At 49.8% G+C, this 72,089-nt stretch overlaps 1 protein-coding gene across 2 annotated transcripts; it reads left to right on the top strand.

The window, feature by feature from the left end:
* Positions 1-16,230: 16,230 nt before the first annotated feature.
* On the top strand, positions 16,231-65,356 carry GPR4 (G protein-coupled receptor 4). 2 transcript variants are annotated; one of them, XM_073642105.1, is made up of 2 exons: positions 16,231-16,370; positions 64,055-65,356. In XM_073642105.1, the coding sequence occupies exon 2, from the start codon at positions 64,250-64,252 to the stop codon at positions 65,312-65,314; it is 1,065 nt and encodes a 354-aa protein (XP_073498206.1). In that variant the 5' UTR covers positions 16,231-16,370; positions 64,055-64,249; the 3' UTR covers positions 65,315-65,356. The 2 variants fall into 2 exon arrangements, with proteins under 2 accessions (XP_073498206.1, XP_073498205.1); XM_073642104.1 differs by having other exon boundaries at positions 16,231-16,374.
* Positions 65,357-72,089: the final 6,733 nt, after the last annotated feature.

The following is a 72,089-nucleotide window of genomic DNA, read 5'->3' as shown; positions in this document are numbered from 1 at the left end:
TGTACCTGACACTACAGACTATACACCTCCTCACTGTGTACCTGACACTATAGACTATATACATCTCCTCACTGTGTACCTAACACTATAGACTATATACACCCCCTCACTGTGTACCTGACACTATAGACTATATACACCTCCTCACTGTGTACCTGTCACTATAGACTATATACACCTCCTCACTGTGTACCTGACACTATAGACTATATACACCTCCTCACTGTGTATCTGTCACTACCAACTATATACACCTCCTCACTGTGTACCTGACACTATAGACTATATACTCCTCCTCACTGTGTACCTGTCACTACCAACTATATACAACTCCTCACTGTGTACCTGACACTATAGACTATATACTCCTCCTCACTGTGTACCTGTCACTACCAACTATATACACCTCCTCACTGTGTACCTGACACTATAGAATATATACACCTCCTCACTGTGTACCTCTCACTATAGACTATATACAACTCCTCACCGTGTACCTGACACTATAGACTATATACACCTCCTCACTGTGTACCTGTCACTATAGACTATATACACCTCCTCACTGTGTACCTGACACTATAGACTATATACACCTCCTCACTGTGTACCTGTCACTATAGACTATATACACCTCCTCACTGGGTACCTGACACTATAGACTATATACACCTCCTCACTGTGTACCTGACACTATAGACTATATACACCTCCTCACTGTGTACCTGACACTATAGACTATATACACCCCCTCACTGTGTACTTGTCATTATAGACTATATACACCTCCTCACCGTATACCTGTCACTACAGACCGTACACCTCCTCACTGTGTACCTGTCACGATAGATTATATACAACAACTCACTGTGTACCTGACACTATAGACTATATACACCCCCTCACAGTGTACCTGTCACTATAGACTATATACACCTCCTCACCGTATACCTGTCACTACAGACCGTACACCTCCTCACTGTGTACCTGTCAGGATAGACTATATACACCCCCTCACTGTGTACCTGTGACTATAGACTATATACACCTCCTCACCGTATACCGGTCACTACAGACCGTACACCTCCTCACTGTGTACCTGTCACTATAGACTATATACACCTCCTCACTGTGTACCTGTCACTATAGACTATATACACCTCCTCACTGTGTACCTGTCACTATAGACTATATACACCTCCTCACTGTGTACCTGTCACTACAGACCGTACACCCCCTCACTGTGTACCTGTCACTACAGACCGTACACCTCCTCACTGTACACCTGACACTACAGACCGTACACCTCCTCACTGTGTACCTGTCACTACAGACCGTACACCCCCTCACTGTGTACCTGACACTACAGACCGTACACCTCCTCACTGTGTACCTGTCACTACAGACCGTACACCTCCTCACTGTGTACCTGTCACTACAGACCGTACACCTCCTCACTGTGTACCTGACACTACAGACCGTACACCTCCTCACTGTACACCTGACACTACAGACCGTACACCTCCTCACTGTACACCTGACACTACAGACCGTACACCTCCTCACTGTACACCTGACACTACAGACCGTACACCTCCTCACTGTTCACCTGTCACTACAGACCGTACACCTCCTCACTGTGTACCTGTCACTACAGACCGTACACCTCCTCACTGTACACCTGTCACTACAGACCGTACACCTCCTCACTGTACACCTGTCACTACAGACCGTACACCTCCTCACTGTACACCTGTCACTACAGACCGTACACCTCCTGACTGTACACCTGACACTACAGACCGTACACCTCCTCACTGTGTACCTGACACTACAGACCGTACACCTCCTCACTGTACACCTGTCACTACAGACCGTACACCTCCTCACTGTATACCTGTCACTACAGACCGTACACCTCCTCACTGTACACCTGACACTACAGATCGTACACCCCCTCACTGTGTACCTGACACTACAGACCGTACACCTCCTCACTGTACACCTGTCACTACAGACCGTACACCTCCTCACTGTACACCTGACACTACAGACCGTACACCTCCTGACTGTGTACCTGTCACTACAGACCGTACACCTCCTCACTGTACACCTGACACTACAGACCGTACACCTCCTCACTGTTTACCTGTCACTATAGACTATATACACCTCCTCACTGTGTACCTGACACTATAGACTATATACACCCCCTCACTGTGTACCTGACACTACAGACCGTACACCTCCTCACTGTGTACCTGACACTACAGACCGTACACCTCCTCACTGTGTACCTGTCACTACAGACCGTACACCTCCTCACTGTACACCTGTCACTACAGACCGTACACCTCCTCACTGTACACCTGTCACTACAGACCGTACACCTCCTCACTGTACACCTGTCACTACAGACCGTACACCTCCTCACTGTGCACCTGTCACTACAGACCGTACACCTCCTCACTGTACACCTGTCACTACAGACCGTACACCTCCTCACTGTACACCTGTCACTACAGACCGTACACCTCCTGACTGTACACCTGACACTACAGACCGTACACCTCCTCACTGTGTACCTGACACTACAGACCGTACACCTCCTCACTGTACACCTGTCACTACAGACCGTACACCTCCTCACTGTATACCTGTCACTACAGACCGTACACCTCCTCACTGTACACCTGACACTACAGATCGTACACCCCCTCACTGTGTACCTGACACTACAGACCGTACACCTCCTCACTGTACACCTGTCACTACAGACCGTACACCTCCTCACTGTACACCTGACACTACAGACCGTACACCTCCTGACTGTGTACCTGTCACTACAGACCGTACACCTCCTCACTGTACACCTGACACTACAGACCGTACACCTCCTCACTGTTTACCTGTCACTATAGACTATATACACCTCCTCACTGTGTACCTATCACTATAGACTATATACACCCCCTCACTGTGTACCTGTCACTATAGACTATATACACCTCCTCACTGTTTACCTGTCACTATAGACTATATACACCTCCTCACTGTGTACCTGTCACTACAGACCGTACACCTCCTCACTGTACACCTGAGACTACAGACCGTACACCTCCTCACTGTACACCTGTCACTACAGACTGTACACCTCCTCACTGTACACCTCCTCACTGTACACCTGACACTACAGACCATACACCTCCTCACTGTACACCTGACACTACAGACCGTATACCTCCTCACTGTGTACCTGACACTATAGACTATATACACCTCCTCACTGTGTACCTGTCACTATAGACTATATACACCTCCTCACTGTACACCTGTCACTACAGACCGTACACCTCTTCACTGTTTAACTGTGACTACAGACCGTACACCTCCTCACTGTACACCTGACACTATAGACTATATACACCTCCTCACTGTGTACCTGACACTATAGACTATATACACCCCCTCACTGTGTACCTGACACTACAGACTATATACACCTCCTCACCGTGTACCTGACACTATAGACTATATACACCTCCTCACTGTACACCTGTCACTACAGACCGTACACCTCCTCACTGTACACCTGTCACTACAGACCGTACACCTCCTGACTGTACACCTGACACTACAGACCGTACACCTCCTCACTGTGTACCTGACACTACAGACCGTACACCTCCTCACTGTACACCTGTCACTACAGACCGTACACCTCCTCACTGTATACCTGTCACTACAGACCGTACACCTCCTCACTGTACACCTGACACTACAGATCGTACACCCCCTCACTGTGTACCTGACACTACAGACCGTACACCTCCTCACTGTACACCTGTCACTACAGACCGTACACCTCCTCACTGTACACCTGACACTACAGACCGTACACCTCCTGACTGTGTACCTGTCACTACAGACCGTACACCTCCTCACTGTACACCTGACACTACAGACCGTACACCTCCTCACTGTTTACCTGTCACTATAGACTATATACACCTCCTCACTGTGTACCTGACACTATAGACTATATACACCCCCTCACTGTGTACCTGACACTACAGACCGTACACCTCCTCACTGTGTACCTGACACTACAGACCGTACACCTCCTCACTGTGTACCTGTCACTACAGACCGTACACCTCCTCACTGTACACCTGTCACTACAGACCGTACACCTCCTCACTGTACACCTGTCACTACAGACCGTACACCTCCTCACTGTACACCTGTCACTACAGACCGTACACCTCCTCACTGTGCACCTGTCACTACAGACCGTACACCTCCTCACTGTACACCTGTCACTACAGACCGTACACCTCCTCACTGTACACCTGTCACTACAGACCGTACACCTCCTGACTGTACACCTGACACTACAGACCGTACACCTCCTCACTGTGTACCTGACACTACAGACCGTACACCTCCTCACTGTACACCTGTCACTACAGACCGTACACCTCCTCACTGTATACCTGTCACTACAGACCGTACACCTCCTCACTGTACACCTGACACTACAGATCGTACACCCCCTCACTGTGTACCTGACACTACAGACCGTACACCTCCTCACTGTACACCTGTCACTACAGACCGTACACCTCCTCACTGTACACCTGACACTACAGACCGTACACCTCCTGACTGTGTACCTGTCACTACAGACCGTACACCTCCTCACTGTACACCTGACACTACAGACCGTACACCTCCTCACTGTTTACCTGTCACTATAGACTATATACACCTCCTCACTGTGTACCTATCACTATAGACTATATACACCCCCTCACTGTGTACCTGTCACTATAGACTATATACACCTCCTCACTGTTTACCTGTCACTATAGACTATATACACCTCCTCACTGTGTACCTGTCACTACAGACCGTACACCACCTCACTGTACACCTGAGACTACAGACCGTACACCTCCTCACTGTACACCTGTCACTACAGACTGTACACCTCCTCACTGTACACCTCCTCACTGTACACCTGACACTACAGACCATACACCTCCTCACTGTACACCTGACACTACAGACCGTATACCTCCTCACTGTGTACCTGACACTATAGACTATATACACCTCCTCACTGTGTACCTGTCACTATAGACTATATACACCTCCTCACTGTACACCTGTCACTACAGACCGTACACCTCCTCACTGTTTAACTGTGACTACAGACCGTACACCTCCTCACTGTACACCTGACACTATAGACTATATACACCTCCTCACTGTGTACCTGACACTATAGACTATATACACCCCCTCACTGTGTACCTGACACTACAGACTATATACACCTCCTCACCGTGTACCTGACACTATAGACTATATACACCTCCTCACTGTACACCTGTCACTACAGACCGTACACATCCTCACTGTACACCTGTCACTACAGACCGTACACCTCCTCACTGTGTACCTGTCACTACAGACCGTACACCTCCTCACTGTACACCTGTCACTACAGACCGTACACCTCCTGACTGTACACCTGACACTACAGACCGTACACCTCCTCACTGTGTACCTGATAATATAGACCGTACACCTCACTGTACACCTGACACTACAGACCGTACACCTCCTTACTGTACACCTGTCACTACAGACAGTACACCTCCTCACTGTGTACCTAATACTATAGACCGTACACCTTCTCACTGTACACCTGTCACTACAGACCGTACACCTCCTCACTGTACACCTGTCACTACAGACCGTACACCTCCTCACTGTACACCTGACACTACAGACCGTACACCTCCTCACTGTACACCTGACACTACAGACCGTACACCTCCTCACTGTACACCTGACACTATAGACTATATACACCTCCTCACTGTACACCTGACACTACAGACCGTACACGTCCTCACTGTACACCTGACACTATAGACTATATACACCTCCTCACTGTGTACCTATCACTATAGACTATATACACCTCCTCACTGTGTACCTGTCACTATAGACTATATAAACCTCCTCACTGTGTACATGACACTATAGACTATATACACCCCCTCACTGTGTACCTGACACTATAGACTATATACACCTCCTCACTGTGTACCTGTCACTATAGACTATATACACCCCCTCACTGTGTATCTGACACTATAGACTATATACACCCCCTCACTGTGTATCTGACACTATAGACTATATACACCCCCTCACTGTGTACCTGACACTATAGACTATATACACCTCCTCACTGTGTACCTGTCACTATAGACTATATACACCCCCTCACTGTGTACCTGACACTACAGACCGTACACCGCCTCACTGTGTACCTGACACTATAGACTATATACACCTCCTCACTGTGTACCTGTCACTATAGACTATATACACCCCCTCACTGTGTAACTGACACTATAGACTATATACACCTCCTCACTGTGTACCTGACACTATAGACTATATACACCTCCTCACTGTGTACCTGTCACTATAGACTATATACACCCCCTCACTGTGTAACTGACACTATAGACTATATACACCTCCTCACTGTGTAACTGACACTATAGACTATATACACCTCCTCACTGTGTACCTGACACTATAGACTATATACACCTCCTCACTGTGTACCTGTCACTATAGACTATATACACCCCCTCACTGTGTAACTGACACTATAGACTATATACACCTCCTCACTGTGTAACTGACACTATAGACTATATACACCTCCTCACTGTGTACCTGACACTATAGACTATATACACCTCCTCACTGTGTACCTGACACTATAGACTATATACACCTCCTCACTGTGTACCTGTCACTATAGACTATATACACCCCCTCACTGTGTACCTGTCACTATAGACTATAAACACCTCCTCACTGTGTTCCTGTCACTATAGACTATATACACCTCCTCACTGTGTACCTGACACTATAGACTATATACACCTCCTCACTGTGTGCCTGACACTATAGACTATATACACCCCCTCACTGTGTAACTGACACTATAGACTATATACACCTCCTCACTGTGTACCTGACACTATAGACTATATACACCTCCTCACTGTGTACCTGTCACTATAGACTATATACACCCCCTCACTGTGTACCTGTCACTATAGACTATAAACACCTCCTCACTGTGTTCCTGTCACTATAGACTATATACACCTCCTCACTGTGTACCTGACACTATAGACTATATACACCTCCTCACTGTGTACCTGTCACTATAGACTATAAACAACCCCTCACTGTGTACCTGTCACTATAGACTATAAACACCTCCTCACTGTGTTCCTGTCACTATAGACTATATACACCTCCTCACTGTGTACCTGTCACTATAGACTATATACACCCCCTCACTGTGTACCTGACACTATAGACTATATACACCCCCTCACTGTGTACCTGACACTATAGACTATATACACCTCCTCACTGTGTGCCTGACACTATAGACTATTTACACCTCCTCACTGTGTACCTGTCACGATAGACTATATACACCTCCTCACTGTGTACCTGTCACGATAGACTATATACACCTACTCACTGTGTACCTGACACTATAGACTATATACACCTCCTCACTGTGTTCCTGTCACTATAGACTATATACATCTCCTCACTGTGTACCTGACACTATAGACTATATACACCTCCTCACTGTGTACCTGTCACGATAGACTATATACACCTACTCACTGTGTATCTGACACTATAGACTATATACAACTCCTCACTGTGTACCTGTCACTATAGAGTATATACACCTCCTCACTGTGTACCTGACACTATAGAGTATATACACCTCCTCACTGTGTACCTGACACTATAGACTATATACATCTCCTCACTGTGTACCTGTCACTATAGACTATATATACCTCCTCACTGTGTACCTGTCACTATAGACTATATAAACCTCCTCACTGTGTACCTGTCATTATAGACTATATACACCTCCTCACTGTGTACCTGACACTACAGACCGTACACCTCCTCACTGTGTACCTGACACTATAGACTATATACACCTCCTCACTGTACACCTGACACTAGACTATATACACCTCCTCACTGTGTACCTGACACTACAGACCGTGCACCTCCTCACTGTGTACCTGACACTATAGACTATATACACCTCCTCACTGTGTACCTGACACTATAGACTATATACACCTCCTCACTGTGTACCTGACACTATAGACTATATACACCTCCTCACTGTGTACCTGACACTATAGACTATATACACCTCCTCACTGTGTACCTGACACTACAGACCGTACATCTCCTCACTGTGTACCTGACACTACAGACCGTACACCTCCTCACTGTGTACCTGTCACTATAGACTATATACACCTCCTCACTGTGTACCTGACACTATAGACTATATACACCTCCTCACTGTGTACCTGACACTATAGACTATATACACCTCCTCACTGTGTACCTGACACTACAGACCGTACACCTCCTCACTGTGTACCTGTCACTATAGACTATATACACCTCCTCACTGTGTACCTGACACTATAGACTATATACACCTCCTCACTGTGTACCTGACACTATAGACTATATACACCTCCTCACTGTGTACCTGACACTATAGACTATATACACCTCCTCACTGTACACCTGACACTACAGACCGTACACCTCCTCACTGTGTACCTGACACTATAGACTATATACACCTCCTCACTGTGTACTTGTCACTATAGACTATATACACCTCCTCACTGTGTACCTGTCACTATAGACTATATACACCTCCTCACTGTGTACCTGACACTATAGACTATATACACCTCCTCACTGTGTACCTGTCACTATAGACTATATACACCCCCTCACTGTGTACCTGTCACTATAGAATATATCCACCTCCTCACTGTGTACCTGACACTAAAGACTATATACACCTCCTCACTGTGTACCTGACACTATAGACTATATACACCTCCTCACTGTGTACCTGACAATATAGACTATATACACCTCCTCACTGTGTACCTGTCACTATAGACTATATACACCTCCTCACTGTGTACCTGACACTAAAGACTATATACACCTCCTCACTGTGTACCTGACACTATAGACTATATACACCTCCTCACTGTGTACCTGACACTATAGAATATATCCACCTCCTCACTGTGTACCTGACACTAAAGACTATATACACCTCCTCACTGTGTACCTGACACTATAGACTATATACACCCCCTCACTGTGTACCTGTCACTATAGAATATATCCACCTCCTCACTGTGTACCTGACACTAAAGACTATATACACCTCCTCACTGTGTACCTGACACTATAGACTATATACACCTCCTCACTGTGTACCTGACACTATAGACTATATACACCTCCTCACTGTGTACCTATCACTATAGAATATATCCACCTCCTCACTGTGTACCTGACACTAAAGACTATATACACCTCCTCACTGTGTACCTGACACTATAGACTATATCCACCTCCTCACTGTGTACCTGACACTATAGACTATATACACCTCCTCACTGTGTACCTATCACTATAGAATATATCCACCTCCTCACTGTGTACCTGACACTAAAGACTATATACACCTCCTCACTGTGTACCTGACACTATAGACTATATACACCTCCTCACTGTGTACCTGACAATATAGACTATATACACCTCCTCACTGTGCACCTGACAATATAGACTATATACACCTCCTCACTGTGCACCTGACACTATAGAATATATCCACCTCCTCACTGTGTACCTGACACTAAAGACTATATACACCTCCTCACTGTGCACCTGACACTATAGACTATATCCACCTCCTCACTGTGTACCTGACACTAAAGACTATATACACCTCCTCACTGTGCACCTGACAATATAGACTATATACACCTCCTCACTGTGTACCTGACACTATAGAATATATCCACCTCCTCACTGTGTACCTGACACTAAAGACTATATACACCTCCTCACTGTGTACCTGACACTATAGACTATATACACCCCCTCACTGTGTACCTGTCACTATAGAATATATCCACCTCCTCACTGTGTACCTGACACTAAAGACTATATACACCTCCTCACTGTGTACCTGACACTATAGACTATATCCACCTCCTCACTGTGTACCTATCACTATAGAATATATCCACCTCCTCACTGTGTACCTGACACTAAAGACTATATACACCTCCTCACTGTGTACCTGACACTATAGACTATATACACCTCCTCACTGTGTACCTGACAATATAGACTATATACACCTCCTCACTGTGCACCTGACAATATAGACTATATACACCTCCTCACTGTGTACCTGACACTAAAGACTATATACACCTCCTCACTGTGCACCTGACACTATAGACTATATCCACCTCCTCACTGTGTACCTGACACTAAAGACTATATACACCTCCTCACTGTGTACCTGACACTATAGACTATATACACCTCCTCACTGTGTACCTGACACTAAAGACTATATACACCTCCTCACTGTGCACCTGACAATATAGACTATATACACCTCCTCACTGTGTACCTGACACTATAGAATATATCCACCTCCTCACTGTGTACCTGACACTAAAGACTATATACACCTCCTCACTGTGTACCTGACACTATAGACTATATACACCCCCTCACTGTGTACCTGTCACTATAGAATATATCCACCTCCTCACTGTGTACCTGACACTAAAGACTATATACACCTCCTCACTGTGTACCTGACACTATAGACTATATACACCTCCTCACTGTGTACCTGACACTATAGACTATATACACCTCCTCACTGTGTAACTATCACTATAGAATATATCCACCTCCTCACTGTGTACCTGACACTATAGACTATATACACCTCCTCACTGTGTACCTGACACTATAGACTATATACACCTCCTCACTGTGTACCTGACAATATAGACTATATACACCTCCTCACTGTGCACCTGACAATATAGACTATATACACCTCCTCACTGTGCACCTGACACTATAGACTATATACACCTCCTCACTGTGTAACTGACACTATAGACTATATACACCTCCTCACTGTGCACCTGACAATATAGACTATATACACCTCCTCACTGTGTACCTGTCACTATAGAATATATCCACCTCCTCACTGTGTACCTGACACTAAAGACTATATACACCTCCTCACTGTGTACCTGACACTATAGACTATATACACCTCCTCACTGTGTACCTGACAATATAGACTATATACACCTCCTCACTGTGCACCTGACACTATAGACTAAATACACCTCCTCACTGTGTACCTGTCACTATAGACTATATACACCTCCTCACTGTGTACCTGTCACTATAGACTATATACACCTCCTCACTGTGTACCTGACACTATAGACTATATACACCCCCTCACTGTGTACCTGACACTATAGAGTATATACACCTCCTCACTGTACACCTGACACTACAGACCGTACACCACCTCACTGTGTACCTGTCACTATAGACTATATACACCTCCTCACTGTGTACCTGACACTACAGACCGTACACCTCCTCACTGTACACCTGACACTACAGACCGTACACCACCTCACTGTGTACCTGTCACTATAGACTATATACACCTCCTCACTGTGTACCTGTCACTACCGACTATATACACCTCCTCACTGTACACCTGACACTACAGACCGTACACCTGACACTATAGACTATATACACCCCCTCACTGTGTACCTGACACTATAGACTATATACACCTCCTCACTGTGTACCTGACACTACAGACCGTACACATCCTCACTGTGTACCTGACACTATAGGCTATATACACCTCACTGTGTACCTGACACTATAGACTATATACACCTCCTCACTGTACACCTGTCACTATAGACTATATACACCTCCTCACTGTGTACCTGACACTATAGGCTATATACACCTCCTCACTGTGTACCTGACACTATAGACTATATACACCGCCTCACTGTGTACCTGACACTATAGACTATATACACCTCCTCACTGTGCACCTGTCACTATAGACTATATACACCTCCTCACTGTGCACCTGACACTATAGACTATATACACCTCCTCACTCTGTACCTGACACTATAGACTATATACACCTCCTCACTGTGTACCTGACACTATAGACTATATACACCTCCTCACTGTGTACCTGACACTATAGACTATATACACCCCCTCACTGTGTACCTGTCACTATAGACTATATACACCTCCTCACTGTGTACCTATCACTATAGACTATATACACCTCCTCACTGTGTACCTGACACTATAGACTATATACACACCTCCTCACTGTGCACCTGACACTATAGACTATATACACCTCCTCACTGTGCACCTGACACTATAGACTATATACACCTCCTCACTGTGTACCTGACACTATAGACTATATACACCTCCTCACTGTGCACCTGTCACTATAGACTATATACACCTCCTCACTGTGTACCTGACACTATAGACTATATACACCTCCTCACTGTGTACCTGACACTATAGACTATATACACCTCCTCACTGTGTACCTGACACTATAGACTATATACACCTCCTCACTGTGTACCTGTAACTATAGACTATATACACCTCCTCACTGTGTACCTATCACTATAGACTATATACACCTTCTCACTGTGTACCTGACACTATAGACTATATACACCTCCTCACTGTGTACCTGACACTATAGACTATATACACACCTCCTCACTGTGTACCTGTCACTATAGACTATATACACCTCCTCACTGTGTACCTGACACTATAGACTATATACACCTCCTCACTGTGTACCTATCACTATAGACTATATACACCTCCTCACTGTGTACCTGACACTATAGACTATATACACACCTCCTCACTGTGTACCTGTCACTATAGACTATATACACACCTCCTCACTGTGTACCTGTCACTATAGACTATATACACCTCCTCACTCTGTACCTATCACTATAGGCTATATACACCTCCTCACTGTGTACCTGACACTATAGACTATATACACCTCCTCACTGTGTACCTATCACTATAGACTATATACACCTCCTCACTGTGTACCTGACACTATAGACTATATACACACCTCCTCACTGTGTACCTGACACTAAAGACTATATACACCTCCTCACTCTGTACCTATCACTATAGACTATATACACCTCCTCACTGTGTACCTGACACTATAGACTATATACACACCTCCTCACTGTGTACCTGTCACTATAGACTATATACACCTCCTCACTGTGTACCTGACACTATAGACTATATACACCTCCTCACTGTGTACCTGACACTATAGACTATATACACCTCCTCACTGTGTACCTGACACTATAGACTATATACACCTCCTCACTGTGTACTTGACACTATAGACTATATACACCTCCTCACTGTGTACCTGACACTATAGACTATATACACCTCCTCACTGTGTACTTGTCACTATAGACTATATTCACCTCCTCACTGTGTACCTGACACTATAGACTATATACACCTCCTCACTGTGTACGTGACACTATAGACTATATACACCTCCTCACTGTGTACCTGTCACTATAGACTATATACACCTCCTCACTGTGTACTTGACACTATAGACTATATACACCTCCTCACTGTGTACCTGTCACTATAGACTATATACACCTCCTCACTGTGTACCTGTCACTATAGACTATATACACCTCCTCACTGTGTACCTGACACTATAGACTATATACACCTCCTCACTGTGTACCTGTCACTACAGATTATATACACCTCCTCACTGTGTACCTGACACTATAGACTATATACACCTCCTCACTGTGTACCTGTCACTACAGATTATATACACCTCCTCACTGTGTACCTGACACTATAGACTATATACACCTCCTCACTGTGTACCTGTCACTATAGACTATATACACCTCCTCACTGTGTACTTGACACTATAGACTATATACACCTCCTCACTGTGTACTTGACACTATAGAATATATACACCTCCTCACTGTGTACCTGACACTACAGACTATATACACCCCCTCACTGTGTACCTGACACTATAGACTATATACACCTCCTCACTGTGTACCTGTCACTATAGACTATATACACCTCCTCACTGTGTACCTGTCACTACAGACTATATACACCTCCTCACTGTGTACCTGACACTATAGACTATATACACCTCCTCACTGTGTACCTGTCACTATAGACTATATACACCTCCTCACTGTGTACCTGACACTATAGACTATATACACCCCTTCACTGTGTACCTGACACTATAGACTATATACACCCCCTCACTGTGTACCTGACACTATAGACTATATACATACCTCCTCACTGTGTACCTGTCACTATAGACTATATACACCTCCTCACTGTGTACCTGTCACTATAGACTATATACACCTCCTCACTGTGTACCTGTCACTATAGACTATATACACCTCCTCACTGTGTACCTGACACTATAGACTATATACACCTCCTCACTGTGTACTTGTCACTATAGACTATATTCATCTCCTCACTGTGTACCTGACACTATAGACTATATACACCTCCTCACTGTGTACCTGACACTATAGACTATATACACCTCCTCACTGTGTACCTGACACTATAGACTATATACACCTCCTCACTGTGTACCTGTCACTATAGACTATATACACCTCCTCACTGTGTACTTGACACTATAGACTATATACACCTCCTCACTGTGTACCTGTCACTATAGACTATATACACCTCCTCACTGTGTACCTGTCACTATAGACTATATACACCTCCTCACTGTGTACTTGACATTATAGACTATATACACCTCCTCACTGTGTACCTGACACTACAGACTATATACACCCCCTCACTGTGTACCTGACACTATAGACTATATACACCCCCTCACTGTGTACCTGACACTATAGACTATATACACCTCCTCACTGTGTACCTGTCACTATAGACTATATACACCTCCTCACTGTGTACCTGTCACTACAGACTATATACACCTCCTCACTGTGTACCTGACACTATAGACTATATACACCTCCTCACTGTGTACCTGACACTATAGACTATATCCACCTCCTCACTGTGTACCTGTCACTTTAGACTATATACACCTCCTCACTGTGTACCTGACACTATAGACTATATACACCCCCTCACTGTGTACCTGACACTATAGACTATATACACCCCCTCACTGTGTACCTGTCACTTTAGACTATATACACCTCCTCACTGTGTACCTGACACTATAGACTATATACACCTCCTCACTGTGTACCTGTCACTACAGACTATATACACCTCCTCACTGTGTACCTGACACTATAGACTATATACACCTCCTCACTGTGTTCCTGTCACTATAGACTATATACACCTCCTCACTGTGTATCTGTCACTATAGACTATATACACCTCCTCACTGTGTACCTGACACTATAGACTATATACACCCCCTCACTGTGTACCTGACACTATAGACTATATACACCTCCTCACTGTGTACCTGACACTATAGACTATATACACCCCCTCACTGTGTACCTGACACTATAGACTATATACACCTCCTCACTGTGTACCTGTCACTATAGACTATATCCACCTCCTCACTGTGTACCTGTCACTATAGACTATATCCACATCCTCACTGTGTACCTGACACTAAAGACTATATACACACCTCCTCACTGTGTTCCTGTCACTATAGACTATATACACCTCCTCACTGTGTACCTGTCACTTTAGACTATATACACCCCCTCACTGTGTACCTGTCACTATAGACTATATACACCTCCTCACTGTGTACCTGTCACTATAGACTATATACACACCTCCTCACTGTGTACCTGTCACTATAGACTATATCCACCTCCTCACTGTGTACCTGTCACTTTAGACTATATACACCCCCTCAGCTATTGGTCTCTGAAATTATCCTGATGTATACAGCCGATGTTCTGCTCCAGTTGGGTTCCTGGTTCTGCACAGTCTGTGCTATGGAAGGCTCAGCTCTGGGAAGGGTTAATATTTAGCCCAGCCCATGGATCTATCTCCATCTCCGGAGCCAAAGCTGAGCGCAGTACAGTTGAGTCGAGCATTGAGCCCAGGACACTTCTCAACCAGCAGAGCTAACACTCTATCGGCTCCAACAAGATCTGTCGGGGTCCTGACTACATCTCCGGACAGCGATCCTCTATAAGGCAGGTGAGAAAACCAGCGTATACCCCGTCACAAACCCACAGCTAAGACTGATGAGACCTCTCAATAAGATGTAATGTGCATGTCCCAGCGTGACCCCCAGACCCTCCTCTAGAATGCTGCACTCTCATCCATAATCCTATACTCTCCCCTGTAATGCTGCACTCTCATGCGTAATCCTAAACTCTCCTCTGTAATGCTGCACTCTCATCCATAATCCTAAACTCTCCTCTGTAATGCTGCACTCTCATCCATAATCCTAAACTCTCCTCTGTAATGCTGCACTCTCATCCATAATCCTAAACTCTCCCCTGTAATGCTGCACTCTCATCCATAATCCTAAACTCTCCCCTGTAATGCTGCACTCTCATCCATAATCCTGAACTCTCCCCTGTAATGCTGCACTCTCATCCATAATCCTAAACTCTCCTCTGTAATGCTGCACTCTCATCCATAATCCTATACTCTCCTCTACAATGCTGCACTCTCATCCATAATCCTAAACTCTCCTCTGTAATGCTGCACTCTCATCCATAATCCTAAACTCTCCTCTGTAATGCTGCACTCTCATCCATAATCCTAAACTCTCCTCTACAATGCTGCACTCTCATCCATAATCCTAAACTCTCCTCTGTAATGCTGCACTCTCATCCATAATCCTAAACTCTCCCCTGTAATGCTGCACTCTCATCCATAATCCTGAACTCTCCCCTGTAATGCTGCACTCTCATCCATAATCCTAAACTCTCCTCTGTAATGCTGCACTCTCATCCATAATCCTATACTTTCCTCTGTAATGCGGCGCTCTCATCCATAATCCTAAACTCTCCTCTGTAATGCTGCACTCTCATCCATAATCCTAAACTCTCCCCTGTAATGCTGCACTCTCATCCATAATCCTAAACTCTCCTCTGTAATGCTGCACTCTCATCCATAATCCTATACTTTCCTCTGTAATGCTGCACTCTCATCCATAATCCTAAACTCTCCCCTGTAATGCTGCACTCTCATCCATAATCCTAAACTCTCCTCTGTAATGCTGCACTCTCATCCATAATCCTATACTTTCCTCTGTAATGCGGCGCTCTCATCCATAATCCTATACTCTCCCCTGTAATGCTGCACTCTCATCCATAATCCTAAACTCTCCTCTGTAATGCTGCACTCTCATCCATAATCCTATACTTTCCTCTGTAATGCGGCGCTCTCATCCATAATCCTAAACTCTCCTCTGTAATGCTGCACTCTCATGCGTAATCCTAAACTCTCCCCTGTAATGCTGCACTCTCATCCATAATCCTAAACTCTCCTCTGTAATGCTGCACTCTCATCCATAATCCTAAACTCTCCTCTGTAATGCTGCACTCTCATCCATAATCCTATACTCTCCTCTGTAATGCTGCGCTCTCATCCATAATCCTAAACTCTCCTCTGTAATGCTGCACTCTCATCCATAATCATATACTCTCCTCTGTAATGCTGCACTCTCATCCGTAATCCTAAACTCTCCTCTGTAATGCTGCGCTCTCATCCGTAATCCTAAACTGTCCTCTGTAATGCTGCGCTCTCATCCATAATCCTAAACTCTCCTCTACAATGCTGCACTCTCATCCATAATCCTAAACTCTCCTCTGTAATGCTGCACTCTCATGCGTAATCCTAAACTCTCCTCTACAATGCTGCACTCTCATCCATAATCCTAAACTCTCCTCTGTAATGCTGCGCTCTCATCCGTAATCCTAAACTGTCCTCTGTAATGCTGCGCTCTCATCCATAATCCTATACTCTCCTCTGTAATGCTGCAGTCTCATGCGTAATCCTAAACTCTCCTCTACAATGCTGCACTCTCATCCATAATCCTAAACTCTCCTCTACAATGCTGCGCTCTCATCCATAATCCTAAACTCTCCTCTGTAATGCTGCACTCTCATCCATACTCCTAAACTCTCCTCTGTAATGCTGCGCTCTCATCCATAATCCTAAACTCTCCTCTGTAATGCTGCACTCTCATCCGTAATCCTGAACTCTCCTCTGTAATGCTGCACTCTCATCCATAATCCTAAACTCTCCTCTGTAATGCTGCGCTCTCATCCATAATCCTAAACTCTCCTCTGGAATGCTGCACTCTCATCCATAATCCTGAACTCTCCTCTGTAATGCTGCACTCTCATCTATAATCCTAAACTCTCCTCTGTAATGCTGCACTCTCATCCATAATCCTATACTTTCCTCTGTAATGCGGCGCTCTCATCCATAATCCTAAACTCTCCTCTGTAATGCTGCACTCTCATCCATAATCCTAAACTCTCCCCTGTAATGCTGCACTCTCATCCATAATCCTAAACTCTCCCCTGTAATGCTGCACTCTCATCCATAATCCTAAACTCTCCTCTGTAATGCTGCACTCTCATCCATAATCCTATACTTTCCTCTGTAATGCGGCGCTCTCATCCATAATCCTATACTCTCCCCTGTAATGCTGCACTCTCATCCATAATCCTAAACTCTCCTCTGTAATGCTGCACTCTCATCCATAATCCTATACTTTCCTCTGTAATGCGGCGCTCTCATCCATAATCCTAAACTCTCCTCTGTAATGCTGCACTCTCATGCGTAATCCTAAACTCTCCCCTGTAATGCTGCACTCTCATCCATAATCCTAAACTCTCCTCTGTAATGCTGCACTCTCATCCATAATCCTAAACTCTCCTCTGTAATGCTGCACTCTCATCCATAATCCTATACTCTCCTCTGTAATGCTGCGCTCTCATCCATAATCCTAAACTCTCCTCTGTAATGCTGCACTCTCATCCATAATCATATACTCTCCTCTGTAATGCTGCACTCTCATCCGTAATCCTAAACTCTCCTCTGTAATGCTGCGCTCTCATCCGTAATCCTAAACTGTCCTCTGTAATGCTGCGCTCTCATCCATAATCCTAAACTCTCCTCTACAATGCTGCACTCTCATCCATAATCCTAAACTCTCCTCTGTAATGCTGCACTCTCATGCGTAATCCTAAACTCTCCTCTACAATGCTGCACTCTCATCCATAATCCTAAACTCTCCTCTGTAATGCTGCGCTCTCATCCGTAATCCTAAACTGTCCTCTGTAATGCTGCGCTCTCATCCATAATCCTATACTCTCCTCTGTAATGCTGCAGTCTCATGCGTAATCCTAAACTCTCCTCTACAATGCTGCACTCTCATCCATAATCCTAAACTCTCCTCTACAATGCTGCGCTCTCATCCATAATCCTAAACTCTCCTCTGTAATGCTGCACTCTCATCCATACTCCTAAACTCTCCTCTGTAATGCTGCGCTCTCATCCATAATCCTAAACTCTCCTCTGTAATGCTGCACTCTCATCCGTAATCCTGAACTCTCCTCTGGAATGCTGCACTCTCATCCATAATCCTGAACTCTCCTCTGTAATGCTGCACTCTCATCCATAATCCTATACTCTCCTCTGTAATGCTGCACTCTCATCCATAATCCTAAACTCTCCTCTACAATGCTGCACTCTCATCCATAATCCTAAACTCTCCTCTGTAATGCTGCACTCTCATCCATAATCCTAAACTCTCCTCTGTAATGCTGCACTCTCATCCATAATCCTAAACTCTCTGTAATGCTGCACTCTCATCCATCATCCTATACTCTCCTCTGTAATGCTGCACTCTCATCCGTAATCCTAAACTGTCCTCTGTAATGCTGCGCTCTCATCCCTAATCCTAAACTCTCCTCTGTAATGCTGCGCTCTCATCCATAATCCTAAACTCTCCTTTGTAATGCTGCACTCTCATCCTTAATCCTAAACTCTCCTCTGTAATTCTGCACTCTCATCCATAATCCTAAACTCTCCTCTACAATGCTGCACTCTCATCCATAATCCTAAACTCTTCTCTACAATGCTGCACTCTCATCCATAATCCTATACTCTCCCCTGTAATCCTGCGCTCTCATCCATAATCCTATACTCTCCTCTGTAATGCTGCACTCTCATCCATAATCCTATACTCTCCCCTGTAATGCTGCGCTCTCATCCATAATCCTATACTCTCCTCTGTAATGCTGCACTCTCATCCATAATCCTATACTCTCCTCTGTAATGCTGCGCTCTCATCCATAATCCTATACTCTCCTCTGTAATGCTGCGCTCTCATCCATAATCCTATACTCTCCTCTGTAATGCTGCGCTCTCATCCATAATCCTATACTCTCCTCTGTAATGCTGCGCTCTCATCCATAATTCTATACTCTCCTCTGTAATGCTGGGCTCTCATCCATAATCCTATACTCTCCTCTGTAATGCTGCGCTCTCATCCATAATCCTAAACTCTCCTCTGTAATGCTGCACTCTCATCCATAATCCTATACTCTCCTCTGTAATGCTGCGCTCTCATCCATAATCCTAAACTCTCCTCTGTAATGCTGCACTCTCATCCATAATCCTATACTCTCCTCTGTAATGCTGCACTCTCATCCATAATCCTAAACTCTCCTCTGTAATGCTGCACTCTCATCCATAATCCTAAACTCTCCTCTGTAATGCTGCACTCTCATCCATAATCCTAATCTCTCCTCTGTAATGCTGCACTCTCATCCATAATCCTAAACTCTCCTCTGTAACGCTGCACTCTCATCCGTAATCCTAAACTCTCCTCTGTAACGCTGCACTCTCATCCATAATCCTAAACTCTCCTCTGTAATGCTGCACTCTCATCCATAATCCTAATCTCTCCTCTGTAATGCTGCACTCTCATCCATAATCCTAATCTCTCCTCTGTAACGCTGCACTCTCATCCATAATCCTAATCTCTCCTCTGTAATGCTGCACTCTCATCCGTAATCCTAAACTCTCCTCTGTAACGCTGCACTCTCATCCTTAATCCTAAACTCTCCTCTGTAATTCTGCACTCTCATCCATAATCCTAAACTCTCCTCTGTAATGCGGCGCTCTCATCCATAATCCTATACTCTCCTCTGTAACACTGCACTCTCATCCATGACTTTGACGTCTCCTCGGCAGTCCTCTCATTGCCAACCATGGGCACACTCCTGTAATGCTGCGCTCTCATGTATTAGGCGTTTTGAACATTACGTAGCTTTTTTTTCACTCCTCTACTTCAAAAACCCTTGATAGAAATGCATTGGAGGATTCTATAGTAAAACCTCTTTGCTGTTCACTGTTTTAAGCGTTCTTTTCCGCTTCAGGCCGTGACAAACAGTTGATGGGAAAAATAAAGTGCATGTCATTTCTTTGAAGCGGTTATTGATGAAATCTGCTCCAAACTATGCGCTGTCCAATCAAATGGCTGGAAATAACACTTCAAGAAAAAAAAATCTTCCTAAACAATTCAAAAAGACTGCTTCAGTGAACAAAACACAAATCCAAACTCTCAGCATTTTACGAAAGCGGTTTCCAGTAGAAAACTTATTTTTGTCCTTAAAAACCCATCCGTGTGCACAGGCACGAACTCTGAAATCTGCATTGTGTCCTCAAATTTATTTATTTTTTTGATGCTGTCTCATTTGTGATCCTGGACTATATCATGTCTCATCCTCGTCATCTCTATTCCTGCACTCTTGCTGGACTGTTTCTCACCTGTATCTGTTTCTATTCCTGCGGTCTCGTCTGCACTCTCCTCTGTTTCCCATCCTCTCTTGCACTCAGCCCTGCACTCTAAATAGCTTTCCCTCCGCTCTCCTTCATCTTTCACACTTTCTATGTTGAGGCTTTTGGCAGACGGCTCAGTCTCTTACTGATCTCTCTCCAGCACTGCATCTCTGCTCTGACAGTCTCTCATCTGAACTTTGTCTCAGGTGTCTCACATCTGCCCAGTACTTTCCCTGGTGCTGGCTTGTCTCTATAGCAGCACTCTCCTATCACCTCTGTCTCTTGCCTTATCACCCCCTCTGCTCTTTCCCCCTGGCACTGTCTGTCACTCCTACACCCTCCTGTTCCTTGCAGCACTCTGTGGCGTTGTCTCGTTTCCTAATCGCTTCTAATATGTAAATATTTATATGCAAAGTGGACAGCACATTAATCACACTATGACCCCCCTTCTGCCTCTGTTTCTCTCCCATGACGAAACCTAATGACCTGTCACAAAAAGAGACAGTCGTAGGAGCAGTCTCATTTAAAAAGTGTCTAGACAAATTAACCAAGACCACAAGGTAGCTGACACCAGCAGTCCTGACACCATCTAATCTCTCGCCTGGGGCTACAAACTCTAATCTCCGCTCAGCATTACTGCCCCGTAACCCCAAATCCTGCTCCTCTGTACCCGGCATTACTGCCCCGTAACCCCACATCCTGCTCCTCTGTACCCGGCATTACTGCCCCGTAACCCCACAAGCTGCTCCTCTGTACCCGGCATTACTGCCCCGTAACCCCACAAGCTGCTCCTCTGTACCCGGCATTACTGCCCTGTAACCCCAAATCCTGCTCCTCTGTACCCGGCATTACTGCCCCGTAACCCCAAATCCTGCTCCTCTGTACCCGGCATTACTGCCCTGTAACCCCAAATCCTGCTCCTCTGTACCCAGCATTACTGCCCCGTAACCCCAAATCCTGCTTCTCTGTACCCGACATTACTGCCCCGTAACCCCAAATCCTGCTCCTCTGTACCCGGCCTTACTGCCCTGTAACCCCAAATCCTGCTCCTCTGTACCCGGCATTACTGCCCTGTAACCCCAAATCCTGCTCCTCTGTACCCGGCATTACTGCCCCGTAACCCCAAATCCTGCTTCTCTGTACCCGACATTACTGCCCCGTAACCCCAAATCCTGCTCCTCTGTACCCGGCATTACTGCCCCGTAACCCCAAATCCTGCTCCTCTGTACCCGGCATTACTGCCCTGTAACCCCACATCCTGCTCCTCTGTACCCGGCATTACTGCCCCATAACCCCAAATCCTGCTTCTCTGTACCCGGCATTACTGCCCCGTAACCCCACATCCTGCTCCTCTGTACCCGGCATTACTGCCCCGTAACTCCACATCCTACTCCTCTGTACCCGGCATTACTGCCCCGTAACCCCACAAGCTGCTCCTCTGTACCCGGCATTACTGCCCCGTAACCCCACATCCTGCTCCTCTGTACCCAGCATTACTGACCCATAACCCCACAAGCTGCTCCTCTGTACCCGGCATTACTGCCCCGTAACCCCACAAGCTGCTCCTCTGTACCCAGCATTACTGACCCATAACCCCACAAGCTGCTCCTCTGTACCCGGCATTACTGCCCTGTAACCCCACATCCTGCTCCTCTGTACCCAGCATTACTGACCCATAACCCCACAAGCTGCTCCTCTGTACCCGGCATTACTGCCCCGTAACCCCACATCCTGCTCCTCTGTACCCAGCATTACTGACCCATAACCCCACAAGCTGCTCCTCTGTACCCGGCATTACTGCCCCGTAACCCCACATCCTGCTCCTCTGTACCCAGCATTACTGCCCCGTAACCCCACATCCTACTCCTCTGTACCCGGCATTACTGCCCCGTAACCCCACATCCTACTCCTCTGTACCCGGCATTACTGCCCCGTAAGCCCTCATCCTCTGTTTATAATTATATATGTATAGCTGGTATAACCTGGGCATCTCCTTTATATAGATATATATGACCATCTGGTATAACCTGGGCATCTCCTGTATATAACGATATATGTACAGCTGGTATAACCTGGGTATCTCCTTTATATAATTATATAAGACCATCTGGCATAACCTGGGCATTTCCTGTATATAATTATTTATGAACAGCTGGTATAACCTGGGCATCTCCTGTATATAATTATATATGTACAGCTGGTATAACCTGGGCATCTCCTGTATATAATTATATATGTACAGCTGGTATAACCTGGGCATCTCCTGTATATAATTATATATATATATACTGTATATAAAGCAGGTATAACCTGGGCATCTCCTGTATATAATTATTTATGAACAGCTGGTATAACCTGGGCATCTCCTGTATATAATTATATATGTATAGCTGGTACAACCTGGGCATCTCCTTTATATAATTATATATGCACAGCTGGTACAACCTGGGCATCTCCTTTATATAATTATATATGCACAGCTGGTACAACCTGGACATCTTCTGTATATAATTATATATGTACAGCTGGTATAACCTGGGCATCTCCTGTATATAATTATATATGTACAGCTGGTACAACCTGGGCATCTCCTTTATATAATTATATATGCACAGCTGGTACAATCTTGGCATCTCCTTTATATAATTATATATGTATAGCTGGTATAACCTGGGCATCTCCTGTATGTAATTATATACGTACAGCTGGTATAACCTGGGCATCTCCTGTATATAATTATATATGTACAGCTGGTATAACCTGGGCATCTCCTGTATATAATTATACATGTACAGCTGGCATAACCTGGGCATCTGCTGTATATAATTATATATGTACAGCTGATATAACCTGTGCATCTCCTGTATATAATTATATATGTACAGCTGGTATAACCTGGGCATCTCCTGTATATAATTATATATGAACAGCTGGTATAACTGGGGCATCTTCTGTATATAATTACATATGTACAGCTGGTATAACCTGGGCATCTCCTGTATATAATTACATATGTACAGTTGGTATAACCTGGGCATCTCCTGTATATAATTATGTATGTACAACTGGTATAACTTGGGCATCATATGTTTATAACTATATATGTCCAGCTGGTATAACCTGGGCATAGTCTGTATATAATCTTATATGTACAGCTGGTATAATTGGGCATCCTCTGTAAATACTTATATATGTACAGCTGGTATAACCGGACATCTCCTGCATATAATTACGTATGTACAGCTGTGTAATTATACTGCATACACGAGATACACAGATTGTAACAGCTGTACATACAGTGGTGTGAAAAAGTGTTTGCCCTCTTCCTGATTTCTTATTTTTTTTGCAAATTGCCTCTTCAGAGAAAAAGAGGACTTGTACTCTATAGCGCCACCTATTGGAAGGGTTGATTGTGACTTGCAGGATTGCTGCTTCTAATAGCTGGCGCTATAGAGTTCAAGTCCACTTTTTCTCTGAAGAGGCAATTTGCATATTAAATTTCCAAGAGGAGCATTGCATGGCGACTAAGCCTCCTTACCTTGACATGCCAGAGCTGGTGTGTCACTCTCCACAAGGAGAAACGTTACCCCTTAGACCTTATTTTTTTTGCATCTTTCTCACACTTAAATGTAAATATTACACAAAGATAACACAAAATGCAGTTTTTAAATGAAGGTCTTTATTATTAAGGGAAAAAGAAATCCAAACCTACAGGGCCCTGCGTGAAAAAGGGATCGCCCCCCCCCCCCCACCCTTAAAACATAAATTAACTGTGGTTTATCACATCTTTGAGAAGCTGAGTTAATTTTCCCTCGCCACACACAGGCCTCATTACTGCCACACCTGTTCTCAATCAAGAAATTACTTACGGTAAATAGGACCTACCTGACAAAGTGAAGTAGACCAAAAGATCCCCAAAAGCTAGACATCATGCTGCAATCCAAAGAAATTCAGGAACAAAAGAGAAACAAAGTAATTGAGATCTATCAGTCTGAAAAAGTTTATAAAACCATTTCTAAAGCTTTTGGACTCCAGCGAACCATAGTGAGAGCCATTATCCGCAAATGGCAAAAACATGGATCAATAGTGAATCTTCCCAGGAGTGGCCGGCCGACCAAAATTACCTCGCGCGCAGTGACGAATCATCCAAGAGGTCACCAAAGACTCCACAACAACATCCAAAGAACTGCAGGCCTCACTTGCTTCAGGTAAGGTCAGTGTTCATGACTCCACCATAAGAAAGAGACTGGGCAAAAATGGCAGCATGGCAGAGGTCCAAGACTAAAACCACTGCTGAGCAAAAAAAAAAAAAAAAAGAACATTAGGCTCATCTCAATTTTGCCAGAAAACATCTTGATGATCGCCAAGACTTTTGAGAGAATAATCTGTGGACTGACGAGACAAACATTGAACTTTTTGAAAGGTGTATGTCCCATTACATCTGGCGTAAAAGTATTACAGCATTTTAGAAAAGGAACATTAGACCCTCAGTAAAATATGGTGGTGGTAGTGTGATGGTCTGGGGCTGTTTTGCTGCTTCAGGACCTGGAAGACTTGCTGTGGTAAATGGAAGCATGAATTCTGCTGTCTACCAAAAAAATCCTGAAGGAGAATGTCCGGCCATCTGTTCCTGACCTCAAACTGAAGCGCACTTGGGTTATGCCGCAGGACAATGATCCAAAACACACCAGCAATTCCACCTCTGAATGGCTTAAGAAAAACAAAATTAAGACTTTGGAGTGGCCTCGTCAAAATCCGGACCTTAATCCGATTGAGATGCTGTGGCCGGACCTTAAAAAGGCGGTTCATGCTCGGAAATCCTCAAATGTGGCTGAATTACAATAATTTTGCAAAGATGAGTAGCCAAAATTCCTCCAGAGCGTTGTAAAGACTCATTGTCAGTTATCACAATTGCTTGATTGCAGTTGTTGCTGCTAAGGGCGGCCCAACCAGTTATTAGGTTTAGGGGGCGATCATTTTTTTCACACAGGGCCCTGTAGGTTTGGATTTCTATTTCCCTTAATAATAATGACCTTCATTTAAAAACTGCATTTTGTGGTTACTTGTGTTACCTTTATCTAATATTTACATTTGTTTTGTGATCTGAAACATTTGAGTGCGACAAACATGCAAATGAATAAGAAATCAGGAAGGGGGCAAACACTTTTTGACACCACTGTTTGTAATTATATACAGGAGATGCTTATGTTATACCAGCTGTACATATATAATTATACACAGGAGATACCCAGGTTATACCAGCTGTGCATACTGTACATAAATATAAACTGAGGATGCCTAGATTATACCAGTTGTACATATATAATGATATACAGGAGAAACACAGGTTATACCAGCTGTACATATATAATTAAATTCAGGAGATACCCAGGTTATACCAGCTGTGCATGTGTAATTATATACAGAGGATGCCCAGGTTATACCAGTTGTACATATATAATTATCACTATATACAGGAGATACGCAGGTTATACCAGCTGTGCATATATAATTACAGTGGGGCAAAAAAGTATTTAGTCAGACACCAATTGTGCAAGTTCTCCCACTTAAAAAGATGAGAGAGGCCTGTAATTGATATCATAGGTCGACCTCAACTATGAGAGACAAAGTGAGAAAACAAATCCTGAAAATCGCATTGTCTGATTTGGAAATAATTTTTTTTCAAATTTTGGTGGAAAATAAGTACCGTATTTTTCGAACTATAAGACGCACCTAAGTTTTAGAGGAGGAAAATAAAAAAAATGTAAGCAAAAAATGTGGTCATGATGCACTTTTAAGGGGGAGGGGGTCTTCTGCTGACACTGGTATTGGGTTAATATCCCCCAATTCTGACAATATCACCCATCCTGGTATATATGCCCCCCCCCCTCCTTTTTTACGTGGTCCCCATCCCCATCCTGGCATGCCTGGCATCCCTCCATTCTGGTGTGCATGGCACCACTCATCCCTATCCTGGTATGCATGGCACCCCTCATCCCTGTCCTGGTATGCATGGCACCCCTCATCCCTATCCTGGTATGCTTGGCACCCCTAACCCCCATCCTGGTATGCATGGCACAGCAATCCCCATCCTGGTATGCATGGCACAGCAATCCCCATCCTGGTATGCATGGCACCCTTCATCCCTAGCCTGATATGCATGGCACGCCTCTTCCCTGTCCTGATATGCATGGCACCCCTCATCCCTGTCCTGATATGCATGGCACCCCTCATCCCTGTCCTGATATGCATGGCACCCCTCATCCCTTTCCTAGTATGCATGGCACCCCTCATCCCTGTCCTGGTATGCATGGCACCCCCCCATCCCTGTCCTGGTATGCATGGCACCCCTCATCCCTGTCCTGGTATGCATGGCACCCCTCATCCCTGTCCTGGTATGCATGGCACCCATAATCCCCGTCCTGGTATGCATGGCACCCATAATCCCTATCCTGGTATGCATGGCACCCATAATCCCTATCCTGGTATGCATGGCACCCCCCCATCCCTGTCCTGGTATGCATGGCACCCCCCCATCCCTGTCCTGGTATGCATGGCACCCCTCATCCCTGTCCTGGTATGCATGGCACCCCTCATCCCTGTCCTGGTATGCATGGCACCCATAATCCCCGTCCTGGTATGCATGGCACCCATAATCCCTATCCTGGTATGCATGGCACCCCTAATCCCTATCCTGGTATGCATGGCACCCCTAATCCCTATCCTGGTATGCATGGTCCCCCTAATCCCTATCCTGGTATGCATGGCACCCCTCATCCTTATCCTGTTATGTATGGCCCCCCTAATCCCCATCAGGCTGCTGTAAGGCAGCACTAGTCATCATAATGGGGAATACTCACTGCACCGGGTAAATCAAAGCACACCAGCAATGTCCTTCCGGTATTTCTTAATGCTGCAGTTTATTACACTTCATAAACCACAGTTCACACAGTCCATCTTAGTTTATCACCGGCATGTTTACACACTTAACATCCGGGAGTCTCTCAAGTAGCAGACAGGCCCAAGTGGCCCAAGTAGCAGCCTTCAGCAAGGTAATAAAATAGCAATGTCCATACAAGTGTCCATATAACAAAGTGTATTACCTTTGCCTGGTTTAGCTGCTGCAGTCCATTAGGCTTGCCACCACTGTGGCTTTGCGGCTTTCCAGGTCGGGGTCTCTAGCTGTCGTTCCCTCAAAGGCCACTGACATCCACACAGGATCCAGGCTTTGCCTTTCAGGACTCTTCCTCAAGCCTCTGCCTTCCAAGGCCACTAGCATCCACACAGGATCCAGGCTTTGCCTTTCAGGCTGCCAGGCTTCACTCGGCCTCACTAGGCCTCTCACAAACGGTGTCCCACACACACGGAGCACAGGCCTCACGCCTCACACCGAACACACCTGTCTCCCATCAAGCAGGGTTTATATATGCATCCCGTGCACACACACACTTACAGGACCTTGCTGATGTCACAGTCATGTGATCAGACAGACATTCTGTGCGCGCAGGACCTGTGCTATGTCACAGTCATGTGACCAGTCACCTGAGGGGGAAGGTACATGGTCAGGTAAAACACATCCTGGACCATTACCGTAATGCCAGCAAGTCGCTGCATTACACTGCACATAAAAAAAAAAATTAACACTCCTACTCACCTTTCTTCTCTCCTCCAGCGCTGCGTCCTGTCTGCCTGCACTGATCTCTCCATGTGAGCCGTGCATGACGTCACTGCCATGCGCGGCTCACAAGGAGAGATCAGCTGCCAGAAGTCACTGCTCCCCACGCCGGGACTGTGTGCGCGGGGAGCAGTGACTTCACTCTCCTTCATAGCCGACACACAGTGTAGCCGCGCTGCGGCTCCTGCTGCTGCCGGCTATCTCGTGTGCCCACTTATTAAAGGGCATGAATATTCACCCCCTCCCCACACCCATGGGCGTGGAGAGGGGGTGAATATTCATGCCTTTTAATAGCGGGCACAGGCGATTCCGGCAGCAGCAGGAGCCGCAGCGCGGCTACACTGTGTGCCGCTATTAAGGAGCATGAATATTCAGTGCTCCCCACGCCCCATGGACGTGGGGAGCAGTGAATATTCATTTTCTTTAGCAGCGGGGACAGTGTAGGCTGCAGCGGGCGGCTGCTGCCTCCTGTGCCCCGCTCCTCCACCGCTACCCCGACACACCACATATATATTCACCCCCCCAACATTCGGACTTTAAGACGCACCCCCCATTTTCCTCCAAAATTTTGGAGGAAGAAAGTGCGTCTTATAGTCCGAAAAATACGGTATGTGGTCAATTACAAAAGTTCATCTCAATACTTTGTTATATATGCTTTGTTGGCAATGACAGAGGTGAAGCGTTTTCTGTAAGTCTTCACAAGGTTGGCACACACTGTTGCTGGTATGTTGGCCCATTCCTCCATGCAGATCTCCTCTAGAGCGGTGATGTTTTGGGGCTGTCGCTGGACAACATGGACTTTCAACTCCCTCCAAAGGTTTTCTATAGGGTTTAGATCTGGAGACTGGCTAGGCCACTCCAGGGCCTTGAAATGTTTAGAGCATAGAGGTGGAGTGCTCAGTCAAAGCTTAAACATAGAAACAGAAAAAACTGACGGCACTTCCAATACAAGAATTAGGTGTGAACAGGTGCTTACTAGGAGCCGCTACCTCCATAAAATACTAACAAACAAAGCAGCACGCTGCAACGCTAAGGGTATGTGCACACGATGCAGAAATGAAGCAGAAAATTTCTGCATCATTTCTGCATCTCCCTGGCAGAAAAAACGCATGCAGATTGTGCATGCGTTTTTCCTGCAGAATACATGCGGATCCACATGCAGATTCACATGCGTTTCCGCATGCAGATTGACAAGCGCTTTCCAGGCGATTTTAGCATCACCTGGAAAGTGCTTGATAACTAGGTCACACTATATAAATCCATGCAAACAGCATGGATTTATACAGTGTGACCCGAGAGAGTGTATATACTTACCTCTGATGGCCCGCGCTGTCCTGCTCACTCCGTTCTCCCGGCTGCCGGCAACTTTGAATTGAAAGACCTGCCGACGTCAGCGTCACGTGACCCGTCACATGACTCTGACGTCACCGCAGGTCCTACAACTCACTGCAAGTGCCGGGAACCAAGCGGGAGCGCTGCGCGGGCCGACAGATGGTAAGTATATATATATATTTTTTATTTTATTCTTGTTTTACAGCTTTTTTAATGGTACCTGGGTGTGGATGAGACTCTCCTCTCCTCCACACCCGGGTACCATCCGCACATTAGAACGCACCAATTACACAAGTACAAATGCTGTCTTGCGGAATTGGCGCGTTCTAATGCAAGTCAATGGCGGCGAAATCGCCGCGTTTCCGCAAAATTAATTGACATGCTGCGGATTTTTGACCGCAGCGTTAACGCTGCGGAAAAATCCGCATCATGGGCACAGCACATGCGGATTTCCATTGGGGAACATTGCTGCCCTTCTACCATGCGTTTTTCATGCGTTTCCGCGGCGTTTACGCAACTGCAAAAACGCCGCGGAAACGCATGAAATACGCATCGTGTGAACACAGCCTAAGTATGCGAACATGAAATATATGAAATTTGAATAGCATTACTGCTCTAGAAAATAGAAATAAATGAGAAATCTTAGCACATAAATTGGCTAATTCATGTGTACCTGGTAGCCGCGATAAGGCAGAAAAAACTGACGGCACATCTGCCTGGACATCTGTCAAGTCAGCAGTCCTCTCCATGATTGTGGAGCCTACTGAAACAGACTAAGGGACCTTTTTAAACGCTTAGGAAGCCTTTGCAGAGTTTTTTTGTTAATTGTTCTAATTTACTGAGATAATGACTTTTGTGTTTTCATTGGCTGTAAGCCGTAATCATCAACATTAACAGAAATAAACACGTGAAATAGATCATTCTGTGTGTAATGACTCTATATAATAGATTCCTCTGTGTGTAATGACTCTATATAATAGATCCCTCTGTGTGTAATGACTCTATATAATAGATCCCTCTGTGTGTAATGACTCTATATAATAGATCCCTCTGCGTGTAATGACTCTATATAATAGATCCCTCTGTGTGTAATGACTCTATATAATAGATCCCTCTGTGTGTAATGACTCTATATAATAGATCCCTCTGTGTGTAATGACTCTATATAATAGATCCCTCTGTGTGTAATGACTCTATATAATAGATCCCTCTGTGTGTAATGACTCTATATAATAGATCCCTCTGTGTGTAATGACTCTATATAATAGATCCCTCTGTGTGTAATGACTCTATATAATAGATCCCTCTGTGTGTAATGACTCTATATAATAGATCCCTCTGTGTGTAATGACTCTATATAATAGATCACTCTGTGTGTAATGACTCTATATAATAGATCCCTCTGCGTGTAATGACTCTATATAATAGATCCCTCTGTGTGTAATGACTCTATATAATAGATCCCTCTGTGTGTAATGACTCTATATAATAGATCCCTCTGTGTGTAATGACTCTATATAATAGATCCCTCTGTGTGTAATGACTCTATATAATAGATCCCTCTGTGTGTAATGACTCTATATAATAGATCCCTCTGTGTGTAATGACTCTATATAATAGATCCCTCTGTGTGTAATGACTCTATATAATAGATCCCTCTGTGTGTAATGACTCTATATAATAGATCCCTCTGTGTGTAATGACTCTATATAATAGATCACTCTGTGTGTAATGACTCTATATAATAGATCCCTCTGCGTGTAATGACTCTATATAATATATGAGTTTCACTTTTTGTATTGAACAACTGAAATAAATTAACTGTTTGATGATATTCTAATTTAGTGAGAAGCTGGTATAACCTGGGTATCGTCTCTATATATTCTTATATGCACAGCTGGTATAACCTGGGTATCTTCCGTATATAATTATATATGTACAACTGGTATAACCTGGGCATCTCCTGTATCTAATTATATATGTACAGTTGGTATAACCTGGGTATCTCCTGTATATAATTATATATGTACAGCTGGTATAACCTGGGTATCTCCTGTATATAATTATATATGTACAGCTGGTATAACCTGGGCATCTTCTTTATATAATTATATATGTACAGTTGGTATAACCTGGGCATCTTCTGTATCTAATTATATATGTACAGTTGGTATAACCTGGGTATCTTCTGTATATAATTATATATGTACAGGTGATATAACCTGGGCATCTTCTTTATATAATTATATATGTACAGCTGGTATAACCTGGGCATCTTCTTTATATAATTATATATATACGGCTGGTATAACCTGGGCATCTCCTGTATATAATTAAATATGCACAGATGGAAAAACTTGGGCATCCTTTGTATATAATTAGATATGTACAGCTGGTATAACCTGGGTATTGTCTGTATTCTATATATCTATAATATAATCGGCTAAGCGCCCCTCTGTCTGAAGCCTCTATAGACTGCGCATGTGTAACGCGCAGTCTGGCTCCAGACAGAAGACCGCATCCAGCCGTTACAGGTAAGAGGAGTGTATGGCGCCGGAGATCGCGGTATGCGTAGACACTGAACCCATACTTACATACTTACCTGACCGGGAGGAGCGTTGCCAAGGCGCCTCTCTCTTCGTCGGAGACTGGGGAAGGAGTGGGGCGTCGGATCGGCGCATGCGCATAGCGATATCTGGCGCCATTTTACTGAAGACACATTTGCAGTGTGTCCTCAGCAAAATGGCGCCGGACAGCGCTGTCCTCCGGCGCCGCACTCTTTCCCCGGCCTCTGGCATAACAGGACACAGAAGCGCTGGAGTACAGGGAAGAAAGGTGAGTATAATTGTTTATTTTTTTTGTATGTGTGTACAGCATAAAAGGGATGAGGGGGCCACACATACCAGGATTGTGGGGTGAGGGGACCATGCATACCAGGATTGTGGGGTGAGGTGACCATGCATACCAGGATTGTGGGGTGAGAGGACCATGCATACCAGGATTGTGGGGTGAGGGGACCATGCATACCAGGATTGTGGGGTGAGGGGACCACGCATACCAGGATTGTGGGGTGAGGGGGCCACGTATACCAGGATTGTGGGGTGAGGGGACCATGCATACCAGGATTGTGGGGTGAGGGGACCATGCATACCAGGATTGAGGAATGAGGGGGCCACACATATCAGGATTGTGGGGTGAGGGGACCATGCATTCCAGGATTGTGGGGTGAGGGGATCATGCATACCAGGATTGGGGGGTGAGGGGACCATGCATACCAGGATTGGGGGGTGAGGTGACCATGTATACCAGGATTGTGGGGTGAGGGGATCATGCATACCAGGATTGGGGGATGAGGGGTACCACACATACCATTATTGGGGGATGAGGGGACCATGCATACCAGGATTGGGGGGTGAGGGGTGCCATGCATACCAGAATAGGGATGAGGGGTACCATGCATACCAGAATAGGGATGAGGGGCACTATACATACCAGGATAGGAATGCGGGGTACCAGGATGAGGGATGGGGTGCCATGCATACCAGGATGAGGGATTGGGTGCCATGCATTCCAGGATGAGGGGTACCATACATACTAGAATAGGGATTAGGGGCCCATGCATACCAGGATTGGGGGGGTGAGGTGACCATGTATACCAGGATTGTGGGGTGAGGGGATCATGCATACCAGGATTGGGGGATGAGGGGTACCACACATACCATTATTGGGGGATGAGGGGACCATGCATACCAGGATTGGGGGGTGAGGGGTGCCATGCATACCAGAATAGGGATGAGGGGTACCATGCATACCAGAATAGGGATGAGGGGCACTATACATACCAGGATAGGAATGCGGGGTACCAGGATGAGGGATGGGGTGCCATGCATACCAGGATGAGGGATTGGGTGCCATGTATTCCAGGATGAGGGGTACCATACATACTAGAATAGGGATTAGGGGCCCATGCATGCCAGGATAGGGATGAGGCGTGCCATGCATACCCGAATAGGGATGAGGGGTACCATACATACCAGGATAGGAATGTGGGGTACCATGCATACCCGGATGAGGGATGGGGTGCCATGCATACCAGGATGAGGGATTGGGTGCCATGCATTCTAGGCTGAGGGGTACCATACATACTAGAATAGGGATGAGGGGTACCATACATACCAGGATACGGATGAGGGGTACCATACATACCAGGATAGGGATGAGGGGTACCATGTATACCAGGATTGGGGATGAGGGGCCCATGCATACCAGGATAGGGATAAGGAGTGCCATGCATACCAAGATAGGGGTGAGGGAGCCATGCATACCAGGATTGGGGATGAGGGAGCCATGCATACCAGGATTGGGGATGAGGGGTGCCATGCATACCAGGATTGGGGATGAGGGGTACCATGCATACCAGGATTGGGGATGAGGAAGCCATGCATACCAGGATTGGGGATGAGGGGCCCATGCATACCAGGATTGGGGTGAGGGGTGACATGCATACCAGGATTGGGGATGAGGGAGTCATGCATATCGGGATTGGGGATGAGGGGTGCCATGCATATCGGGATTGGGGATGAGGGAGCCATGCATGCCAGGATTGGGGATGAGGGGTGCCATGCATAACGGGATTGGGGATGAGGGGTGCCATGCATACCGGGATTGGGGATGAGGGGTGCCATGCATACCGGGATTGGGGATGAGGGGTGCCATGCATACCGGGATTGGGGATGAGGGGTGCCATGCATACCGGGATTGGGGATGAGGGGTGCCATGCATACCGGGATTGGGGTTGAGGGGTGCCATGCATACCGGGATTTGGGATGAGGGGTGCCATGCATACCAGGATGGGGGTGAGGGGTACCATGCATACCAGGATGAGGGATACCATACATACCAGGATTGGGGATGAGGAGTGCCAAGCATACCAGGATTGGAGGTGAGGGGTGCAATGCATACCAGGATTGGGGGTGAGGGGTGAAATGCATACCAGGATTGGGGATGAGGGGTGCCATGCCTTCCAGGATTGGGGTTGAGGGGGTGCCATGCATACCAGGATTGGGGTTGAGGGGTGCCATGCATACCAGGATTGGGGGTGAGGGGTGCCATGCATACCATGATTGGGGTTGAGGGGTGCCATGCATACCAGGATTGTGGGTGAGGGGTGCAATGCATACCAGGATTGGAGTTGAGAGGTGCAATGCATACCAGGATTGGGGATGAGGGGTGCCATGCCTTCCAGAATTGGGGTTGAAGGGTGCCATGCATACCAGGATTGGGGTTGACGGGTGCCATGCATACCAGGATTGTGGTTGAGGGGTGCCATGCATACCAGGATTGAGGGTGAGGGGTGCCACGCATACCAGGATTGTGGGTGAGGGGTGCCATGCATACCAGGATAGGGATGAGGGGTGCCATGCATACCAGGATGGGGATGAGTGGTGCTATGCATACCAGGATGGGGGTGAGGGGTGCCATGCATACCAGGATAGGATGGTGGGGACAGGAGGGGGGCAGCATAAATACAAGGATGGGGGCAGCACATACCAGCATGGGAGACCATATACCAATAAAAATGCTCGCTCGCCTCCCGGGCGTTGAACGGGTTCAATAGCTAGTAATTATATATATATATATATATATATATATATATATATATATATATATATATATATATATATATGCAAGCTGGTATAACCAGGGTATCGTCGGTATATAATTATATGTATGCACAGCTGGTATAACATGGGCATCTCCTGTATATAATAATATAATCACAGCTGGTATAACCAGGGCATCTCCTGTATATAATTATATATGCACAGCTGGTATAACCTGGGCATCTCCTGTATATAATTATATATGCACAGCTGGTATAACGCGGGTATCGTCTGTATATAATTATATATGTCCAGCGGGTATAACCCGGGTATTGTCTGTATATATTCTTATATGCACAGCTGGCACAATCATGGTTTGATGAACTTTCCCTAAGTAATCATTCTACTTTATTTCCTATTTCCATAAATACAGGTATTCAGACATTAAGCTATAAATAGTTTATTGATTGATAATTAACACTTTAGTCTCTTCCCATTTTCTCAATAAATGGTAAATTGTGATTAGACGAGGGAGATGCTCAGCTGTAGTAATTAGTGCTTTTTTCTGAATATTTGTCTTTAATTAATAATTGAGCAGTTAAGCAATTAACCGTCATTTCTCCATGTGCTGCTCCTGGCATGAAGGAGGAAAGAAATCTAATGGAAATGTGATCCAGAAGCCAAACACCAGTCACCAGCCGTGCATATAATGAGGCTCACATCTTACCTTTCAACATTTCCATGAATCCACCACTGCGCCCTCCTGCACCCAGCGATCACACAGACACAGTACACATCACCTACATCACTGCGCCCTCCTGCACCCAGCGATCACACACACAGTACACATCACCTACATCACTGCACCCTCCTGCACCCAGCGATCACACAGACACAGTACACATCACCTACATCACTGCACCCTCCTGCACCCAGCGATCACACACAGTACATATCACCTACACCACTGCTCCCTCCTGCACCCAGCGATCACAGACACAGTACACATCACCTACACCACTGCTCCCTCCTGCACCCAGCGATCACAGACACAGTACACATCATCTACACCACTGCGCCTTCCTGCACCCAGCGATCACACACAGTACACATCACCTACACCACTGCGCCCTCCTGCACCCAGCGATCACACACACAGTACACATCACCTACATCACTGCGCCCTCCTGCACCCAGCGATCACAGACACAGTACACATCACCTACACCACTGCGCCCTCCTACACCCAGCGATCACACACAGTACACATCACCTACATCACTGCGCCCTCCTGCACCCAGCGATCACACAGACACAGTACACATCACCTACACCACTGCGCCCTCCTGCACCCAGCGATCACACACACAGTACACATCACCTACATCACTGCACCCTCCTGCACCCAGCGATCACACAGACACAGTACACATCACCTACACCACTGCGCCCTCCTGCACCCAGCGATCACACAGACACAGTACACATCACCTACACCACTGCACCCTCCTGCACCCAGCGATCACACACAGTACACATCACCTACACCACTGCACCCTCCTGCACCCAGCGATCACACAGACACAGTACACATCACCTACACCACTGCGCCCTCCTGCACCCAGCGATCACACACACAGTACACATCACCTACATCACTGCGCCCTCCTGCACCCAGCGATCACACACAGTACACATCACCTACAACACTGTACCCTCCAACACCCAGCGATCACACAGACACAGTACACATCACCTACACCACTGCGCCCTCCTGCACCCAGCGATCACAGACACAGTACACATCACCTACACCACTGCTCCCTCCTGCACCCAGCGATCACAGACACAGTACACATCACCTACACCACTGCGCCCTCCTGCACCCAGCGATCACACACACAGTACACATCACCTACACCACTGCGCCCTCCTGCACCCAGCGATCACACAGACACAGTACACTTCACCTACACCACTGCTCCCTCCTGCACCCAGCGATCACAGACACAGTACACATCACCTACACCACTGCGCCCTCCTGCACCCAGCGATCACACACACAGTACACATCACCTACACCACTGCTCCCTCCTGCACCCAGCGATCACACACACAGTACACATCACCTACACCACTGCGCCTTCCTGCACCCAGCGATCACACACAGTACACATCACCTACACCACTGCGCCCTCCTGCACCCAGCGATCACACACACAGTACACATCACCTACATCACTGCTCCCTCCTGCACCCAGCGATCACACACACAGTACACATCACCTACAACACTGTACCCTCCTACACCCAGCGATCACACACACAGTACACATCACCTACACCACTGCTCCCTCCTGCACCCAGCGATCACACACACAGTACACATCACCTACATCACTGCTCCCTCCTGCACCCAGCGATCACACACAGTACACATCACCTACACCACTGCTCCCTCCTGCACCCAGCGATCACACACACAGTACACATCACCTACATCACTGCTCCCTCCTGCACCCAGCGATCACACACAGTACACATCACCTACAACACTGCTCCCTCCTGCACCCAGCGATCACAGACACAGTACACATCACCTACATCACTGCTCCCTCCTGCACCCAGCGATCACACACAGTACACATCACCTACACCACTGCACCCTCCTGCACCCAGCGATCACACAGACACAGTACACATCACCTACACCACTGCGCCCTCCTGCACCCAGCGATCACACACAGTACACATCACCTACTCCACTGCACCCTCCTGCACCCAGCGATCACACACACAGTACACATCACCTACACCACTGCTCCCTCCTGCACCCAGCGATCACAGACACAGTACACATCACCTACACCACTGCTCCCTCCTGCACCCAGCGATCACAGACACAGTACACATCACCTACACCACTGCGCCCTCCTGCACCCAGCGATCACAGACACAGTACACATCACCTACACCACTGCTCCCTCCTGCACCCAGCGATCACAGACACAGTACACATCACCTACATCACTGCTCCCTCCTGCACCCAGCGATCACACACAGTACACATCACCTACACCACTGCACCCTCCTGCACCCAGCGATCACACAGACACAGTACACATCACCTACACCACTGCGCCCTCCTGCACCCAGCGATCACACACAGTACACATCACCTACTCCACTGCACCCTCCTGCACCCAGCGATCACACACACAGTACACATCACCTACACCACTGCTCCCTCCTGCACCCAGCGATCACAGACACAGTACACATCACCTACACCACTGCTCCCTCCTGCACCCAGCGATCACAGACACAGTACACATCACCTACACCACTGCTCCCTCCTGCACCCAGCGATCACAGACACAGTACACATCACCTACACCACTGCTCCCTCCTGCACCCAGCGATCACACACACAGTACACATCACCTACACGACTGCGCCCTCCTGCACCCAGCAATCACAGACACAGTACACATCACCTACACCACTGCTCCCTCCTGCACCCAGCGATCACACAGACACAGTACACATCACCTACACCACTGCGCCCTCCTGCACCCAGCGATCACAGACACAGTACACATCACCTACACCACTGCTCCCTCCTGCACCCAGCGATCACAGACACAGTACACATCACCTACATCACTGCTCCCTCCTGCACCCAGCGATCACAGACACAGTACACATCACCTACACCACTGCTCCCTCCTGCACCCAGCGATCACAGACACAGTACACATCACCTACACCACTGCACCCTCCTGCACCCAGCGATCACACAGACACAGTACACATCACCTACACCACTGCGCCCTCCTGCACCCAGCGATCACACACAGTACACATCACCTACTCCACTGCACCCTCCTGCACCCAGCGATCACACACACAGTACACATCACCTACACCACTGCTCCCTCCTGCACCCAGCGATCACAGACACAGTACACATCACCTACACCACTGCTCCCTCCTACACCCAGCGATCACACACAGTACACATCACCTACACCACTGCTCCCTCCTGCACCCAGCGATCACAGACACAGTACACATCACCTACACCACTGCTCCCTCCTGCACCCAGCAATCACACACACAGTACACATCACCTACACCACTGTGCCCTCCTGCACCCAGCGATCATACACACAGTACACATCACCTACACCACTGCACCCTCCTGCACCCAGCGATCACACACACAGTACACATCACCTACACCACTGCGCCTTCCTGCACCCAGCGATCACAGACAGTACACATCACCTACACCACTGGGCCCTCCTGCACCCAGCGATCACACACACAGTACACATCACCTACACCACTGCTCCCTCCTGCACCCAGCGATCACACACACAGTACAGATCACCTACACCACTGCTCCCTCCTGCACCCAGCGATCACACACACAGTACAGATCACCTACACCACTGCTCCCTCCTGCACCCAGCGATCACACACACAGTACAGATCACCTACACCACTGCGCCCTCCTGCACCCAGCGATCGCACACAATACACATCACCTACACCACTGCGCCCTCCTGCACCCAGCGATCACACACACAGTACAGATCACCTACACCACTGCGCCCTCCTGCACCCAGCGATCACACACAGTACACATCACCTACACCACTGGGCACTCCTGCACCCAGCGATCACACACACAGTACACATCACCTACACCACTGCTCCCTCCTGCACCCAGCGATCACACACACAGTACAGATCACCTACACCACTGCTCCCTCCTGCACCCAGCGATCACACACACAGTACAGATCACCTACACCACTGCTCCCTCCTGCACCCAGCGATCACACACACAGTACAGATCACCTACACCACTGCGCCCTCCTGCACCCAGCGATCGCACACAATACACATCACCTACACCACTGCGCCCTCCTGCACCCAGCGATCACACAGACACAGTGCACATCACCTACACGACTGCGCCCTCCTGCACCCAGCAATCACAGACACAGTACACATCACCTACACCACTGCTCCCTCCTGCACCCAGCGATCACACAGACACAGTACACATCACCTACACCACTGCTCCCTCCTGCACCCAGCGATCACACAGACACAGTGCACATCACCTACACGACTGCGCCCTCCTGCACCCAGCAATCACAGACACAGTACACATCACCTACACCACTGCGCCCTCCTTCACCCAGCGATCACAGACACAGTACACATCACCTACACCACTGCGCCCTCCTGCACCCAGCGATCACACAGACACAGTGCACATCACCTACACGACTGCGCCCTCCTGCACCCAGCAATCACAGACACAGTACACATCACCTACACCACTGCGCCCTCCTGCACCCAGCGATCACAGACACAGTACACATCACCTACACCACTGCTCCCTCCTGCACCCAGCGATCACACACACAGTACACATCACCTACACCACTGCGCCCTCCTGCACCCAGCGATCACACACACAGTACATATCACCTACACCACTGCACCCTCCTGCACCCAGCGATCACACACAGTACACATCACCTACACCACTGCGCCCTCCTGCACCCAGCGATCACACACAGTACACATCACCTACACCACTGCGCCTTCCTGCACCCAGCGATCACACAGACACAGTACACATCACCTACACCACTGCTCCCTCCTGCACCCAGCGATCACTCACACAGTACACATCACCTACACCACTGCGCCTTCCTGCACCCAGCGATCACACAGACACAGTACACATCACCTACACCACTGCTCCCTCCTGCACCCAGCGATCACAGACACAGTACACATCACCTACACCACTGCGCCTTCCTGCACCCAGCGATCACGCACACAGTACACATCACCTACACCACTGCGCCTGCACCCAGCGATCACACAGACACAGTACACATCACCTACACCACTGCGCCTTCCTGCACCCAGCGATCACACAGACACAGTACACATCACCTACACCACTGCTCCCTCCTGCACCCAGTGATCACAGACACAGTACACATCACCTACACCACTGCTCCCTCCTGCACCCAGCGATCACAGACCCAGTACACATAACCTACACCACTGCTCCCTCCTGCACCCAGCGATCACACAGACACAGTACACATCACCTACACCACTGCTCCCTCCTGCACCCAGCGATCACAGACACAGTACACATCACCTACACCACTGCTCCCTCCTGCACCTAGCGATCACAGACACAGTACACATCATCTACACCACTGCTCCCTCCTGCACCCAGCGATCACGCACACAGTACACATCACCTACACCACTGCGCCTTCCTGCACCCAGCGATCACGCACACAGTACACATCACTTACACCACTGCGCCCTTCTGCACCCAGCGATCACACACAGTACACATCACCTACACCACTGCACCCTCCTGCACCCAGCGATCACGCACACAGTACACATCACCTACACCACTGCTCCCTCCTGCACCCAGCGATCACACAGACACAGTACACATCACCTACACCACTGCGCCCTCCTGCACCCAGCAATCACACAGACACAGACACAGTACACATCACCTACACCACTGCGCCCTCCTGCACCCAGCGATCACAGACACAGTACACATCACCTACACCACTGCACCCTCCTGCACCCAGCGATCACTCAGACACAGTACACATCACCTACACCACTGCGCCCTCCTGCACCCAGCGATCAAAGACACAGTACACATCACCTACACCACTGCGCCCTCCTGCACCCAGCGATCACTCAGACACAGTACACATCACCTACACCACTGCGCCCTCCTGCACCCAGCGATCACAGACACAGTACACATCACCTACACCACTGCGCTCTCCTGCACCCAGCGATCACAGACACAGTACACATCACCTACACCACTGCGCCCTCCTGCACCCAGCGATCACAGACACAGTACACATCACCTACAGCACTGCACCCTCCTGCACCCAGCGATCACAGACACAGTACACATCATCTACACCACTGCTCCCTCCTGCACCCAGCGATCACACAGACACAGTACACATCACCTACACCACTGCGCCCTCCTGCACCCAGCAATCACACAGACACAGACACAGTACACATCACCTACACCACTGCACCCTCCTGCACCCAGCGATCACAGACACAGTACACATAACCTACAGCACTGCACCCTCCTGCACCCAGCGATCACTCAGACACAGTGCACATCACCTACACCACTGCGCCCTCCTGCACCCAGCGATCACAGACACAGTACACATCACCTACACCACTGCGCCCTCCTGCACCCAGCGATCACAGACACAGTACACATCACCTACACCACTGCGCTCTCCTGCACCCAGCGATCACAGACACAGTACACATCACCTACACCACTGCACCCTCCTGCACCCAGCGATCACACAGACACAGTACACATCACCTACACCACTGCTCCCTCCTGCACCCAGCGATCACACAGACACAGTACACATCACCTACACCACTGCACCTTCCTGCACCCAGCGATCACACAGACACAGTACACATCACCTACACCACTGTGCCCTCCTGCACCCAGCGATCACACAGACACAGTACACATCACCTACACCACTGCTCCCTCCTGCACCCAGCGATCACGCAGACACAGTACACATCACCTACACCACTGCGTCCTCCTGCACCCAGCGATCACACACAGTACACATCACCTACACCACTGCTCCCTCCTGCACCCAGCGATCACAGACACAGTACACATCACCTACACCACTGCTCCCTCCTGCACCCAGCGATCACACACAGTACACATCACCTACACCACTGCGCCCTCCTGCACCCAGCGATCACACAGACACAGTGCACATCACCTACACCACTGCACCCTCCTGCACCCAGCGATCACAGACCCAGTACACATCATCTACACCACTGCTCCCTCCTGCACCCAGCGATCACACACAGTACACATCACCTACACCACTGCTCCCTCCTGCACCCAGCGATCACACACAGTACACATCACCTACACCACTGCGCCCTCCTGCACCCAGCGATCACAGACACAGTACACATCACCTACACCACTGCACCCTCCTGCACCCAGCGATCACACACAGTGCACATCACCTACACCACTGCTCCCTCCTGCACCCAGCGATCACAGACCCAGTACACATCACCTACACCACTGCTCCCTCCTGCACCCAGCGATCACACACAGTACACATCACCTACACCACTGCTCCCTCCTGCACCCAGCGATCACACACAGTACACATCACCTACACCACTGCGCCCTCCTGCACCCAGCGATCACAGACACAGTACACATCACCTACAACACTGCACCCTCCTGCACCCAGCGATCACACACAGTGCACATCACCTACACCACTGCTCCCTCCTGCACCCAGCGATCACACAGACAGTGCACATCACCTACACCACTGCGCCCTCCTACACCCACCGATCACACAGACACAGTACACATCACCTACACCACTGCTCCCTCCTGCACCCAGCGATCACAGACACAGTACACATCACCTACACCACTGCGCCCTCCTGCACCCAGCGATCACACACACAGTAAACATCACCTACACCACTGCGCCCTCCTGCACCCAGCGATCACAGACACAGTACACATCACCTACAGCACTGCACCCTCCTGCACCCAGAGATCACACACAGTACACATCACCTACACCACTGCTCCCTCCTGCACCCAGCGATCACAGACACAGTACACATCACTTACACCACTGCGCCCTCCTGCACCCAGCGATCACACACAGTACACATCACCTACATCACTGCGCCCTCCTGCACCCAGCGATCACACACACAGTACACATCACCTACAGCACTGCTCCCTCCTGCACCCAGCGATCACACACACAGTACACATCACTACACCACTGCGCCCTCCTGCACCCAGCGATCACACACACAGTACACATCACCTACACCACTGCGCCCTCCTGCACCCAGCGATCACACACACAGTACACATCACCTACAGCACTGCACCCTCCTGCACCCAGCGATCACACACACAGTACACATCACCTACACCACTGCGCCCTCCTACACCCAGCGATCACACAGACACAGTACACATCACCTACACCACTGCACACTCCTGCACCCAGCGATCACAGACACAGTACACATCACCTACACCACTGCTCCCTCCTGCACCCAGCGATCACAGACACAGTACACATCACCTACACCACTGCGCCCTCCTGCACCCAGCGATCACACACACAGTACACATCACCTACACCACTGCTCCCTCCTGCACCCAGCGATCACACACAGTGCACATCACCTACACCACTGCACCCTCCTGCACCCAGCGATCACACACAGTACACATCACCTACACCACTGCTCCCTCCTGCACCCAGCGATCACACAGACACAGTACACATCACCTACACCACTGCGCCCTCCTACACCCAGCGATCACACACAGTACATATCACCTACACCACTGCTCCCTCCTGCACCCAGCAATCACACAGACACAGTACACATCACCTACACCACTGCACCCTCCTGCACCCAGCGATCACACAGACACAGTACACATCACCTACACCACTGCTCCCTCCTGCACCCAGCGATCACACACACAGTACACATCACCTACACCACTGCTCCCTCCTGCACCCAGCGATCACACAGACACAGTACACATCACCTACACCACTGCTCCCTCCTGCACCCAGCGATCACACAGACACAGTACACATCACCTACACCACTGCGCCCTCCTGCACCCAGCGATCACACACACAGTACACATCACCTACACCACTGCACCCTCCTGCACCCAGCGATCACAGACACAGTACACATCACCTACACCACTGCGCCCTCCTGCACCCAGCGATCACACAGACACAGTACACATCACCTACACCACTGCGCCTTCCTGCACCCAGCGATCACACACAGTACACATCACCTACACCACTGCGCCCTCCTGCACCCAGCGATCACAGACACAGTACACATCACCTACACCACTGCGCCCTCCTGCACCCAGCGATCACACACACAGTACACATCACCTACACCACTGCGCCTTCCTGCACCCAGCGATCACACACAGTACACATCACCTACACCACTGCGCCCTCCTACACCCAGCGATCACACAGACACAGTACACATCACCTACACCACTGCTCCCTCCTGCACCCAGCGATCACACAGACACAGTACACATCACCTACACCACTGTACCCTCCTGCACCCAGCGATCACACAGACACAGTACACATCACCTACACCACTGCTCCCTCCTGCACCCAGCGATCACACACACAGTACACATCACCTACACCACTGCGCCCTCCTGCACCCAGCGATCACACAGACACAGTACACATCACCTACACCACTGCGCCCTCCTGCACCCAGCGATCACACACAGTACACATCACCTACACCACTGCACCCTCATGCACCCAGCGATCACAGACACAGTACACATCACCTACACCACTGCGCCCTCCTGCACCCAGCGATCACACACAGTACACATCACCTACACCACTGCACCCTCCTGCACCCAGCGATCACACACAGTACACATCACCCACACCACTGCGCCCTCCTGCACCCAGCGATCACAGACACAGTACACATCACCTACTCCACTGCGCCCTCCTGCACCCAGCGATCACACACAGTACACATCACCTACACCACTGCACCCTCCTGCACCCAGCGATCACAGACACAGTACACATCACCTACACCACTGCTCCCTCCTGCACCCAGCGATCACACACACACAGTACACATCACCTACACCACTGCACCCTCCTGCACCCAGCGATCACAGACACAGTACACATCACCTACACCACTGCTCCCTCCTGCACCCAGCGATCACACACAGTACACATCACCTACACCACTGCGCCCTCCTGCACCCAGCGATCACACAGACACAGTACACATCAGCTACACCACTGCACCCTCCTGCACCCAGCGATCACACGCACAGTACACATCACCTACACCACTGCACCCTCCTGCACCCAGCGATCACAGACACAGTACACATCACCTACACCACTGCACCCTCCTGCACCCAGCGATCACATACACAGTACACATCACCTACACCACTGCACCCTCCTGCACCCAGCGATCACACACAGTACACATCACCTACACCACTGCGCCCTCCTGCACCCAGCGATCACACACACAGTACACATCACCTACACCACTGCACCCACCTGCACCCAGCGATCACACACAGTGCACATCACCTACACCACTGCGCCCTCCTGCACCCAGCGATCACACACAGTACACATCACCTACACCACTGCGCCCTCCTGCACCCAGCGATCACAGACACAGTACACATCACCTACACCACTGCTCCCTCCTGCACCCAGCGATCACACACAGTGCACATCACCTACACCCATCAATCACAGAGACACAGTACACATCACCTACACCACTGCTCCCTCCTGCACCCAGCGATCACACACACAGTACAGATCACCTACACCACTGCGCACTACTGCACCCAGCGATCACACACACAGTACACATCACCTACACCACTGCTCCCTCCTGCACCCAGCGATCACACACACAGTACAGATCACCTACACCACTGCGCCCTCCTGCACCCAGCGATCACCCAGACACAGTGCACATCACCTACACCACTGCTCCCTCCTGCACCAGCGATCACACAGACACAGTACACATCACCTACACCACTGCACCCTCCTGCACCCAGCGATCACAGACACAGTACACATCACCTACACCACTGCGCCCTCCTGCACCCAGCGATCACACAGACACAGTACACATCACCTACACCACTGCGCCCTCCTGCACCAGCGATCACACAGACACAGTACACATCACCTACACCACTGCTCCTTCCTGCACCCAGCGATCACACAGACACAGTACACATCACCTACACCACTGCACTCTCCTGCACCCAGCGATCACAGACACAGTACACATCACCTACACCACTGCGCCCTCCTGCACCCAGCGATCACACAGACACAGTACACATCACCTACACCACTGCGCCCTCCTGCACCCAGCGATCACAGACACAGTACACATCACCTACACCACTGCTCCCTCCTGCACCCAGTGATCACACAGACACAGTGCACATCAGCTACACTACTGCACCCTCCTGCACCCAGCGATCACACAGACACCGTACACATCACCTACACCACTGCGCCCTCCTGCACCCAGCGATCGCAGACACAGTACACATCACCTACACCACTGCTCCCTCCTGCACCCAGCGATCACACACAGTACACATCACCTACACCACTGCTCCCTCCTGCACCCAGCGATCACACACACAGTACACATCACCTACACCACTGCGCCCTCCTGCACCCAGCGAACACACACAGTACACATCACCTACACCACTGCGCCCTCCTGCACCCAGCGATCACACAGACACAGTACACATCACCTACACCACTGCTCCCTCCTGCACCCAGCGATCACACACACAGTACACATCACCTACACCACTGCACCCTCCTGCACCCAGCGATCACACAGACAGTACACATCACCTACACCACTGCGCCCTCCTGCACCCAGCGATCACAGACACAGTACACATCACCTACACCACTGCTCCCTCCTGCACCCAGCGATCACACAGACAGTACACATCACCTACACCACTGCGCCCTCCTGCACCAAGCGATCACACACACAGTACACATCACCTACACCACTGCACCCTCCTGCACCCAGCGATCACACATAGTACACATCACCTACACCACTGCACCCTCCTGCACCCAGCGATCACACACACAGTACACATCACCTACACCACTGCGCCCTCCTACACCCAGCGATCACACAGACACAGTACACATCACCTACACCACTGCGCCCTCCTGTACCCAGCGATCACAGACACAGTACACATCACCTACACCACTGCGCCCTCCTACACCCAGCGATCACACAGACACAGTACACATCACCTACACCACTGCGCCCTCCTGCACCCAGCGATCACACACAGTACACATCACCTACACGACTGCGCCCTCCTGTACCCAGCGATCACACAAACACAGTACACATCACCTTCACCACTGCGCCCTCCTGTACCCAGCGATCACACACAGTACACATCACCTACACCACTGCGCCCTCCTGCACCCAGCGATCACACAGACACAGTACACATCACCTACACCACTGCGCCCTCCTACACCCAGCGATCACACAGACACAGTACACATCACCTACACCACTGCGCCCTCCTGTACCCAGCGATCACACACAGTACACATCACCTACACCACTGCGCCCTCCTGCACCCAGCGATCACACAGACACAGTACACATCACCTACACCACTGCGCCCTCCTGTACCCAGCGATCACACACAGTACACATCACCTACACCACTGCGCCCTCCTGCACCCAGCGATCACACAGACACAGTACACATCACCTACACCACTGCGCCCTCCTACATCCAGCGATCACACAGACACAGTACACATCACCTACACCACTGCGCCCTCCTGTACCCAGCGATCACACACAGTACACATCACCTACACCACTGCGCCCTCCTGCACCCAGCGATCACACAGACACAGTACACATCACCTACACCACTGCGCCCTCCTGTACCCAGCGATCACACACAGTACACATCACCTACACCACTGCGCCCTCCTGCACCCAGCGATCACACAGACACAGTACACATCACCTACACCACTGCTCCCTCCTACACCCAGCGATCACACAGACACAGTACACATCACCTACACCACTGCGCCCTCCTGTACCCAGCGATCACAGACACAGTACACATCACCTACACCACTGCGCCCTCCTACACCCAGCGATCACAGACACAGTACACATCACCTACACCACTGCGCCCTCCTGCACCCAGCGATCACACACACAGTACACATCACCTACACCACTGCTCCCTCCTGCACCCAGCGATCACACACACAGTACACATCACCTACACCACTGCGCCCTCCTGCACCCAGCGATCACACAGACACAGTACACATCACCTACACCACTGCGCCCTCCTGCACCCAGCGATCACAAAGACACAGTACACATCACCTACACCACTGCTCCCTCCTGCACCCAGCGATCACACACAGTACACATCACCTACACCACTGCGCCCTCCTGCACCCAGCGATCACACACACAGTACACATCACCTACACCACTGCTCCCTCCTGCACCCAGCGATCACACACAGTACACATCACCTACACCACTGCTCCCTCCTGCACCCAGCGATCACACACAGTACACATCACCTACACCACTGCACCCTCCTGCACCCAGCGATCACAGACACAGTACACATCACCCACTCCACTGCGCCCTCCTGCACCCAGCGATCACACACACAGTACACATCACCTACACCACTGCGCCCTCCTGCACCCAGCGATCACACACACAGTACACATCACCTACACCACTGCTCCCTCCTGCACCCAGCGATCACACACACAGTACACATCACCTACACCACTGCGCCCTCCTGCACCCAGCGATCACACACAGTACACATCACCTACACCACTGCACCCTCCTGCACCCAGCGATCACAGACACAGTACACATCACCTACACCACTGCGCCCTCCTGCACCCAGCGATCACACACACAGTACACATCACCTACACCACTGCGCCCTCCTGCACCCAGCGATCACACACACAGTACACATCACCTACACCACTGCTCCCTCCTGCACCCAGCGATCACACACACAGTACACATCACCTACACCACTGCTCCCTCCTGCACCCAGCGATCACACACAGTACACATCACCTACACCACTGCACCCTCCTGCACCCAGCGATCACAGACACAGTACACATCACCCACTCCACTGCGCCCTCCTGCACCCAGCGATCACACACAGTACACATCACCTACACCACTGCGCCCTCCTGCACCCAGCGATCACAGACACAGTACACATCACCTACACCACTGCTCCCTCCTGCACCCAGCGATCACACAGACACAGTACACATCACCTACACCACTGCTCCCTCCTGCACCCAGCGATCACACAGACACAGTACACATTACCTACACCACTGCGCCCTCCTGCACCCAGCGATCACACACAGTACACATCACCTACACCACTGCTCCCTCCTGCACCCAGCAATCACACAGACACAGTACACATCACCTACACCACTGCTCCCTCCTGCACCCAGCGATCACAGACACAGTACACATCACCTACACCACTGCGCCCTCCTGCACCCAGCGATCACACACACAGTACACATCACCTACACCACTGCGCCCTCCTGCACCCAGCGATCACACACACAGTACACATCACCTACACCACTGCGCCTTCCTGCACCCAGCGATCACACACAGTACACATCACCTACACCACTGCACCCTCCTGCACCCAGCGATCACACACAGTACACATCACCTACACCACTGCGCCCTCCTGCACCCAGCGATCACACAGACACAGTACACATCACCTACACCACTGCTCCCTCCTGCACCCAACGATCACACACAGTACACATCACCTACACCACTGCGCCCTCCTGCACCCAGCGATCACACAGACACAGCACACATCACCTACACCACTGCACCCTCCTGCACCAAGCGATCACAGACACAGTACACATCACCTACACCACTGCGCCCTCCTGCACCCAGCGATCACAGACACAGTACACATCACCTACACCACTGCGCCCTCCTGCACCCAGCGATCACACACACAGTACACATCACCTACACCACTGCTCCCTCCTGCACCCAGCGATCACACACACAGTACACATCACCTACACCACTGCGCCCTCCTGCACCCAGCGATCACACACACAGTACACATCACCTACACCACTGCGCCCTCCTGCACCCAGCGATCACACAGACACAGTACACATCACCTACACCACTGCACCCTCCTGCACCCAGCGATCACAGACACAGTACACATCACCTACACCACTGCACCCTCCTGCACCCAGCGATCACACAGACACAGTACACATCACCTACACCACTGCTCCCTCCTGCACCCAGCGATCACACACAGTACACATCACCTACACCACTGCTCCCTCCTGCACCCAGTGATCACAGACACAGTACACATCACCTACACCACTGCGCCCTCCTACACCCAGCGAACACACACACAGTACACATCACCTACACCACTGCGCCCTCCTGCACCCAGCGATCACACAGACACAGTACACATCACCTACACCACTGCACCCTCCTGCACCCAGCGATCACACGCACAGTACACATCACCTACACCACTGCGCCCTCCTGCACCCAGCGATCACACAGACACAGTACACATCACCTACACCACTGCTCCCTCCTGCACCCAGCGATCACACACAGTACACATCACCTACACCACTGCTCCCTCCTGCACCCAGCGATCACACACAGTACACATCACCTACACCACTGCGCCCTCCAGCACCCAGCGATCACAGACACAGTACACATCACCTACACCACTGCTCCCTCCTGCACCCAGCGATCACACAGACACAGTACACATCACCTACACCACTGCTCCCTCCTGCACCCAGCGATCACAGACACAGTACACATCACCTACACCACTGCGCCCTCCTGCACCCAGCGATCACACACAGTACACATCACCTACACCACTGCGCCCTCCTGCACCCAGCGATCACACAGACACAGTACACATCACCTACACCACTGCTCCCTCCTGCACCCAGCGATCACACACAGTACACATCACCTACACCACTGCGCCCTCCTGCACCCAGCGATCACACAGACACAGTACACATCACCTACACCACTGCACCCTCCTGCACCCAGCGATCACAGACACAGTACACATCACCTACACCACTGCTCCCTCCTGCACCCAGCGATCACACAGACACAGTACACATCACCTACACCACTGCTTCCTCCTGCACCCAGCGATCACACACAGTACACATCACCTACACCACTGCTCCCTCCTGCACCCAGTGATCACAGACACAGTACACATCACCTACACCACTGCGCCCTCCTACACCCAGCGAACACACACACAGTACACATCACCTACACCACTGCGCCCTCCTGCACCCAGCGATCACACAGACACAGTACACATCACCTACACCACTGCACCCTCCTGCACCCAGCGATCACACGCACAGTACACATCACCTACACCACTGCACCCTCCTGCACCCAGCGATCACACGCACAGTACACATCACCTACACCACTGCGCCCTCCTGCACCCAGCGATCACACAGACACAGTACACATCACCTACACCACTGCTCCCTCCTGCACCCAGCGATCACAGACACAGTACACATCACCTACACCACTGCTCCCTCCTGCACCCAGCGATCACACAGGCACAGTACACATCACCTACACCACTGCTCCCTCCTGCACCCAGCGATCACAGACACAGTACACATCACCTACACCACTGCTCCCTCCTGCACCCAGCGATCACACAGACACAGTACACATCACCTACACCACTGCTCCCTCCTGCACCCAGCGATCACACAGACAGTACACATCACCTACACCACTGCACCCTCCTGCACCCAGCGATCACAGACACAGTACACATCACCTACACCACTGCTCCCTCCTGCACCAGCGATCACACAGACACAGTACACATCACCTACACCACTGCTCCCTCCTGCACCCAGCGATCACACACAGTACACATCACCTACACCACTGCGCCCTCCTACACCCAGCGAACACACACACAGTACACATCACCTACACCACTGCGCCCTCCTGCACCCAGCGATCACACAGACACAGTACACATCACCTACACCACTGCTCCCTCCTGCACCCAGCGATCACACACAGTACACATCACCTACACCACTGCGCCCTCCTGCACCCAGCGATCACACAGACACAGTACACATCACCGACACCACTGCGCCCTCCTACACCCAGCGATCACACACAGTACACATCACCTACACCACTGCGCCCTCCTGTACCCAGCGATCACAGACACAGTACACATCACCTACACCACTGCTCCCTCCTGCACCCAGCGATCACACACAGTACACATCACCTACACCACTGCACCCTCCTGCACCCAGCGATCACACAGACACAGTACACATCACCTACACCACTGCACCCTCCTGCACCCAGCGATCACACACAGTACACATCACCTACACCACTACACCCTCCTGCACCCAGCGATCACACAGACACAGTACACATCACCTACACCACTGCACCCTCCTGCACCCAGCGATCACACACAGTACACATCACCTACACCACTGCTCCCTCCTGCACCCAGCGATCACACAGACACAGTACACATCACCTACACCACTGCTCCCTCCTGCACCCAGCGATCACACACAGTACACATCACCTACACCACTACACCCTCCTGCACCCAGCGATCACACAGACACAGTACACATCACCTACACCACTGCTCCCTCCTGCACCCAGCGCTCACACAGACACAGTACACATCACCTACACCACTGCTCCCTCCTGCACCCAGTGCTCACACAGACACAGTACACATCACCTAAACCACTGCGCCCTCCTGCACCCAGCGATCACACAGACACAGTACACATCACCTACACCACTGCTCCCTCCTGCACCCAGCGATCACACACACAGTACACATCACCTACACCACTGCTCCCTCCTACACCCAGAGATCACACAGACACAGTACACATCACCTACACCACTGCTCCCTCCTGCACCCAGCGATCACACACACAGTACACATCACCTACACCACTGCTCCCTCCTGCACCCAGCGATCACACAGACACAGTACACATCACCTACACCACTGCTCCCTCCTACACCCAGAGATCACACAGACACAGTACACATCACCTACACCACTGCTCCCTCCTGCACCCAGCGATCACACACACAGTACACATCACCTACACCACTGCTCCCTCCTGCACCCAGCGATCACACAGACACAGTACATATCACCTACACCACTGCTCCCTCCTGCACCCAGCGATCACACACACAGTACACATCACCTACACCACTGCTCCCTCCTGCACCCAGCGATCACACACACAGTACACATCACCTACACCACTGCTCCCTTCTGCACCCAGCGATCACACACACAGTACACATCACCTACACCACTGCGCCCTCCTACACCCAGCGATCACACAGACACAGTACACATCACCTACACCACTGCTCCCTTTTGCACCCAGCGATCACACACACAGTACAGATCACCTACACCACTGCTCCCTCCTGCACCCAGCGATCACACACACAGTACACATCACCTACACCACTGCTCCCTTCTGCACCCAGCGATCACACACACAGTACACATCACCTACACCACTGCGCCCTCCTACACCCAGCGATCACACAGACACAGTACACATCACCTACACCACTGCTCCCTTTTGCACCCAGCGATCACACACACAGTACAGATCACCTACACCACTGCTCCCTCCTACACCCAGCGATCACACAGACACAGTACACATCACCTACACCACTGCTCCCTCCTGTACCCAGCGATCACAGACACAGTACACATCACCTACACCACTGCGCCCTCCTGCACCCAGCGATCTCACACACACAGTACACATCACCTACACCACTGCGCCCTCCTGCACCCAGCGATCACACACAGTACACATCACCTACACCACTGCGCCTTCCTGCACCCAGCGATCACACAGACACAGTACACATCACCTACACCACTGCGCCCTCCTGCACCCAGCGATCACACAGACACAGTACACATCACCTACACCACTGCTCCCTCCTGCACCCAACGATCACACAGACACAGTACACATCACCTACACCACTGCTCCCTCCTGCACCCAGCGATCACACAGACACAGTACACATCACCTACACCACTGCGCCCTCCTGCACCCAGCGATCACACACACAGTACACATCACCTACACCACTGCGCCCACCTGCACCCAGCGATCACAGACACAGTACATATCACCTACACTACTGCACCCTCCTGCACCTAGCGATCACACAGACACAGTACACATCACCTACACCACTGCGCCCTCCTGCACCCAGCGATCATACACACAGTACAGATCACCTACACCACTGCGCCCTCCTGCACCCAGCGATCACAGACACAGTACATATCACCTACACCACTGCACCCTCCTGCACCCAGCGATCACACAGACACAGTGCACATCACCTACACCACTGCACCCTCCTGCACCCAGCGATCACACAGACACAGTACACATCACCTACACCACTGTACCCTCCTGCACCCAGTGATCACACAGACACAGTACACATCACCTACACCACTGCACCCTCCTGCACCCAGCGATCACACAGACACAGTACACATCACCTACACCACTGCACCCTCCTGCACCCAGCGATCACACAGACACAGTACACATCACCTACACCACTGCGCCCTCCTGCACCCAGCGATCACACAGACACAGTACACATCACCTACACCACTGCTCCCTCCTGCACCCAGCGATCACACACACAGTACACATCACCTACACCACTGCGCCCTCCTGCACCCAGCGATCACACAGACACAGTACACATCACCTACACCACTGCACCCTCCTGCACCCAGCGATCACAGACACAGTACACATCACCTACACCACTGCACCCTCCTGCACCCAGCGATCACAGACCCAGTACACATCATCTACACCACTGCACCCTCCTGCACCCAGCGATCACACAGACACAGTACACATCACCTACACAACTGCACCCTCCTGCACCCAGCGATCAAACAGACACAGTACACATCACCTACACCACTGCACCCTCCTGCACCCAGCGATCACAGACCCAGTACACATCATCTACACCACTGCTCCCTCCTGCACCCAGCGATCACACAGACACAGTACACATCACCTACACCACTGCTCCCTCCTGCACCCAGCGATCACACACACAGTACACATCACCTACACCACTGCGCCCTCCTGCACCCAGCGATCACAGACACAGTACACATCACCTACACCACTGCTCCCTCCTGCACCCAGCGATCACACACACAGTACACATCACCTACACCACTGCGCCCTCCTGCACCCAGCGATCACAGACCCAGTACACATCATCTACACCACTGCACCCTCCTGCACCCAGCGATCACACAGACACAGTACACATCACCTACACCACTGCACCCTCCTGCACCCAGCGATCAAACAGACACAGTACACATCACCTACACCACTGCACCCTCCTGCACCCAGCGATCACAGACCCAGTACACATCATCTACACCACTGCTCCCTCCTGCACCCAGCGATCACACAGACACAGTACACATCACCTACACCACTGCGCCCTCCTGCACCCAGCGATCACACACAGTACACATCACCTACACCACTGCGCCCTCCTGCACCCAGCGATCACAGACACAGTACACATCACCTACACCACTGCTCCCTCTTGCACCCAGCGATCACACGCACAGTACACATCACCTACACCACTGCACCCTCCTGCACCCAGCGATCACACAGACACAGTACACATCACCTACACCACTGCTCCCTCCTGCACCCAGCGATCACACACAGTACACATCACCTACACCACTGCGCCCTCCTGCACCCAGCGATCACACACACAGTACACATCACCTACACCACTGCGCCCACCTGCACCCAGCGATCACAGACACAGTACATATCACCTACACTACTGCACCCTCCTGCACCTAGCGATCACACAGACACAGTACACATCACCTACACCACTGCGCCCTCCTGCACCCAGCGATCATACACACAGTACAGATCACCTACACCACTGCGCCCTCCTGCACCCAGCGATCACAGACACAGTACATATCACCTACACCACTGCACCCTCCTGCACCCAGCGATCACACAGACACAGTGCACATCACCTACACCACTGCACCCTCCTGCACCCAGCGATCACACAGACACAGTACACATCACCTACACCACTGTACCCTCCTGCACCCAGTGATCACACAGACACAGTACACATCACCTACACCACTGCACCCTCCTGCACCCAGCGATCACACAGACACAGTACACATCACCTACACCACTGCACCCTCCTGCACCCAGCGATCACACAGACACAGTACACATCACCTACACCACTGCGCCCTCCTGCACCCAGCGATCACACAGACACAGTACACATCACCTACACCACTGCTCCCTCCTGCACCCAGCGATCACACACACAGTACACATCACCTACACCACTGCGCCCTCCTGCACCCAGCGATCACACAGACACAGTACACATCACCTACACCACTGCACCCTCCTGCACCCAGCGATCAAACAGACACAGTACACATCACCTACACCACTGCACCCTCCTGCACCCAGCGATCACAGACCCAGTACACATCATCTACACCACTGCTCCCTCCTGCACCCAGCGATCACACAGACACAGTACACATCACCTACACCACTGCGCCCTCCTGCACCCAGCGATCACACACAGTACACATCACCTACACCACTGCGCCCTCCTGCACCCAGCGATCACAGACACAGTACACATCACCTACACCACTGCTCCCTCCTGCACCCAGCGATCACACGCACAGTACACATCACCTACACCACTGCACCCTCCTGCACCCAGCGATCACACAGACACAGTACACATCACCTACACCACTGCGCCCTCCTGCACCCAGCGATCACAGACACAGTACACATCACCTACACCACTGCACCCTCCTGCACCCAGCGATCACACAGACACAGTACACATCACCTACACCACTGCTCCCTCCTGCACCCAGCGATCACACACACAGTACACATCACCTACACCACTGCACCCTCCTGCACCCAGCGATCACACAGACACAGTACACATCACCTACACCACTGCGCCCTCCTGCACCCAGCGATCACACAGACACAGTACACATCACCTACACCACTGCTCCCTCCTGCACCCAGCAATCACACACACAGTACACATCACCTACACCACTGCACCCTCCTGCACCCAGCGATCACAGACACAGTACACATCACCTACACCACTGCGCCCTCCTGCACCCAGCGATCACAGACACAGTACACATCACCTACACCACTGCTCCCTCCTGCACCCAGGGATCACACACACAGTACACATCACCTACACCACTGCGCCCTCCTGCACCCAGCGATCACAGACACAGTACACATCACCTACACCACTGCGCCCTCCTGCACCCAGCGATCACACAGACACAGTACACATCACCTACACCACTGCTCCCTCCTGCACCCAGCGATCACACACAGTACACATCACCTACACCACTGCGCCCTCCTGCACCCAGCGATCACAGACACAGTACACATCACCTACACCACTGCTCCCTCCTGCACCCAGCGATCACACAGACACAGTACACATCACCTACACCACTGCGCCCTCCTGCACCCAGCGATCACAGACACAGTACACATCACCTACACCACTGCACCCTCCTGCACCCAGCGATCACACAGACACAGTACACATCACCTACACCACTGCTCCCTCCTGCACCCAGCGATCACACACACAGTACACATCACCTACACCACTGCACCCTCCTGCACCCAGCGATCACACAGACACAGTACACATCACCTACACCACTGCGCCCTCCTGCACCCAGCGATCACACAGACACAGTACACATCACCTACACCACTGCTCCCTCCTGCACCCAGCAATCACACACACAGTACACATCACCTACACCACTGCACCCTCCTGCACCCAGCGATCACAGACACAGTACACATCACCTACACCACTGCGCCCTCCTGCACCCAGCGATCACAGACACAGTACACATCACCTACACCACTGCTCCCTCCTGCACCCAGGGATCACACACACAGTACACATCACCTACACCACTGCGCCCTCCTGCACCCAGCGATCACAGACACAGTACACATCACCTACACCACTGCGCCCTCCTGCACCCAGCGATCACACACAGTACACATCACCTACACCACTGCTCCCTCCTGCACCCAGCGATCACACACAGTACACATCACCTACTCCACTGCTCCCTCCTGCACCCAGCGATCACACAGACACAGTGCACATCACCTACACCACTGCTCCCTCCTGCACCCAGCGATCACAGACACAGTACACATCACCTACACCACTGCGCCCTCCTGCACCCAGCGATCACACAGACACAGTAAACATCACCTACACCACTGCTCCCTCCTGCACCCAGCGATCACACACACAGTACACATCACCTACACCACTGCACCCTCCTGCACCCAGCGATCACACACAGTACACATCACCTACACCACTGCGCCTTCCTGCACCCAGCGATCACACACACACAGTACACATCACCTACACCACTGCTCCCTCCTGCACCCAGCGATCACACACACACAGTACACATCACCTACACCACTGCACCCTCCTGCACCCAGCGATCACACAGACACAGTACACATCACCTACACCACTGCCTCACCGTAATGGTTCTCATCTTACTTATCTCCACACAGGCCTCGCTGCATCTTATGGCTGCTGTGCCTGAATCATGAGCCACCATGCAATACACATCACCTACACCACTGCTCCCTCCTGCACCCAGCGATCACACACACACAGTACACATCACCTACACCACTGCGCCCTCCTGCACCCAGCGATCACACAGACACAGTACACATCACCTACACCACTGCGCCCTCCTGCACCCAGCGATCACACACACAGTACACATCACCTACACCACTGCACCCTCCTGCACCCAGCGATCACACAGACACAGTACACATCACCTACACCACTGCGCCCTCCTGCACCCAGCGATCACACAGACACAGTACACATCACCTACACCACTGCTCCCTCCTGCACCCAGCAATCACACACACAGTACACATCACCTACACCACTGCACCCTCCTGCACCCAGCGATCACAGACACAGTACACATCACCTACACCACTGCGCCCTCCTGCACCCAGCGATCACAGACACAGTACACATCACCTACACCACTGCTCCCTCCTGCACCCAGGGATCACACACACAGTACACATCACCTACACCACTGCGCCCTCCTGCACCCAGCGATCACAGACACAGTACACATCACCTACACCACTGCTCCCTCCTGCACCCAGCGATCACACACAGTACACATCACCTACACCACTGCTCCCTCCTGCACCCAGCGATCACACACAGTACACATCACCTACACCACTGCGCCCTCCTGCACCCAGCGATCACACAGACACAGTACACATCACCTACACCACTGCTCCCTCCTGCACCCAGCGATCACACACAGTACACATCACCTACACCACTGCGCCCTCCTGCACCCAGCGATCACAGACACAGTACACATCACCTACACCACTGCTCCCTCCTGCACCCAGCGATCACACAGACACAGTACACATCACCTACACCACTGCTCCCTCCTGCACCCAGCGATCACACACACAGTACACATCACCTACACCACTGCGCCCTCCTGCACCCAGGGATCACACACACAGTACACATCACCTACACCACTGCGCCCTCCTGCACCCAGCGATCACACAGACACAGTACACATCACCTACACCACTGCTCCCTCCTGCACCCAGCGATCACACAGACACAGTACACATCACCTACACCACTGCTCCCTCCTGCACCCAGCGATCACACACACAGTACACATCACCTACACCACTGCACCCTCCTGCACCCAGCGATCACACAGACACAGTACACATCACCTACACCACTGCTCCCTCCTGCACCCAGCGATCACACACACAGTACACATCACCTACACCACTGCGCCCTCCTGCACCCAGCGATCACAGACACAGTACACATCACCTACACCACTGCACCCTCCTGCACCCAGTGATCACACAGACACAGTACACATCACCTACACCACTGCTCCCTCCTGCACCCAGCGATCACACAGACACAGTACACATCACCTACACCACTGCTCCCTCCTGCACCCAGCGATCACACACACAGTACACATCACCTACACCACTGCACCCTCCTGCACCCAGCAATCACACAGACACAGTACACATCACCTACACCACTGCGCCCTCCTGCACCCAGCGATCACACAGACACAGTACACATCACCTACACCACTGCTCCCTCCTGCACCCAGCGATCACACAGACACAGTACACATCACCTACACCACTGCTCCCTCCTGCACCCAGCAATCACACACACAGTACACATCACCTACACCACTGCTCCCTCCTGCACCCAGCAATCACACACACAGTACACATCACCTACACCACTGCACCCTCCTGCACCCAGCGATCACACAGACACAGTACACATCACCTACACCACTGCACCCTCCTGCACCCAGCGATCACAGACACAGTACACATCACCTACACCACTGCGCCCTCCTGCACCCAGCGATCACAGACACAGTACACATCACCTACACCACTGCTCCCTCCTGCACCCAGGGATCACACACACAGTACACATCACCTACACCACTGCGCCCTCCTGCACCCAGCGATCACAGACACAGTACACATCACCTACACCACTGCGCCCTCCTGCACCCAGCGATCACACAGACACAGTACACATCACCTACACCACTGCTCCCTCCTGCACCCAGCGATCACACACAGTACACATCACCTACTCCACTGCTCCCTCCTGCACCCAGCGATCACACAGACACAGTGCACATCACCTACACCACTGCTCCCTCCTGCACCCAGCGATCACAGACACAGTACACATCACCTACACCACTGCTCCCTCCTGCACCCAGCGATCACAGACACAGTACACATCACCTACACCACTGCGCCCTCCTGCACCCAGCGATCACACAGACACAGTAAACATCACCTACACCACTGCTCCCTCCTGCACCCAGCGATCACACACACACAGTACACATCACCTACACCACTGCACCCTCCTGCACCCAGCGATCACACAGACACAGTACACATCACCTACACCACTGCTCCCTCCTGCACCCAGCGATCACACACACACAGTACACATCACCTACACCACTGCACCCTCCTGCACCCAGCGATCACACAGACACAGTACACATCACCTACACCACTGCGCCCTCCTGCACCCAGCGATCACAGACACAGTACACATCACCTACACCACTGCACCCTCCTGCACCCAGCGATCACACAGACACAGTACACATCACCTACACCACTGCCTCACCGTAATGGTTCTCATCTTACTTATCTCCACACAGACCTCGCTGCATCTTATGGCTGCTGTGCCTGAATCATGAGCCACCATGCAATACCATCCCAAGGACCTGGACTACCCTGAGCCCCACACAAAGGGGAGAAGGAGAGCTGGAGGAGTCAAGAACCAAATGTATGATAGAAAAGTAAATGTAACTGGATGCAGAACTGAACTTCTCTCATAGCACACTCCCTCTATCATGTCTAATATCACGCCCGATGCTTGCAATGTAGACTCTGACCTGGACGGCATCCTTCCGCCATCCCTGTATGCCGTCGTGTTCGTAGTCGGACTCCCGGCCAATCTTTTGGCTCTCTGGGCTGCCTGGCTGCAGGTGCGGAAAGGAAAAGAACTTGGAGTTTATCTTCTGAACCTCAGCCTGTCGGATCTGCTCCTGATTTGTGCACTGCCGCCCTGGACGGACTACTACTTACGGAGGGATGTATGGGGGTACGGACAGGGGGCCTGTCGCCTCTTTGGCTTCATCTTCTATACTAATCTGTACGTGGGTGCTGCCTTCCTGTCCTGTGTCTCAGCTGACCGCTACCTGGCTGTAGCTCATCCTCTGAGGTTCCCTGGGGCCCGGCCCATCCGCTCTGCAGCGGCTGTCTCTGCACTGGTTTGGGTCCTAGAACTTGCAGCAAATGCCCCTCCATTGTTCAGAGACGCTATCACCAGAGACCGCTACAACCACACTTTTTGTTACGAGAGTTACCCCTTATCTGGGAAAGGAGATGCACTGGCCAATGTGGGGAGGGTACTAGCTGGGTTTTTATTGCCCTGGGGAATAATGCTTTTGTGCTATGCTGGGTTACTCCGAGCTCTGCGGGGCAGCGCATCCTGTGAGAGAAGGGAGAAGAGACGGGTGCGTCGTCTCGCCCTGGGGCTTCCCTGCGTGGCCCTGCTCTGCTATGGGCCCTATCATGCTCTGCTTCTGCTGCGTAGTTTGGTCTTTTTGATCGGAGGAGGTTCTGTAGCAGCAGGAGAAAGCTGTGCACTAGAGGAGCGCTTGTTCCCAGCTTATCATGCCTCCCTGGCAATGGCCACACTGAACTGCTTGGCTGATCCGGCCCTTTATTGCCTGGCTTGCCCTGGAGCAAGAGGAGAGGTGGCAAAAGCAATAGGTAGAATGGTGGCATGGGCAATGGGTAAGGACAGAAGTGGCTGGAGGGAAAGAGGTGGGGATGGCAGAGAAATCGGCGGACGGGGTGAGCAGGTGGGAATGGTAGAGATGGGCGGGAGAGGGGGAAGCTCCATTGTCTGAGACGGATTAGGAACTGGATGAGAATGTACAAAATAGAATAAAAGAATTTGATGCCTTATAATTAAGTGTCTGTCCAGAGGGTAAAATAGAGGGGCAAGGTTTCCTGATCAAGAACTGTGAATTCTTGGATTAGACCTCTAAAAAGTCCTTCACCCACCACTTCTTCTATCCTTTGGATGAACTTGAAGGACATGTGTTTTTTTTTTTTCATCTACAATATGTAATTCTATGCATGGAGATTACACCCTGGAAAGACTCCAGAAAGCGATGTGCAGGTAGAGCGGTGCTGTGTGGCATCCTGCAGCCCTGTCTGCCATCTGTGTGCTGAGTCAGTGTGTTACGTAGACACATCCAGAACGCAGGGGCAATCGAGTTACACCGGAACAGCGGAGAGGAGGAGTGTGGGGTACACAGCTGCTACGAAGGGAGATCAGGCTGTACCAGGCACAATGCTCAGACATACAAATAAGGATTCCTAAACCTGCACTTCTGCAGTGCCAGCACCTGCTGTCTTGGCCCCCCTACCCCTATAATTAATAGTCATGGTCACCTATTCCAGACAAAGAACGAGAGAAAGGACATTTTAATGGTGTGCTATATACAGTGGCATCTGAATATTATTTCTCTAATGCAAAAACCAAGTGTCACAAGGAGTGGCGTAAGTGGACGCTCATGGGCCCCAATGCAGAAGCTCCAACGAGGCCCCCAATTATTGCAAATGTTTAATAGTAATGTTTTTTTTTTCATACAGTGACATGTAAAAGTTTGGGCACCCCTGGTCAAAATTACTGTTATTGTGAACAGTTAAGCAAGTTGAAGATGAAATGATCTCTAAAAGGTCTAAAGTTAACGATGACACATTTCCTTTGTATTTTAGGCAAAAAAAATATATATATATTTTCATTTTTTACATTTTAAAAATTACAAAAAGGTAAATGGGCCGATGTAAAAGTTCAGACACTCTGGAGATTTGTGTGCTCAGATAACTTTGACCAAGGTTTCAGACCTTAATTAGCCTGTTAGGGTTATGGCTTGTTCATTATCATCGTTATGAAAGTTCAGGTGATGCAACTTTCCCAACTTTATAAAAGCCTCCTCTAACCTTGTGCCAAACACAGCAGCCATGGGTTCTTCTGAGAATGGTGGAGGCCACAAAGCAGGAGAAGGCTATAAGAAGATAGCAAAGCGTTTCCAAGTTTCCTTTTCCTCAGTTCGAAATGTAATTAAGAAACGGCAGTTACCAGGAACAGTGGAGGTCAAGATAAGGTCTGGAAGACCAAGCAAAATTTCAGTGAGAGCTGCTTGTAGGATTGATAGAGAAGCAAATCAGAACCCCCGCTTGTCTGCAAAAGACCTTCAGAAAGATTTAGCAGACTCTGGTGTTGTGGTCCATTGTTCTACTGTTCAGAGACACCTGCACAAATATGGCCTTCATGTAAGAGTCATTAGAAGAAAACCTCTCCTGCGTCCTCACCATAAAATTCAAAGTCAGAAGCCTGCAAAAGAACATCTAAACAAGCCTGAAGCATTTTGGAAACAAGTTTGATCGGGAAGGACGTGGTATCAGCGTTCTCTTCCATCACAGGAAGCTGCATCTGGACCATAAGAAGCACAGACTTTTTAACAAGAGTTTTTCTTGTTGAAAAATGCGTCTTAAAGTCCGAAAAATACGGTATATATTTTACCTAAAATACAAAAGGAAATGTGTCATCTTTACTTTAGATCTTTTAGAGATCATTTCATCTGCAACTTGCTTAACTGTTCACAATGACAGGAATTTTGACCAGGGGTGCCCAAACTTGTACATGCCATCGTATGGGCCAAAGCAACCTTTTAGGCCCCATTTTCTCCAGGGCCTGGGTGCAATTGCAACCCCTGCAGCTATTACAGTTACGCCCTTGGTCACAGGGCAAGAGGCAATACGAGGTGTCTGCGATGTGAGCCAGAAGATGGACATACGTCCATCCACTGCAAACTATCACGGCAGCTGAGTGGTTAGCGCTGGTGCTCTGCAGCGCTGAGGTCCTGGGTACAAATGCCACCACGTCCAACATCTGCAAGGAGTTTGTAAATTCTCCCCATCTTTGTGTGGGTTTCCTCCCACATTCCAAATACTGATAGGGGATTCAGATTGTGAGCTGCAGAATGATAGCGCTACAAAAAAAAAAAAAAAAAGCAATGCAAAAACTGTTCTCCACAGAGACGCTCAGACAGCACACACAAATACGGAGGTAACGGAAAGCAGCACAGGTTTTCCTCCAATCACTGCTTCATAGGACTTGGAACAAAGTTCTGCAACTTTTTGATTTCTAAGTAATTTACTTGAGTTCCTAATCATATGGGGCAGACCTCACCTTCTTGTATATGTTATCTTCATATTTCACACTTTATTTTCCATTTTCGTACCAAACGTCGCATGCCGGGAAAACCTGGAAAACATGAGATGCAGAGGTTTACAGGGCCGGGCACGTAGTTATGCTGACATGTGAGAACTAAGGCTATGTTCACACACGTTGTGTTTTGCAGCGTATTTTGCTGCAGATTTTTATGCAAATTTTCAGCTGCATTTTGCAGTACCAGCAAAGTCTATGAGAAACCAGAATTCTCTGTCACTTCTTTCAGCATTTTTTCAGAGTTTTTTCACCCATAGGAAGTTTTTGATGGCAAAATAGAATGGGGATCTTTGTTTTCACAGAACTTGAGAAATAGAGACAGAAGGACAGTGAAAAAAAACGCATGAAAAACGCAACAAAAATGCACCAAGACCAGCGTTTTTGACACAGCGGTTTTCCTGCCAGAGAAAAGTTTGCAGCAGATTTCTGATGTAAAAAAAGCACAACGTGTGTGAACATAGCCTTAACAGATGCAACCAATATCCATCAGTATGAAGATGTACAGTAATGTTAGGCAATGGGACTAGGGTTATTAGCCCCTATCTTACCTCCCACCCGCCTCTGCAGCCACATGCTGAGTGACACAACTTGCCCCCTTTGATCTCCTGTCCTGATTCCTCAATCTAGAGAGCCGTTGGGTCACTCCTCTGGTTACAGCTGGGAAACATCTGCATGGCTTCTGTGTCTGGGAACTTGTCTCTACCACAGCCGAAGAGAGACATCTTCTGCTTTCCCCAACCTTCTTGTCCCCCACACGGTGCTTGCTTTTAAGAACTTTTTAATTCTTTTTTTTCTCCAATGTCTCCTTTTCGGCCCAGTAGATAGATCAGATTAGTTGCACCCCTCTATTCTTACATAGACCTGGTTGGATAAATTCCTCTATATTGCTAGGAATCCCATTGGTTTCACACCTCAATACATGAGGATGGGTTGCACCCACCTATAGATTAGGTTACATATACCCCTCTATCCATCTGGTTGGTTACATCCCTCTATACTTGAATAGCGCCAGTTGGATGAACCTCTCTATCCCTGTATGGATCAGGTCGGTTGCACCCCTCTATCCCTGTATGGATCAGGTCGGTTGCACCCCTCTATCCCTGTATGGATCAGGTCGGTTGCACCCCTCTATCCCTGTATGGATCAGGTCGGTTGCACCCCTCTATCCCTGTATGGATCTGGTTGATTGCACCCCTCTATCCCTGTATAGATCAGTTTGGTTGCACTCCTCTATCCCTGTATAGATCAGGTTGGGTGCACCTCTCTGTCCCTGTATAGATCAGGTCGGTTGCACCCATCTGTAGATCAGTTTGGTTGCACCCTCTAGATTAGGTTACATATACCCCTCTATCCATCTGGTTGGTTACATCCCTCTATACTTGAATAGCTCCAGTTGGATGAACCTCTCTATCCCTGTATAGATCAGTTTGGTTGCACTCCTCTATCCCTGTATGGATCAGGTCGGTTGCACTTCTCTATCCCTGTATGGATCAGGTCGGTTGCACTCCTCTATCCCTGTATAGATCAGGTCGGTTGCACCCCTCTATCCCTGTATGGATCAGGTCAGTTGCACCCCTCTATCCCTGTGTGGATCAGGTCGGTTGCACCCCTCTATCCCTGTGTGGATCAGGTAGGTTGCACCCCTCTATCCTGGTATAGATCAGGTTGTTTGCACCCCTCTAACCCTGTGTGGATCAGGTCGGTTGCACCTCTCTATCCCTGTATGGATCAGGTCGGTTGCACCCCTCTATCCCTGTATGGATCAGGTAGGTTGCACTCCTCTATCCCTGTATAGATCAGGTCAGTTGCACCCCTCTATCCCTGTATGGATCAGGTCGGTTGCACCCCTCTATCCCTGTGTGGATCAGGTTGGTTGCACCCCTCTATCCCTGTGTGGATCAGGTCGGTTGCACCCCTGTATCCCTGTATAGATCAGATCTGGTCGGATGCACCCCTCTATCCCTGTATAGATCAGATCTGGTCGGTTGCAACCCTCTATCCTTGTATAGATCAGATCTGGTCGGTTGCACCCCTCTATCCCTGTATAGATCAGATCTGGTCTTTTGCACCCCTCTATCCCTGTATAGATCAGATCTGGTCGGTTGCACCCCTCTATCCCTGTATAGATCAGATCTGGTCGGTTGCACCCTTCTATCCCTGTATAGATCAGATCTGGTCGGTTGCACCCCTCTATCCCTGAATAGATCTGGTTGGATGATGTTGTAAGTAAACTTGTAAGACTTTCACATGGAAACATTTTGCATATTCCCGGAGATACATGTTTATACACAGTGAAGAGGAAACGTTAGTCACAGGCGGTGATGGAGGTCGCAGCGAGTCCACAGCGGACGTCGCCTTTACTCTTAGATCTGTATCTACATTCCTGACATACAGCAGATTATACACTCCATTAATAACATATACACAAATAGTGAAGGAACTGCAGCACTTATTGACTCACCAAATACATAATAATGGAAAACGCATCGGAATGGAACCAACATAACAAAAGTGACAAGAGAAAAAAAAACAGCAGGGCAAGAGACGACCGATACATCTATTGTATAATGGTCACACTATAGAGCTCTGTACTGTAAGAGCGGTCACACTATAGAGCTCTGTACTGTAAGAGCGGTGACACTATAGAGCTCTGTACTGTAAGAGCGGTCACACCATAGAGCTCTGTACTGTAAGAGCGGTCACACCATAGAGCTCTGTACTGTAAGAGCGGTCACACTATAGAGCTCTGTACTGTAAGAGCGGTCACACTATAGAGCTGTGTACTGTAAGAGCGGTCACACTATAGAGCTCTGTACTGTAAGAGCCGTCACACTATAGAGCTCTGTACTGTAAGAGCGGTCACACTATAGAGCTCTGTACTGTAAGAGCGGTCACACTATAGAGCTCTGTACTGCAAGAGCGGTCACACTATAGAGCTCTGTACTGTAAGAGCGGTCACACTATAGAGCTCTGTACTGTAAGAGCCGTCACACTATAGAGCTCTGTACTGTAAGAGCGGTCACACTATAGAGCTCTGTACTGTAAGAGCGGTCACACTATAGAGCTCTGTACTGTAAGAGCTGTCACACTATGGAGCTCTGTACTGTAAGAGCGGTCACACTATAGAGCTCTGTACTGTAAGAGCGGTCACACTATAGAGCTCTGTACTGTAAGAGCGGTCACACTATAGAGCTCTGTACTGTAAGAGCGGTCACACTATAGAGCTCTGTACTGTAAGAGCCGTCACACTATAGAGCTCTGTACTGTAAGAGCGGTCACACTATGGAGCTCTGTACTGTAAGAGCGGTCACACTATAGAGCTCTGTACTGTAAGAACGGTCAAACTATAGAACTCTGTACTGTAAGAGCGGTCACACTATGGAGCTCTGTACTGTAAGAGCGGTCACACTATAGAGCTCTGTACTGTAAGAGCGGTCACACTATGGAGCTCTGTACTGTAAGAGGGGTCACACTATAGAGCTCTGTACTGTAAGAGCGGTCACACTATAGAGCTCTGTACTGTAAGAGCGGTCACACTATAGAGCTCTGTACTGTAAGAGGGGTCACACTATAGAGCTCTGTACTGTAAGAGCGGTCACACTATAGAGCTCTGTACTGTAAGAGCGGTCACACTATAGAGCTCTGTACTGTAAGAGCGGTAACACTATAGAGCTGTGTACTGTAAGAGCGGTCACACTATAGAGCTCTGTACTGTAAGAGCGGTCACACTATAGAGCTGTGTACTGTAAGAGCGGTCACACTATGGAGCTCTGTACTGTAAGAGCGGTCACACTAGAGCTGTGTACTATAAGAGCGGTCACACTATAGAGCTCTGTACTGTAAGAGCGGTCACACTATAGACCTTTGTACTGTAAGAGCAGTCACACTATAGAGCTCTGTACTGTAAGAGCGGTCACACTATAGAGCTCTGTACTGTAAGAGCGGTCACACTATGGAGCTCTATACTATAAGAGCGGTCACACTATAGAGCTCTGTACTGTAAGAGCGGTCACACTATAGAGCTCTGTACTGTAAGAGCTGTCACACTATAGAGCTCTGTACTGTAAGAGCTGTCACACTATGGAGCTTTGTACTGTAAGAGCGGTCACACTATAGAGCTGTGTACTGTAAGAGCGGTCACACTGTAGAGCTCTGTACTGTAAGAGCGGTCACACTATAGAGCTCTGTACTGTAAGAGCGGTCACACAATGGAGCTTTGTACTGTAAGAGCGGTCACACTATAGAGCTTTGTACTGTAAGAGCGGTCACACTATAGAGCTGTGTACTATAAGAGTGGTCACACTATAGAGCTCTGTACTGTAAGAGAGGTCACACTATAGAGCTCTGTACTGTAAGAGCGGTCACACTATGGAGCTCTGTAC

The sequence above is a fragment of the Phyllobates terribilis genome, unplaced genomic scaffold, assembly GCF_046119375.1.
Source record: "Phyllobates terribilis strain yellow unplaced genomic scaffold, ASM4611937v1 Scaffold_7__3_contigs__length_470593459, whole genome shotgun sequence".
In the NCBI taxonomy this organism is placed as follows: domain Eukaryota; kingdom Metazoa; phylum Chordata; class Amphibia; order Anura; family Dendrobatidae; genus Phyllobates; species Phyllobates terribilis.
This window is presented reverse-complemented; position numbering and strand designations above follow the sequence as displayed.

Bases quoted from the DNA above. Each gene is read 5' to 3' on its own strand.
- GPR4 (XM_073642105.1), top strand. From the start codon at position 64,250: ATGTCTAATATCACGCCCGATGCTTGCAATGTAGACTCTGACCTGGAC.